General features: G+C 42.2%; 1 protein-coding gene and 1 long non-coding RNA gene across 5 annotated transcripts in view; both read left to right on the top strand.

The window, feature by feature from the left end:
• The window catches only part of LOC121066478, a 5461-nt gene extending 3522 nt beyond the window's left edge, over positions 1-1939 (top strand). The window contains exon 2 of the long non-coding RNA XR_005817793.1: positions 1-1939. This exon is cut by the window's left edge and continues 1789 nt beyond it. This is a non-coding gene — a long non-coding RNA (uncharacterized LOC121066478).
• Positions 1940-31027: 29088 nt separating this feature from the next.
• On the top strand, positions 31028-70721 carry LOC121066476 (desmoplakin). Of its 4 annotated transcripts, XM_040549995.1 has the most exons (25): positions 31028-31149; positions 31186-31566; positions 39947-40049; positions 41803-41951; positions 42308-42482; positions 45157-45285; positions 46428-46478; positions 47455-47616; positions 48547-48651; positions 49884-49979; positions 50512-50637; positions 51517-51669; positions 53138-53292; positions 54221-54347; positions 54860-55064; positions 55582-55799; positions 56595-56761; positions 57093-57231; positions 58537-58730; positions 59509-59671; positions 60282-60365; positions 61182-61289; positions 61938-62036; positions 62924-65215; positions 66749-70721. In XM_040549995.1, exons 2-25 carry the CDS (start codon positions 31376-31378, stop codon positions 69941-69943), a joined length of 8586 nt encoding a protein of 2861 aa, XP_040405929.1. In that variant the 5' UTR covers positions 31028-31149; positions 31186-31375; the 3' UTR covers positions 69944-70721. The 4 variants fall into 4 exon arrangements, with proteins under 4 accessions (XP_040405929.1, XP_040405931.1, XP_040405930.1 ...); XM_040549997.1 differs by lacking the exon at positions 31028-31149 and having other exon boundaries at positions 31184-31566; positions 62924-63421; XM_040549996.1 differs by lacking the exon at positions 31028-31149 and having other exon boundaries at positions 31184-31566; positions 62924-63889.
• The last annotated feature ends 679 nt before the right edge of the window (positions 70722-71400 follow it).

The following is a 71400-nucleotide window of genomic DNA, read 5'->3' as shown; positions in this document are numbered from 1 at the left end:
ATTGGGTTGTTACACAGCCAGATGACAGATGGACTGTGACCCTTCTCTTGGCATTAGTGCTGGGCTAAGGGAGTGGTGGAAATATGAAGACAGAAAGCTTGGTCCATGGCTAGCTTCTGGAAGGTCTGCGGGATGCCTAGAGACAGAGGGTTTTCTTAGCATTCCTTTTCTTCAGCCTTGCTTTCACCCCATTACCTAATCTGAGCCCTGACCCTGGAAGCTTGACGTGAACCCCATGCTCCAGGTAGGGAGATGCTGCAGATCTGTTACCAGCATTTTGGCTAGGGATCTTGACAGCCAAGTCTGAAAATATTTAATTTCTTCAAGGATTCTTCAACATGCAGGTTGGTGTTTGTAGGGTACATGAGTTAAAGTCATCATATTAGTAAGGTTGCTGTTAGCCTATAAATGGTCAAAGCAGGAGAGGGTGGGCTGGGTAAACAGGCTTCTCACTAGATCTGGTAAGGATTGAGTGTTGAGGTGAGGTCAGATGTGTTGAGACTTTTGGGGTAAGGTTTGCTCAGGTGGTAAGCATACCAGTTGTGGTCTGCATGGCACCAATAATGGGTGGAATACTCAGATCTTGGAGAGCTGTGAGTTGGCAGGAATAGATGAAGGCTGATGCTGACTGAAAATGGGTAGCAGAGGGTTTGCTGATACTGTTGAAAAGACAAATTTGGCCTAATTTGTGTGTTTAGGATAAGATGTTGCTTTTGATGCTCTTATACTTCTGGTTAGAATAGAAACTTGAGGAGCTGTTTGTCCTCCGTCCTCATCAGGCTTCTCATTCTGCAGTCCCCTGATGTGTGTGAGCTTGCAGAGTACAAGTTTGCACATGTTGTGGAGCGTTGTGTCTCTTTGGGCTACAAATTAGCCTTTGTGTGAGACTTGAGAGCTACTACTGTGGATGGTAGACCTCAGGTCTGTCAAAAATTTGGGCTCTCAAGGAAATGTAAGGAGGCTATATCATATTGCATGAAACATACTTTATATAACTTGTTTTGCTGTAATAGTGGTGAATATGAGAAACAGTTCTTCCTTGGAGATGGTGATAGCTTGAGTGATGGAGCAACAGTCTGGATGGGTAAAGCTAGAGGGGAAAGAACAGTTGAAGTAGGGGCTGCTATTTTGTGGTCCTCCAACATCTTCTGCACCATCACTTGTTTTGGATGCTGTCACTGGTCTACCTGCAATGCTCGGAGTGCTTGCCAGTTACCCTTCTATGTTGATCCAACCTGACCTCAGCTCCTCACCATCACCATAGACTAAACACCAGCTACTTGAGATGCAAACCACAGAAACAGCAGGGAGAGCTGGAGACACTTTTCAGGGCCGTTTTGACTTGTTTGAAAAGTCACTCCCCGTGAGAGTATGTGGCTGAGGTGGCAGATTTGCAGTGACTTGCCTCCATGACATCAGGAGCATCAGTGCAGCACAGGGTGCAATTCATTGTTGGGGATGGGTAGGGACCCATACCAAGGGCTTAATCCTGCTAAAAGCTCGACTCCTGGTGCAACTGATGGGAGTTGAGAGCCAGGCTGGATTAAAATGAGCCTGACTAGTTCGTGTCTGGGTAGGGGTGACAGGGACATAGTTTTCTGAAGATGTCACATTTCAGCTATTCTGACATGTTAGTATTGGAACAGCAGGAGAAAATAAGTGGTTACTCCAAAGTTGTTATTAAAGCACTTAAAAGAGGAACAGTTCTGAAGAGTCAGTTACGCAGTTTTATTTTTCCAGTGATTAGTACTGCTTATAAGACTGAGGAAGACAGAAAAGGAAGAAAATACCCTGTTTTTAATGACCTCTTTAAATCATCCAAAGTGTTTGCACTAACATCTGTCATATGCATAATGCTGAAGTATGCGTGAAAAGACCCTGTTTTTTTCCTCAAAGTTCATCAAACTCCACCCTGCAATGGAATTACTTATATTTTTTTTTTAAAAAAAGATGAATTTTGTTACTGTAGAGTAACAAAACAATTTGAACCTGACTTCAGTCAAGGCTTTCCAGGTACTTAGACAGATTTAAAACTTTCCTAAGATATTAGCAAGTCCTTGTAAAACATGTTTTATGGGCTATTTCCCCTCCCACAGGTGAGCCAGGAACTCCCTCTCATCTTTCTCATTTGGGGAAACCAGTAGCAATGCCCATAGACGCTACTGCAAAGTGATTTCCACTTAAATAGAAATGAGAAGTCAGCTTTCTGTGACCAACCAGCGTAATTGGTGGACTCCCTGTTAAAAGAGCCTAAGTACCCTGTGGCTGCCTATGGATTGCACTGTGCAGAATTAAAGGATTACTGTTTGTATTGGATTAACAATATCTGTGTTATTTGCTTTGCTCTGTATATGGCTTTGAAACATGTTTAATGAGTATGTTTTATTGACAGTTGGTGAGCCTGGGTGGTGTGCTCTTTCTTTGAGATGCCAGGGGAGTTAGAAATGGGAGCTGAGAGTAATGAAATGAGTTTGGTGATGAGGTTTAAGTGAAAAGAAAGCATATTTTCATTGAGGCCTGAAAGTACCTGTTCTTGGCACTGAATTCTGTGCAGCCAGGAGAAATTATTCTATGGTTTGTACAGAAAGGAAAGGGGGCAAGTGAGGGAGCAGAGTCCTGGTGCAAGCGGAGTCCTTCAACATAAGGTACAGATTGCACAGAGCTGTCAGCATGCACTGCACTATCAGCACGCATGCCTTCAGGCTGTTAGGTAAAAATGCATAAGAGCACCTTCAGACCTGAGCCAGCTCCTCGCTGCTGCTCTTTGCTATCTCACAGTTGTGTCGGTCAGAACAGTGAAGAAATATAAGGTCCCTGACCAACATGGCAGCTCTTGCAAAAGCCTCAAGAGAGTGCTGTCTTCTGGCAGCTTGCTTTGTATGTAAGGGATGGCACGGACAAAATATGAAAAGGCTTCTGTGGGAAGGAAGCTAATGGCAAGCACATCAAAACTGTAGCTTGTTAGGAGTGGCTTTACCATCCCAGCACTGAGAGTGATTGTTTGCTGATGTAACGGAGTCCACCCTAGGTGTGCTTGGGCAGCATGATAAGCTGCTGATTTATGTCGTGAAGCATTCCCAGGGGAGCTGTAGCCTTGCATCACTGAGCGACTCCCAGGCTACTGGACCTGGCAACGTCCATCAGGCTGTACAAGGCACGGTGACTGAGCTACCTGAGCTTTGGATGAGTCTGTGATGCCCAAACATCTGCATTCATACAATTGTGGCCATTGGGCCAGGGATCATGATGTTGTATTGATGTGTTTGAAAGAAAAAGCTGCAGAGCTCTTCCAGCCTTTGCCAATGGCAGGATCCAAAAGCTGAATGAAGCACATGGCTAGATGGGCAGCTGTGTGGTTTGGGGCCACAGGTGACCTCTGGTACAAAATACTTACAGCCCCAGTTTGGTAGCTGTCAGCATTTGTGAGAGAAGTGACTGTAAAGGAGAGGTTTAGAGGAGGACAGATGTATTGATTGACATCTGGGATCTCCTTCATGAGAGGAGGACTGGTGACTCCTGTGGACAGGAGATGGGCAGCTGTGGAGGTAGTGCTTCCTCTGCTGTTTCAAAATGGGGATTCTTCCGCGTCCCTCTTGCAAGTCACAGTGAAACCTGTACAAATGCTACCAGCCAAATTCTGTTCTCAGTTACACCCATGCAGCCTTCCTGAAGTCAGCAACTGTCTGTTTTGCAACCATCGCCTGATGCAATAACTCGAGGGCTGTGCATCCTAAAGGTTTAAGCCGTGCTGGCATTCCCAGCTCCATGACAGCGAGCAGTGCTTGACGTTAAATTGTTGCCGCCTGAGTAATTGGTGAAGAATAACTGAGGTCAGTGGTGTTGCATGGCTGTAGCTAACTGCGCTGGGCCAGGAGCGCTCCTCCTCCGGTATCTGTGAGTGGACTGGGACCCAGAACAGGCCGGCTCTGGCTCTCCCTCACGCCGGAATGCCATTTTCCCACATCAGACACTCCCTGCACTAATTACACCCTTTTTAGACTCACCCTTCAGCAATTACTTGTCTAAGCCCTGCCTCAAACTGACATCACTGGAAAGTCCAATAAAAATACAGCAAGCTTTCAAACCATCCCAGGAAAGCAGAATACTATATTATTAGTAGTAGTATTTCATTGCAGCTGTTTGCTGATGATTTTCTTAACCTTATCTCATAATAGGAAGAGTTTGAGTTCCCTCCCAGCAAATGGCCTCCAGGGTCAGCAAAGTCCTTGTCTATTCTTCAGTGACGTGCTAAAAGCTCAAAGGCCTTTGTGGTGGCTCTTTTCTTTTTCTTCTTTCTAACTCTTCTTTGCAGTACCAAGCACTTTCTTCTGGAAGGCCCAATCCTAAGCTTCTCAAATCTCAAAATATCAGCCATCCCTATAAATCAATTATTGTCTTTGTTGTTTTTCAATGCACATCTTTCTTCTTTATTTTCGAATTTTAAGTTGATTGCCTCATTAAGAGCATAAAGGTGTATTCAGAACTTACATTTGCTAAGGAAGAGAGGAAAGCAATGGCAGCTTGCTTTTACCTTCAAATGCCTTTTTTCATAATAAAACTTCAAACAACTGTATGCATTGGACCCTCTGATGACACAGCACTTTTTTTTTTTTTTTTTGGGGGGGTGGGGGAGAAGGGTTAAAGCTGGATATTTGGACCCGAATTAGAGCAAACATTTTTTTTTTCCATTATGATCCTGTCTGAACTGGCATACAGTTCATCCTATGACATCAGAGTTGGTTTTTTTTTGTTTGTTTGTTTTTAAATCTTGGTTAGCATGGAAGCAGTAGTACAGAAAAGAACATTCCAATCAAACAATAAGAAAGGAAACTACTTGGAAAAAAAAAAGCCAAGAAAGGTAATTGGAAATTTTTGCAGGGAAAGATTCCTGTTCTGTAACACCTGATGATGGAAGCATGAGGCTTTGCAATTGTAAACATAATTTCTTTCCACCCTGGTTGGCAATTGTATTAATTTTTTGGGTGTAACCCTTTCATTTACACAGCTGCACGCCCCATTCCCACAGCGAGGCATGCCGGGTAAAGCTTTTGATCTCGCATTCTAGCCTTTGCTTGCTTGCACTGTGTTTATTACAACTTTTTAAAACTCCTCCGGACCAGGGTGTGATGGATGATCCTTGAGGAGCTGCCCTCCAGATCTCTGTGATTATGCAGAGCTGATGGTTTCTCCCTGACAGGTGCAGGCAAGCTGATCTAAAAACCAAAACAAATCATTTTAGTAAAGCCCAGCTTACTTGGTGTTGCCTGTTTCCTCTGCTGTTGTGCTCAGTTCAGGAGAGCAGAGGCTTTGCCATGTCTAAAGCAATGACTTCCACTTTTGCCTCTGGCACAATAACCTCTTTGAATCCCAAATTGCCTTGTATTTGCTGTTGCCGTTTGGTACCAGCAGTGGCTGCTCCTCTGGAAACCCTGAGCACAAACCATGGGAGAGACCTTTGGGTCTGCAGAACCTCTTTTTACCTTTTAATTTCTTCCTGGTTTTGTTGCATTTTGTTTTTTTCCTGTGGTGCTGATGCCCAGTGTGCAGCGGGCTCTGCAGGAAGTGTTAGAGTCCTAAATTCTTTGCACGCTGAAAGCTCTGGTTGGTGTCCATCCCCACGTCGTGCCCTGGTACGTGCCGCAGAGCGTGCAGGAGGTACTGCCAGGCTGTCCTGCAGCTCCCTTGCCCCTCAGCTGGTGGGTGATTTGCAAGTGTTCTGCCTGTTTGCAAAACACCGTAAGTAAAAACAACTGTCTGCATTTTGCTCTGATTAAGTAGTGTGAAAACTAGTTACAGAACTCAGGCGCCTTGCAAAGCATGGCTGTGTTGCCTTGCTGCTCTGGAGGTTGCAGCATGTCTGTGATCAGGCAGAGCGGACACTCTGGAAAGACATTAAGTGCCCTTCTCCATTGCCTGCAGCTTGATACTGGAGAAACCTTTTAATTTTTCAGACGCTGCACATGCGCTCGTATCAGTTTCAGGGAAATGTAAGAGTGATGGTGCACAGGGCGCTGAGCTCTCCAATATCAGGGATGGCCAAGCATCTTTCCCATTTGCTTCTGTGCATTGTATCGGCAAAATGTTGGTCATCTGTGGTAAGATGACACAAAGCCATCTTTTGCGTATGTGATTTGTGAGCAATACAAAAAAGCACATCTCTTAAAAAAAAAAATCTTGAATCTTTATGCAACTTGGAGCATGGCGCTTTCTGTGTTTTTGGGTGTGCATGCATCGCTTTAATCTGCACTTTTCAGAAAATACATTGTGGATTTTTTTTTTTTTTATATAATGGAGGAAAAAACAAGTCACGTCCCTAATCCATCATTTGAAGCCTGAGGAGCTTGGATCGAATCTTACTTGAAAGGAGATGATATACAAAGCACATGCGTCAGCTCAGCTACTTTTTAATCTCTGTTCCGTGATTTGTCTGTGCTCAGCAGCTTTTTTTTGGCTGCAACAGAAGTCAGCGCAGCGCCTGGGGCAAAGGCGTCACCCAAGTTACCTCAGCTGATGAAACTGAATTCGCTTCCTGAGCGTTACTGTCCTGTGTGCTGCTGGGTGAGCCGGCCATGCATCTGTGGCCAATTTGGGTTTTGGAGTGATTTACTGTGCTCTGAGCTGCGGCTGCTTCATGTACAGCATCGGCTCTGGGACCACCACCGTGAGCCATCACCACCAAAAGAGAGGCAGAGATTAAAGCCAGTTGAGAAAAAAAGGGATTGTTTGTCTTATGGTACTTCTTGGTAGTTTTTTTTTTTTTTCCATTTCTTCTTTTAGTAAAAGATAGAAGGCTCTAACTCCCCAAAATGTCTGACCTCCAGTCTTCCCTGGTGGTTTCCTTTTCGCAGTGAGTTACTGGGAGATGACAGGAAGATTCACAGAGGGCTGCTGTTCCAAAGCCCATGCGAGGAGTTCCAAAGTACAAATACAAAAAACTATTCTTGGGAGAGCTCAGGCCTGGATTAACAGGGGAAATTAATTAGCATCCATTTGATCTCAATGATTTGAAGGCAGCAGTCCTTCAAAGCCTTGGGCAGGGGTGAAACCCTGCAGAAACAGTGATCTTAGAGTAGGAATCCTGTCTCTCTTATCCACTACTCTCTCTTAGCTATCTGAAATGTCCCAACTGTGTATCAGGAAGGTTTAAGCCATTGTAATAATTGTTGGCGATGGAGTGCGTCTGTGTAAATATACATCAAACCAACATTTGGTATCAATATTACCAGGATTCCCCAAAGTGTTACTTAACTACTAGTTGAATAGTAATAGTTACTTGATATAGTAATATTGAGTATGACTAGTGTCACAGAAAGATATGGGCAGTCATGCATTAATGTGGGGATATTAAAGGAGGGCTTAATACCTATATTATTTACATAGAGATGTGTTGATCTTATCTGTGCTGATTTGCAGTAAAGTATAAAACCAACTGTCATTAATCTCATCAGGAAAAAAAAGGAATGCAGAATGAAGTCGGAAAATACCATATTTCTTAATTTTAATGAGAACAGATGGTATTTTTCCAACTCTTGAATAACTGTAAGAAGAAAACATCTCTTTTAGTGAAAATGATTCTGTGTAAAAATGTGCCATAAATGTCCTTCTCCTTCCAACCACAGCTTATTAATGCAGACCTCCTGAGTCTAGTATGTGGGGTGTATCTAGCTATGAATATCTAGACAATTAAAATCTCTTTTGATATTTTCTCTGTCTGAAAATTGAAAATAATACAAATAATATTAACACATTTACAAAATTCAACAGTCTTGGCACAAATATGGAAGTATCCAAAAAGAGAAAAATGCCTGCAAATGCATTTAGTGTGAGAGTCTTCGCATTTTTGAAAGGAAGTAGTAGATAGAACTCTAACAAATATGAATTTATTCATGAAGATCTGTCCCACAGTAACATTTGCGACCTGATAATAAATGTGTGGGGGTATGTACTTAACACAAAGATGTATATTTACAAACTCTTGAGTAGTGGGGAGGAAGGTGTGTGGAATCTGCATCTCTCTCGCATATTTCTTGGGCATTAATGTTCCTCTGACCTTTCCTAAATCTGATAACCTTTCCATGACAGGAGAGCCTGTCTCTTCCATGTGGACTCTGTGCAGGCACTGAGTGCCCTAATCCCCGCAGAAGAAGAACATTCCTCACCAGATCATAGAAACATTTCATCTGAGGTCTGTCTGGTATCCCCTTGCAGCTGGTGTTGGGGGTTGAGCAGGAAGTGGTCCTGAAATTTTAATGCCTTCAGGATGGTGAAGGCCAGGCCCCTCCTGGGAGAGGGCCCTGCCACAGCATGCCAGCCACCACTGCTCTGCTCGTCGGTTGCTCTGGGGAAGAGATGAAGTCTGGTGCTATAATTACAGAAATCACTTAATAGTGACAATGAACGAGTGGAGCAGACTTTGTTTCAGTCACACAGGAACAGTGCTCGCCACTGGCAAATTCAACACCAGCAGAATCGTCAGGCATTTAAACCTCTGCACTGGTGGGAGAACAAGTCCTCCAGGAGCAGCCTGTGGGCTTCTGTGAAGAGCCTCATTGAACTCGGAAGTGATGTGCATGTGTGGATATAGGTTTGTTTTCTACACAAGTTAGCGGTTGGGTGGAGTGTAGATCATAAGATTTATAGCCACTCTGGTGAATCCGTTTTCCCTTATGTCCATTACAGCCATAAATACCCACACAGTGCAATTATGAAGAGAGTGAAGTCAGTCAAAGGGAAGATTAGTGCAATGGTAATTAAAGAATTAATGGAATTCAAGAAGCCTTCACCAAGTGCTATGAGAGATGTCAGCCTTTGGGGAAGGAAAAGCGGATGCAGAAGCATGGCCATGGAGGGAAGTCATCAGTAGAGTCTCCTGTGAGTCTGTGCTGTTCAACATAAACTGTAAATGATCTGGGAGAGGGTGAGAAAGATCTGCAGGGGATGCTTAAATATGAGGATGAGAAGGTTGAGGGTTGATTGTAGAGAGCTGCAGAACAACTTTGTGATACTGACTAGCTACGGAAATGGCAAGTAAAATACAGTACAGAGAAGCGCAAGGTGAGGCACCTGATGAGGAAGGGGGAAATAATCCATCCCAATGCTATGTACAGTGATGGAGATCAAGTTGGTGGTTGCCACTCAGGAAGGAGTTCTAAGTTTGTCACTGAGATGTGAAATGTGCTCAATCCTCATTTGAAAAGAAAAACAACAACAAAACCAACCAAACAAACAAAACAGAAAGAAAGAAATTGCCTTATGAAAGATGAGAACAGAAAGGATGGTGTCAATATGTCACAGTGTATGTCCGTGGGTCTGGGCTCTCTATCTCAAAAACTGGAGAAAGTAGATTGAAGTGTGTTTGGTGCAATGAGAAGTACAGAATAGCCACTCTGTGAGAATTTCTTTGATGGCCTAGGATGCATCAGCATGGAAAAGACGTGTCACATGGCAGTCTACACCTCTAAAAAAGGAGAAAGTGGATGAATAATGAAGGTTTACTGTATCGTTTAATGCAATGTCTAGCAAAAGGCGAAGTTTAAAAGAAATGAATGTTGATACTTATTCACAGTATGTCCATTTTGGATACTAAAATTTTACACAGAAAAGGAGTGAATAAATTTATGAAAGGAAATCCATTGCATCTGAGTCAAATCAGTCATTCCAGTATCTGCCTTAAAGCTCAGTGGATGCTGAAGAAAGACCTGGGGAAGCGTTGCTCTCTGCTTGCCTTGCACCTAAGTGACTCTCTAGGTATGTGCCCTTGAATACCCAGTGGAGTCTGGATGCTGAGGTGGTTGGACCAGCCTTGCATTTCTCATTAGATAAGCTTGTTCCTGTCAAGCTACTGTAACTCAGCTTCTCAGTCCATAATACTACGCCTGCCATGGATGTAGAGAAAGGAATCAGCCTGAGAACTGGATTAAGTGTATAAAATTAATCTCTTAGAGCATACTCTTCTGTACCAGTTGGTACTGGTGTCCACAGCTTGTATTGGACCATGAGCTGTGTTTGGAGAGTCAAAGAAAATGTGCGGTACTCTTATTTATGATGGATCTGGTTTACAGTATGACACTGGCTGGTTCAGGTGCTAACAAGCATTTTGACAGCACTGTAGTGCTGTGCAGTTGTCAGGGTGAAGTGCTGTTCCTTCTGCTTTGCCACAGGCAATTCAGCCATTGCCTGCAGTGATACTCCTTGGTCTTTGAAAAGAAGAGCTGTCTTTTAAAAAAAGAAAAACCATCTGTGGCTTCTCACTTATTAATATGCTTCTCCTCTGAAGACTGGTGGGGAGGAAGCAACTGGAGGGGTTCCCGTGCCTCTTGCGGGCAGCAGATAGATCGCTGCTGGAGCTGGCTGCTGGCACCTTTGGCAGCACCAAGGGAGTGTGCCCCTGTAGCTCCATTTCAGTGATAAGAACACAGCCGACTGGAAAATGCAGCAGGGCTTGCTCCTTCATTCGTACATTTTTGCACACGTAGTTTTGCACTGTAGCAAAGTCTAATGTCTTTGAACAAGTTTGGGGTCCCTTTTGGCTGCAGAGCAGCTTACTGGGAGGCAATCTTCTCCCCAAAGGGTGCATGAGCTTGGTAGCTGTGATAAGTACCAGGTGGGGGAAAGGAAGACACATTGCTGCTCCCATGTGCTGCTATTCAGGATGCTGTTCATCTGGGACCTGGTGGGCGCTGGGGGCACAAAAGGCCTCATGAGAGAATGGCTCAGCACCTTCCCATACCAGGCTTTCAGGTACAAAAATGTAGGAGATAACTCAGGAAATCCAGCAGGTGCTGGGAGCTGCTGCTTGCCATTTTGTACCAGTGGGGAAAAGGAGGCAAAAGGAGAGGGCAGGGCTGGGCTTGTCAAAGCGGTGTCCTGAGCACACCCGAGGGTGGTGGTTCACGGTCTTGGGTTTTGCAGCGGAAAGGGCTGGACCCTCCTGATGCCAGCCAGAGATGCGGTCCTTACCCAGGTGGAAGATAGCACTGTTTTATTGGCAACTTGACCTAGCAGGTCAGGATGAGTTTTAAAAGCGTATGTTTGTTGGCACAAACATTTAATATGCTAGTGGGAAAAAACAACCAACCAAACAAACATGTAAGAGAAATATAGCTAGGCAGCTTCACATGCAAAATCTGGGCATTATAGTGACCATGTGCGTTTTTCCTCTTTCCCTGTTCACCGCCTGCTTCTCTCATAATCTCAACAGGCAAGGGACAATGTCTAGCTTTTTATCTTTTCATGATACAAAGAGTTATTCAGTGATCACTATCAGTATTGTTTGCCCGGATAATATTGTCTTTCCAGGGAAAACACACAGTACATGGAAAAACACACGGTAATAAAGAAAAGTAGTGGAACTATAAATGTATTTTGGCCTGCTCCTCAGCTGTCATAAATTGCATGTGCATTGCAACTGCCTGATAAAGTACTGCCTTATTGCATGGCAGAGTAAGAGAGATGTATGAGCAGGTTTCTGTTGAGGCATTAAAAAGTTAAAAACCAAGCGACAGGCTATCACAAAGCTGTTGGAAATAACAAGCTTTTGGTAGAAGTGTTCAGTGAGATGGCCCGATGGGTGGTAAAACCCAGCAAGGGCACGATGCCTGTGAGGCAGTGCTGGGGTGGCTGCAGCCACCCTGCACACACAGCTGGTCTCCAAAAGTCCCTTCAGCCCATTTGCAGCTGAACCATTGACAAAGCTGTGCTTTGAGAGGAAGGAAAAAGTGGGTTTGGTTTTTAAAGGCCTTGCTTGCACTAGGCAGCAGGGAGCTTCGTGCGCTCCCTGCGCTGATTGCGTGCCACGTGATGGGAAGGGCATGGTCAGGAGAAACACAGGACTGAAACCTGGGCACATCTGAGAACAGTGCTCAGGGATGATATGCTTGTTGGCAGGAGGCATCAACAGACAGCAGCTTGTCATGCCATCAAAGGCTGTGCACCGACTGTGTTGTTTCATACTATGCTCCCTGGTGTTAGGTAGGGGATGCAGGTTGGTCAGTGAGCCCATCCCTGAGCTCCCTGCCCTTTCCCCGCCATGGTATGCTAATAAAAGCCCTGGCCTGGATCTTTCATCTTGTCCCATGCGTTCCTTTGCTGATGTGGAGTTAGGAGCAAGGGCTGGAGAATGAGAGATAAAGCAGGTTTGTTTATGGCTGAGTCAGAGGACAGTCAGATAGAGTGTTTTCCTTGTAACCCAGCAGCTGCATTAATGACTGGGGCTGCAGCTACTCCCAGTGATGGCCAGAAAAGGGGCTGAGTTTCACACTCTTTTGCTGATACCAAAGGATCTCTCTGGAAAGGCTCTCTCCCCAGCAGGTACAATTAGAGTGTTTTAATAGGTATGCAGGATGTGGAAAGATTTTTAATTATTGTGCGTTAAACACAGCCTAACCTCAGCAGGAACAATTGTTCTGTGTAATTTCAGGTTAAATGAAACAATTTTGTACTAGCAGTGAGGTAATCAGAGCATCACTGGGCAGCTGGCTAAGAGTGTCTGTTTCTGCAAAGGCATTATGATCTGCTAATGCTGATGTCTTATCGCACTGCATACACTAATGTGGGGCTTGCTGAGGAGGTATCGGTTCAGTATGGCATGGGTATGATCACAGGTCCAATTTGCAGAAGCCTTTGTATGTGCTCAAACATGGTGGGGTCATGTAAATAAGGCGTTTAAGCTTACTTAGAGAAGGAACAAATAAATCCCACGATTGCAGTCTGGTGCTCTCATTTTGGCAGAATGGCTTCAGTTCCTTGCTCTGCCATACACTTGAGGGCATGGAGCAGTTCCTGGCTGCCTCTCTCCTTGTGCCTCAGATCCTTGTGTAGGAAGTGGGAGACAATGTCTCATGAATAGAAAGGTTCCCCTTATATTCCCTAGTGTCCTTTGAAGAAGGGACAGGTAGGATTTCCCTGTTGAACCATTTATCCCAGCAGAATGAAGTTCAGCGCCTTGCCCTTTGGGCTTCAGCAGGTTCCTTCCGCTGGAGCTCTCTGAGCTCTCGGCTTTGCTATGAACCCATATCCCTTGTTGCTAGGTGGAGGCTTTCTAAGTGGCTGAGTTACTATAAATCACATGAAAAAAATAAGGCTTATTCTCCTACACCACTATGTCATCTTTGAAAAGCCTCTTCTTAAACCGATAACAAGGTGGATGGATAATAGTCACAGATTATTCTTGTACTATTCTTACTCAGATAAATGAATAGGGGAAAGTGGGGTAAAAGATCATAAAACCTCAAATTCTTTACTTTCATCCCTCTGTCTGCAGAGATACCACTCCTGTTAGACCTATGGTATCTGAACTGTCTTTGGAGGAGAGAATCACAGAATGGTTTGGGTTGGAAGGGACCTTAAAGACCACCTAGTTCCAACTCCCCTGCCATGGGAAAGGACACTTCACTTCCCACCAGACCAGGCTGCCCAAAGCCCCACCCAGCCTGGCCTTGAACACCTCCAGGGATGGGGCATCCACAGCTTCTCTGGGCAACCTGTGCCAGTGCCTCACCACCCTCTGAGTACAGAATTTCTTCTTTATATCTAATCTAAATGTACCCTCTTTAAGTTTAAAGCCATTCCCCCTTCTCCTATCACTGCACTCCCTGACACAGAGTCCCTCCTCAGCTTTCCTGCAGGCCCCACGTAGGTATGTGAAGGCTGCTGTAAGGTCTCCCTGGAGCCTTTTCTTCTCCAGGCTGAACAACCCCAACTCCCTCAGCCTGTCTTCACAGGAGAGGTGCTCCAGCCCCTTGATCATCCTCGTGGCCCTTCTCTGGACTCACTCTAATAGTCCTTCTTGTGCTGGGGGCCCCAGAGCTGAATGCAGGGCTCCAGGGGGGTCTCATGAGAGCAGAGCAGAGGGGGAGAATCACCTCCCTCACCCTGCTGGCCACAGTTCTCTTGGTGCAGCCCAGGATACAGCTGGCTTTCTGAGCTGCAAGCGCACATTGCTGACTCATGTTGAGCTTCTCATCCACCGCCACTCCTGGGTCCTTCTTATCAGGGCTGCTCTCAATCCATTCTCCATCCAGCCTGTATTTGTGCTTGGGATTGCCCCAGCCTGGGATGCACAGCGTCTGCTGGGCTGGTGCGGGACTGTAAGTGCTTGCTGCCCTTTCGCCAGGGCATGCCCCCAGTGACATGTCACTGTTTCTGACCCTTTGGCTGTGCTCAGCCTCTGCTGTGAGCAGTGGCATGTTCAGCTGCATCTAACATCAGAGCCACCTTACTGTGCTTGCTGTGGGGCCTCTTGCCAGTACCTGCATGCTCAGCAGGTCACAGCTGTTCCCCCATCCCCTCTTCTTGGGCCTGACCTTACCCTTACAATTTCTGTTCATCTGATTGCCTCATGCATGTTCTTTTCTTTTCTTTTCTTTTCTTTTCTTTTCTTTTCTTTTCTTTTCTTTTCTTTTCTTTTCTTTTCTTTTCTTTTCTTTTCTTTTCTTTTCTTTTCTTTTCTTTTCTTTTCTTTTCTTTTCTTTTCTTTTCTTTTCTTTTCTTTTCTTTTCTTTTCTTTTCTTTTCTTTTCTTTTCTAAGACCTTCCCTCAAAAGATTATGTCCCCATAATATTCACAAGTCCCATGTGTGACTGCGCCCTCTGCTCCTACCCAACCTCATTGCTGCAGAGGTCATTGTTGTTTTATTTTTATTTTTCATTGTCAACATGATTGCCAAGCTGAGGAGTCATTTTCAATCTTAAAGGCGATGGTGGGGAGGAGCTCAAAGGTGTGAAAATAGAAAAAGGCAAGTGTTTTTGCACTCTGGTACAATGCCACGGTGGGACAGACCCACTGCTGCTGAAGAAAGACGGCATTTCCTTGTGTTCAGAGAGTGGAAAGTACTCAGTTTACACACGTGGTTGGCTGTGTGGGTTATTTTCAGACTTTATTTTGGTCTTTATCTTGCTAGACCCATAAAAACAGTACCTTGCGTTTTCTGTACAGCTAACTGCTAATTACCATCATTTACAGAACAAAACCAGGCAGCCGTCCAGACTACATGTTGCTACCAGTGACAGCGAGCAAATCATTTAAAATTCATTGATAGCAAGGGGATTGGAGGGTGGAAGCCACCTGCCTTTCCACACCCATCGCTAAGTATTAGGACGGTCTTGTGGGAGCTGGGAGCTGCATCAAGGATACGAGAGGCAAACTCCTCTCCTTCCCCAGAAAAAGGGCGTGCCCTTTGCAAAGCTCAGATCCAGTGCAGCTTTGAAATGAGTAAATGGGAAATAGCTTGTCCTAGTGGTGCCTGACTTCCACATTGATGTGGCTTCTTGCAAAGGTGAAGATTAAAACTGCTGACTGGTCAGCTTGAAAATCCTTTGCACTTAAGTGTGCAAAGAAAAGAGCTTTGGACAGTTTCTGCTTTGAGATAAAATTCTGGAATATGTGGATACTAGTAGGTGCCACCTGCTTTTCATATCTTCTTTGGAAGGTTACTCTGTGTCTCCTCAAACATCACCTACCAGAGGCTCTGGAAGATTCCTACCAAAAGATGGATTTCCAGGCATTTTTTTTTTTTTTTCCCAGATCACTTCAGTTAGTATAGAAGAGAAAAGGAAAACTATTCCACACCAACCAATTCTTACTTCTTTCATGCACTGTTACAATCATATTCAGCAGGAAATTATCTAAAATTCTTTTTCTTTTTTTTTTTTCCTATTTATTTATTTATTTTTTTCTGAGCTACATTTGTTTCTGAAGACCACTGTTGGATGGAGAGTGTTGAGGCTAGACGACAGGACGTCTGTGTCAAATCTGGACCTTCTGTGTTACTTTTATGTATTGTTTTATGTATTGGGTTGATGTTAAATAGTGATGCTCCAGTATTTGGATAATTAAGAGAGGTGGGCTGAGGCCCTCATAGCCAGGGCATAAAAAAACACACAACGCTTGCAGACAGCAGTCTCTGCTATACCGTGGGTAGCTGCAGTGCAGCAAATGCGCACAACCACTGATATAAGCGGATTTAAATAAAAGATGTATTTGGTTCAGCAGGTGGAGTTGAACCCTTACTGATGTGCTCTGTGATCCAGGATCACAGGCTGCAGACAGACACCATCCTCTGTGTACCTCCCAGGCAGGCTGCAGGACCCCAGGGAGTGGGACAAGGCCCTCAGCTATCCCAGGTGATGCAGGAGCAGGCAGAGGGACAGATTCTTACCCCCCACCTTATCCCTTTTAATTAGTGAGAACTCCAATAAGCTTATTAAGGACTGAGGGATTTTTATTTCAAGTACTGGGGGTGGGGGTCTGCCTGTAGTTTGCAGTTCTCCAAGACGTATTAAGATGGCAGACCCAACCCAGGGCCCCACAAATGGTTCATTCTGTCAGAAGAAGGTAAGTTGTCTTGAGCAGGCTGCAGCACAGAAATGTAGTTACCTTATGATCCCGAAATGGATTTCTGTGACAAATTTTATTTTGTGATTAATGAACCTGTTTCACCATGAATTGTTTCTCCAGACTCCATGTTTGTACAAACTGAGGTTGTGTGTCAGTCACTGAAATTAGTCTCCAGGTCTTCTGCATCTCAGGAGCCCTTGGTGCAGCTGTGCAGAAATGGAAGCACTAAAAATTAGGCCTGCAATGTGGAAATGCATTTAAGTTGAGCTTTAAATATAGGAATACATGGCTGATGCCAGACAGTACCTCATCTTGTGGCAAGTCTTCCCAGGTGCCATAGGTAGGGAGTACTTCTTCACAGGCTGTGAAAGACGGAATTAATTTCCTTTCCTTGTATTAATCAGAGGAGACCAGGTCAAACAGTTCCCTCCACACCACCCTTGACCAAGAGGAGACTGGCTGTGCACCAGCAATGAGCTATTTCCAGCTCATGTAGGAGTTCAGAAGGGACAGGATTTTACCTTCCACTGAAGGGATGATGATCACAATGGAAAATACTGCTGCGTTAGGTCAGAGCTCTTTTATTGCAGAGGCAGATGGACTGTATTGCCAGAGGAACACTGAGGATTTCTGGCTCGTGGCCATGCCCCATCTTACCCCTCCTCTTCTCTAAAGGTGAGCTTGGCAAGAGCTGGCTTTCTGATGTGCCAGGGCTCCCTCAGGATGCGATGGTTGGCCATGGCCGTGAGGGGAGGGGAAAGGCATGGTCATCCTCTGTTGAGGCAGCTTTGTTGGGATGGAGGATGCCTGGAAAATTCGTAACTGCAGATCTGTTTTTAGCTGCAGCAAGATGAAAGGCATATTTTATGAAAGTAATACATTGCAGTGTTACACGTGCAAGTCAGGAGACAGACAGCATGCATATGAGTGCAATGCTTGCTTGTTTGTATGAATTATTTTATGTGTATAGGATCAAATGTTTGTTACTTATGCAAAGCTTAATAACAGGTCTCGAGACCATGCTATCTGGCTGTAAGCCAAACAGTGGAGGTGTAATATGCTTTGGTATTTTGCTGTGGTTTTCTCTTTTGTTGACATTTTTTTTATGTATACTCTTCTCCAAGGTGAGATGCAGGATGCAGAGGTAGAGCTGTGGTAGTTGGGATGATTTAAGGGTATCAGGGAAACAAGATTTAAGAGACTAAAAATACTCTATCAGATTGTGTCATAACTGGAAAGTTACTCAGCTTTCCACCTCTGTAACCCTCTGTCTTGTCGTTTTCCCAACTGAGCCTTCCCAGATGGTCCAATACAGGACACCACTTCTCCCAGCAAGTCTTCCACTCTGCCCACAGCTGGACAGGACCGAGGTGTTCCTGCACTGCTTACGAATCTGGTGACAGAGTGAAGTTAAGATATCAACTTCTTGGATCTGTGATCCAGACTGAGCCAGATTTTTCCTCTTGAAGCTCGTAACCACCCCTGCCATGCTATCATCTGAAGTGGAATTGTGACTGCCCATCTTTCTAAAAGCTACTTTCTAACTCAGCCACAAAACGCAGGTTTGATTTGAGATTAGATGCACAAAGTGTGATTATGCAGTCTACCTTGTGCCAGGGACCAATTATATTATCAAAGCAGTTCCTTGTGACTTTTAAAAGTTTGTCTTTGTGAAAAACGGCCAGCTGTTTTTCAATTATGCAGGATGGAATATGACTTAGAGTATTATTTCTCTGTTACATCTCTTGCAGACACATTACGCTGGCATATCCAACTTGGTTGTGCTCACAGTTTTCTTGAGAGGCAGTGGCTTGCTGACCTCTTGACAGTGTCTGAGGACTCTTACGAATGAGAGGAAGGAGTGGAAAACAGCTCCTTGCCTGGTACAGATGAGGACGGCTGCAGTTGTAGTGCTGGCAGTTCCTATCTGGATGAACAGTCTGCTTCCTTGTGCTGGGGGCACAAACTGCATGTTTGCAGGGTTCAAGGAGCTCACATGGGCATCTGAGCTGGGGCCTCAGCTAGGAAAACTGCTATTTCAGGTAGCTGTAAAGTCTGCTTTTGGCCATGTGTCTCTCCATATTTTCATTGTCCCTGAAATTCTGAATTGCACTGGGTTTTGGCTGCTAAGTATTACACTGTACCACAGCTCCACTGAAGTTTAAGTCCTTAGTTTGGGGTCAAACTGCCCTCTGCTAAATGAACATTATATTCATAGCAAAGCATGAGCATTGCATGCATAGATATGCTGTTCTACTCCTTCTGGGAGCAGTTTTTGTCCCTCTTCCTGCAGGTATAAAGAGAGATTACTCAGTAGGTCAGGGGAGGGCAGTTCTGTATTTCATGCACTTTTCTCAAATCCTTGAAAGAAGAACTAAACATATTCCTTTAACAGAATTTAGCTAAAACTTGTAGGAGAAATTATACAGTTCTTTTCTGGTATCCTCATAAGTCCTTGCCTCCCATCATGGCTCATCCAAAATGCATCTCTGTTCAATTCAGGCTCCCTTCCTCCCACTGACTCCATTACACTCCTTCTCCAGATTTTTCTCACTCTCCATGCAGTTTGGAGTCTGCTGCCATCACAGGTGATGCCCTGTGTGACCCCCTCTCCCCATACCTCCTCACACATTCTTTTCTTATCTGGCTTTTGCCCTGCTCCAGATTCCCTCCTGACCATAGGCCATGCGTGTTTACAGATCCCAACTTTATGCCTTCTAACAAAACTGGCATTCATCCTGACACCGAGTCATATGACCTTCACCTTTTTTTTTTTTTTCCAAAACCCTTTGTATATGCATGAAGCCTTTAAACAGTGGCATCTGAAATGTTTCTCCATCTTCTCCGTGTTTGTCTGCTTATATGATCAATGTTTATGTTATGTAGTTATTATGCTCTTCTGAATCTGTTCTAGCTGTATTTTGACTAGACTGCGGTGACCTTCAGGCAAAGACTCTGCTCTGCATATTTACACATCACTAAATACTCTGTTGATGCTCAATAAATAAGAAAATTACACATCTTTGAAATTACTTTTATGTGAGGAAGCAGCTTAATAAAAATTTGCAGAGTGAGAAATTGCCCCCCACCCCTGCCCACCTTTGGAGGGGGATCAATGGGAACTCAGCCACAGGACATTCAGGGCACAATTTTGCAATTATTGTTGCCCCATTGTAGGTTTAGATTATTAGTTCACTTTGTCCTTTTTATATATATCATGTATTGTCTCTGTAAAGTTCCCTCGCTTTCTTAAGCGTTGCAGATTTGAATGACTTCTGGGTTTGTAAACTTGTAAATATTAGTACATTTTTGCCTGTTAAAATGATGTGACCTCAATGAAGCTTAATTTTTTTTTTTTCTAAATGGGTCACATGGGGCAATACCACCCCCTTTTAGGGGCGATAGATACTCAGCTTCAGGGAAAGCAGTTGCTGAAGTATGCTGAATGCGTGCTGCTATAGTGCTCATGCTTAATGCCTTGTGCTGTTGCAAACTTCAGGCCTGCAGAAACCCCATTGTTTATTGATGGGAGAGGCCCCACCCCAGCTGTAATTAAAGCCTAACTCATGTCATAAATTTGCTGGCATCCCAAGTGAAGCTGGTGTTCCCTGAGAATGAAGGTTATCTCTTTCTTTTGCTGCTGGTCCTTTGAACTTCCTGTGGTCAGGGAATCCTAGTGTTTTAAACTAGAAAAACAATTATGAAACCATCCCTGCTCATCTGGCCAGAGTTCATGTCTAATTAAATTTAACAGGAGTCATAATTTTAAGAGTGATTTCTCAAAAGCGTTATAACTAAAGACAATTAAGTCTTGAGAGAGAGAGCATGAGACAGGGAGGGGAGAAAAACAGAGGCACTCCTTGGGGCAGGGCACTCCATGAGTATTAAACAGCCGTGACTCATTCCTGCCTCTAGTCCCAGTAGAAGAAATACCTTTTGAATAAGTTCTGCCTGCTAGATAAAAACTTGTTTGCTGGTGCAAAAATCATACAGTGCATGTTAGAACAAGAACCTTGATGGGCTATTCCCAATAAAAACAATTACACAGAAGTGGACTTTTTTTTTTTTCTGATCTATTGGAATAAATTGGGTGCATTTTTTTTTTTTAGCTGTGGAATCTTGTCAAGGTCTGCAAAAAAAGGGGAGAAAGGGGAAGGAAACGCAGACCAAAGAACAAATGAATCCTTGTGGAGCAGGATGTTTTTATTTTTATTATGTATGAAATGTATAGTAGTATGTATGGAACAAATCCATCAGCCCATTTGACAGGCAAAACCTGAACTTCTTAAGGACATGTGAAGCTGGAAAGGAGACTGCAGCAATGTAGAACACCACCATGGGGGGACCTCTAGCTCTTACTTCTTGTGTATTTATTCTAAAGCAGCTCTGCATGCAGTACTGAAGCCTGACAGGCATCCTCTGAAGCCAGGGAATCCCACAGACTTCTCAGAAGCGATGCCACAGAGGACAGCGTCTCTACAATTGAAGGACCCAACCTTCCATGAACGTTCAGAAAATCAGGTTTTATGACAGGATTGTAAGGAAACCTCCTGTTGCTGCTACGGGGTGATTCCTGTCTTTACTAGTGACGTGAGGATTGTAGAGGAAACAGTATTTTCACTATAAAATTGGCTCAGAGCAAGGTAGGTTGGAGCAGTGGTTAAAATGGAGCCAGCCAGCTGACACAGGTGTACCGTCATTATGGCGTTGGTGGAGAAGGGCTGATGCTAAAGCAGCACTGGAATGCTTCGATGGGAGGCCTCAAGGCAGGAGGCCTACGCAGGGTGATGCAGGCCTGTCGTGCTCCTTGTAAACTCACTCCGGCAGCTGTGTCCACACTGGGGACACGAGATCCTTACAGAGGGTGGGGAGGTGGTGGCAGGACGGGTTGCTGACGTTATGTGTCCTTTCAGTGGTTATCATCTGCGAGGCAGAGTGTGCCCACACTGCAGCTGAGGTGCACCTGCAACATGGGTGGACTTGGCTGGGCTGCTTTCAACGGAGCCAGCTTGGGTGGTAATGGCAGCAAGACGACAGCAGTGCAACATCAGCACGGAGCTGCCCCAGCCTGCTCGGGACCTTGGAAGCATATTTTGATCACCAACCACGATAAGTCCTTGCTGCTGGAGTTTTGCTGCTCCTGGTATCTGTCTGGAGCTAACGCACAACTCCTGAACAAGCCCACAGCTGGGCAGTCAACCCCAGACAGAGGGTCTAGTAATGGTCCAGTGCAACCACATGTGGGCCCTGCCTCTTTCTGTTAGTCATCTAGCCAGAAAAGAAACGCATATTCTCCCTTTAAAATAGGACCAGTTGTGGTATATCTGCAGGTTTCTTTGATCACCTCCTTGCAGTACTGTTTTTTCCCCTTCCTGAAAAATCAAAGATTTCAGCTATTCAGTGCTGTAGCTCCTCTGGCTGCTCAGCAGATTCCCCTGGAGCAGCTTTCCAGCTGCCCTGTAAAAAAAAAAATGCTTCATCTACTGTAGATGAAGCAACACAGCAAAGTGAGTATCTTAGTACGACACAGCTAAAAGCAAACCTATGTAATCAGTGGGCTGCTGAGGAAGTAAACCCTGACCACCTAGAGAAGAAAAATCTGAGCTACCATCTAGTAGAGCATCTTGTGTCCTTGCAGCAAGGACTTGGGAATTTTGTGCGCTTTGGGAGGGTGCTCATTGACTTTCTCTGTGCAGGAGCCTGGGGGAAAACCAGTATGTATATGGTATGGACAATCGGGCCCGGGGGTGAACCACAATGATATTGTGCATGTATCCTAAGGATGGTGCTTGGTAGTTTTACAATGTATATTGTTGTAAATGATGAACGTGAATCTTAAATTGTGAATTAATTTACTTTTCATTTATTCCTAAGAACTTAGCTTTTTTTTTTTTTCCTCTCCTTGTTATGTTGCTACTGTTAGCTTAGCTATTAAGTTGTCTCATATGATCCCTTGGAGATGCTAAAATACAGGGTAGATTTTGGGAAAGTATTTCATCAGTATTCTTTCTGGGAGATTTATGGTGAGCTCTAATGTTTTAATGTGCTTGAATGTGGAAATAACTAACATGCACACCTATAACTCTTATTCTTCTATTACAGAAACAGTGCTTAACAACGCTGACACCTCCACCTTCTCCTAAAAGCAATTCAGTGAGAATTAACTTTTTTTTTTTTTTTAAAAAAAAAAAGAAAGGAAGGAAGGAAGAAAGAAAAAATCCCTAGGGAAAGTATTGCCTTCAGCCATCCAAAAGGCAAAAGTATCGGGATTTCCACTGAGCCAGCTAGAATTGTATGTATGCTGCTGAATAATGAAGAAGGTTATTTTATGCCTTTTGGAATAAGTAACATTCCAGGGCAGGTATGGTGTTCGCGCTTCTATCAAACCTCCTTGAGGGACAGTGGTGAAAGCTTTGTTACATGAACAAGAAGAGGGTGCCTGGGAATGGCCAACGTGGATCTACCAAGATTAAATCATGAACCACAGGTCATGTAAGCTTTGTGAGACCTCTAGAGGTATCTTGTCCCATCCATGTCCAAGGTAGAAGAGGCTGTCCAGAGCTTTGTCCAGCTGGGTTTCGAGTATCTCCAAGGTGGAAATTCCACAGTCTCTCTGGGCACCTGTTCCAGTGTTTACTCTTATGGCAGATTTATTTTCTCTAGTATTGAGTGGGAATTTCCCCTGCTTGACCAACCTATTTTTTTTTTTTTTTTTGTGATAAGGGAAGAACAGTGGTTGTTATCTGCCTTGGCTTTAACTTAGCTTTAGACATGATCTCCCACAGCATCTTTGTATCCTAGCTGAAACATTCTGGTCTGGACAGATGGATTAATAGATGGGTAAAAAACTGAAAAAACTGTCTTGATTGCTGAGTTTAAAGGGTTCTTGTTGTATTTGGAGGCCTTTACATGCCAGAATAGATACCAGAGAACTCTGCTTGTATCTGATTTATTATCTTTGTTAGTGATGTGTAGGTTGAACAAGAACTTGCACTCACCAAATCTGCAGCTGACACCAAACTGGGGAGAGCAGTCGTCATGCTTCAGGGCAGGGCTGTCACTCAGAGGGACCTGGACAGCTGGGGGAATGGGCCACCAGGAACCTTATGAAGTCCTCCAACTGGGATGGGATAGCTCCTTGCAACAGCTCTGCAGAAAAGGTCTTAAGGATGCTGATGAGCAATAAGCTACACATGAGCCAGCAGTATGCTCTGGCAGCAAGGAAGATCAAGAGCCTGAAGCAGACTGGACTGTATCAGCAGAGCACAGCCCCTGTATCGAGAGGAGTGGTTATTGCGATTATCCCCCTCTGTGCAGTATTCAATAGATCCTATTTACAGCATCACATCCAAGTTTCAGCCCTGGTCCAAGATCTAAGTTAATAAACTTGCTGCTAAGCCCCTCAGATGGTAGGGATTTGGAGATCAGCCCTGTGAGGAAAGGCTGAGGGACCAGTGCTTGTCCAACCCAGGGATGAGACATCTTCGGGGGGCTAAGAGTAGCCTGCCAGTACCTATAAGGCAGTTATCAGAGCCAACAAAGCTCTTCACAGTGGCACAGTGACAACGGACAGTGGGCATAAATTGAAATGAGAGGGTTGAACTGGGTATAAAGAGGAACCTTTCTCCATGAGGACAACAAGGATTGGAACAGGCTGCACAGTTAGGTTGTGCAGGCACTATCCTTTTAGGTTTTCAAGACTTCTCTGGACAAAACCCTGAGCAACCTGGCCTGATCTCATAGCTAATGAGCTTTCTGCAGGAGTTTAAACACAGACCTCCAGAGGCCACTTCCAGCCTGAACCATTCTGTGATTTTTTGCTCAAACTGGAAAGGGAGACTTATCTTGTTTTGTACAAAGTCATTTGGAGGTGATTTCCCAGGAATCCACACAGAAAATAAGACCTCAGAACTGTTGCAACAAAGTTAATGTTAATCCTTTTTCTTCCCTGTTTCCCATCAAAGTCTGTATTATGTTGATATTGGTCTTGCTGGTTCTGATGCTGCTAATCATGCAAAAGATTAGCATTTTTATGGAAACAGCTGACTGTGTCCTAAAGGAATCTAGTTCTTCCTAACACAGAAATGGATCTGAACAGAAAAAGAGTAAATAAAGTAATAATTTTATTTCCTACGTGTCTGTCTCAGAGCTACTTAGAGAGAGAAGATACTGTAGATACCCACAAACCTGTCTAAATCACATGGAGAGCTGTGGAGAAAGCATTAATGCAAAGTAGTTTCTTTAGCATCTCATATCATATTAGGGCTCTAATCCTCTGGTCTTTTTATCAGACTTTTATAATTACATGGAGCAGAGAATGAGAAGGTGGAAAACTAAATGAAATTGATTCTGGTATTTCAACTACAAGGATGGTGTAGGTGTTTGGGGGTAGGAAGTGAAGCGCACCAGCTTCTTGAACACTGAGTAGCAATGCTGGAGCAATAATTGAGGACTGAGAAGGAGAAGAATGTTCCAGTGCAAGTCTGAGTGATATTTAGGCATCACTGGAATTTGGTCTAGGAGAACACTTCCATGTTTACACTGTCACATCTTGAGAGGTGTGGTAATCAGAGATGTTTCATGATCCCCAGTGGCTGCCATGTAGTATTGTGGTTCTGCTGATGGCAGCTACTCAAGTTTTAAGTGGGTTAGAGTGATGTTTGTGCTTTTGCAATGGAGGAGAATATAGATGTAATAAAAGACCCTCTCATTTTTGCATTTCTGTTCAACATGACTCAGCTGGATGGAAGAGAAAGATTGGCTTCAACTTTTCACTTCTGAATTTATCTTTAGGGACTTGTGGATGTGTGTGTGTGGAGGCTGCCTCTCTTTTCCCTTACTTGTAATGCAAACTTTATAGTAACAAATTCCACGTTAAATGATCACAATAAAAAAGACTCCTAGGAATCTTTCTTAAGTCAGGTTTTACATGTTTGAAAATGCTTTTACAACACAAAGCAATTCTTAATGCTGCCCTTGCTGAGTAGCCAGAGATTCCTTTGGTTGTATACCCAACATACCGGTTGGGTATACATGCAAGTACGTCTGGAATACACAATGCTGTGATAACATCTGGAGTTTGTAGAGTGGGAATCTTGGTAAGGAGGTTTCCAATTCTATGAGGAGATAAATCACCCTCTATAGCCTTGGGGGTTTTGGAGAAGAAAATATTCTTGTAAGGATGACACCTCCACTTCTCAGCTAAGAGAAGCAGAGCTTCTGGCACAGCAAAGAACTGAATCTTTATCTTCCCTGTTTGTTATCAAAATAGCTGTGGTATGACCCACAAATTGAACATGAAACGACAAGTCTGCTTGCGAAAACTAATGCAAACTGAGTTAATTGGCATTCTTTTGTATATATTAGATCCAATTCTCCATTGTCCTCCACAGCCTGCAGCCATTATACACCATAAAAGTTCAGTGTAGGGGACATGTGCATGCAAATCTGTTTAAAAACTCCTGCTTTTCTCCATTAATTGGTAAAGATACTTAGACCTTTATAACTGCACTGATCTGGTATTCACTCTTACAGGTTACAAAGTATTTTTAATTATGGTGGTAATATTTTAATGAGACCATCAGTGCCTCAAGCCAATACCATAACCCAGTTGTTTGACATGCTGGGATGACAAGCATCTGTTATAATGTGCAACCTTGCTAATGGAAGATTCACATTAATGAGGGGAAACCCTGGGTGTCTACAGGGCTAGTGTAGCAGCTCCCATTTGACCCTTCGTTCCCATTTCCAAGAATGAAGGCATAAGCAGAAGAAAGGGATGGGTGCCAATAAAATCATCATGCTCCTCATCCCCTTGGGCTTGCAGATACATGGGTGTAAATTAGAGCAGCCCTGGTGTGAAAGCAACTGTAGATCCCTTGAGAGCTTTCTGTCCCACTTCTCACCTGGTGATGCATGCAGCCCAGCTGCACTGCGGTGTCTAGAGCCAAATATCAAACCAAATAACGAGGGAGGATGCACCCTGCCATAAGTTCATGTTTTGTTAAAATAATTCATCCTCACAAATGAATGCATACTGCATGCACATCATGTGGCTGAAAAGACTTTTGACCCACTACTATAGAATAGCTAGTCAGAAATAACCTTGTATTGCTGTGAGCACTATCAAGTATCTTTCTGTAAACTTCTCAAGCTCTGGCAAATGTCAGTAAGCATTGATGAAATAGTGTTGTGAAGTGAGTTTTTAAATGAATGGGAAGAATGTATCATTAAATAATCAACCTTGTACTATCACTGCTAGGTTGCTCTGCTTGCAGCAACATGAAAACAAGAGTTGTGTAAAAATATTGTGTGCTTGCTGTCAGTCATGGTGGGACCATGTTGGGAAAAGGCTGTTGCATGTTGGTGTCCTCCACCTGAAGCAAAACAGCATCCTGAAACTTTTTGTCTGAGTAGTCAGTCAGGTTTGGCAAGGCTGACACATCCATCACCACACCCTTTACTTTTGCATGGTATAGAAGGAATTGTGCAGTCCTAGGATGCATTTCCCCTTGATTAAAAGACTTTTTCATTTGTTTATTTATTTTTTATTCTACCAGAAACTGGTAGCATAACACTCCACTGAATGTCTAAAAGGAGCACAGCTGCTGTTCAGGGCCCTGGGAATGACAGCTCTTGGCACGCAGTCCGGGGCTTGACAAGTCACAGGTTCATGCTGAGAGCTTTGTGTCAGTCACCCCCCTGCCCTCCCCAACCCCTTCATGCACTCGTTGGGGCATATCTATTTTTTAAAATGGATTGTGCTGCAGGGCATTATAAATCTGCCCATAATTAGGCACTAGTTGAGTGGATTTAAGATATCTTCCCCATGACAGAGATATCTTTGAGTGAGTTGTCTGAGCCCTCTAGCTTTGTTATTGATGACATTTCAGACTGTCTCTGCAGTTGCTGTAGAGGTGTTGCTACTGGTGCCAGCTGGTGAGCATCTCTCCCCATTGAGAAGAGCTCAGACTGAAAACTTGGGAGTGTTAACTGAATTCTTGAGACCGAGTGAAGCGAGGGGGTGGAAATTCCTAGGACTGGCCTTCACTTCCTCAGAAACACGGACTTCACGAGCGCTGCTACTCAGCTTAAGCTTTCACTTCCCAGGCAGCTGTTGCACAGGGGTGGTAATGCGCAGCAATCATGCTACAAAGATGCATAGCTAGATAAGGGGCTTGCACGTGCAAACTTGTCCTTACTACCCAGAACTGTAGGAGTTAGGAACACAGAAGTCACATTCTGTCTTACCTTGATGATTCAATCTTTGTCTGGAATTCTAGACCTGATTTTTTGTAAGCAACAATAACAAAAATCAGTTTCCAGGTCATATTCACCTTTGTGCTTTGAATGTTAGCTACTATTGGTTATCAGAGTGTTTCAGCTATTTCAAATGTATTTGGTTCTCCATGCAAGGAGGGTATCAAAGAGAGGATGGCATTAGGTATGCTCAGAGCATGTCGTGTGAAGTAGGAGGGGATGACAGTTACTGTTAAAAGTTAATTAACAAGCCATTGAGGGGAATTTCCGCATGCCTTATGAATTCAGTTTATAAGTTAAAAATAGATCTCTCCCTTGTACAGACAGAGACAGTCACCTCAGGAAGCTCCATAAATAATTAAAGAACCACTATCCAGTAGCCTAAGCCAGAAACAGAGGTTTTGGGTACATCACTTGGGGTTGGGAGAGCCTTTTACAAAACCTAGAGAAAGAGATTATGCCTACCCCCAGTATTATGTATCAAGGAGCTTCCCTCTGTCTGCTAAAGCAGTGTTCAAGGCACAACTGTATCATTGCCTCCTTGGAGTTGCTTTCTGCTAACATCCTCTTGGTACATGCAGTTCCAGAGGTGGTGGGTTAGGACACAGTGCTGTAGAATGCCCCCTGGCTCTGACTTGGTTTAAGGAGCCAGGAAGGAATATTACATCTACTTCAGACTGACTTGCCTAAAGACGTTCTCTGGAGACCCAGACAGCTTTCATGGGATCCATGTCTTAAGAAGCAGAATTTCTGTCCCCTTCTGCTAAGGGACATGAGCAAGAAACTCCAAATTACTGCATTTCATTCTCTTCTGCATCGAGTTGTGCTTGGGAGGAAAATGAAACACTGAGGCCTGCAGAGTTTACTGGACATTTGCTCTCAGAAACTCCTTGAAGTAAAAGAAAGTAAAGGAACTTAGGATGTGGCCTCTGGTATGTCAGGATTGTCCCTTTCCAGAAGTAGGTGAGCAAGGTTGAAGTGGTATCTTCCAGTTATGATAGCAATATTTTCCCACAGTAAGTAGAATTTTAAGCAATACCCATGTGACTTGTTACTTCTTCAAGATAACCAATTCCACCCTGAGTAGGATCCAAGCAAAACTTACTTTGTTTCAGCAAAATAAAAATAGTTGTATTTACTTATTTCTATTTTTTATGCATGAAGATAGTTCAGATGGGAGCATTGAGCTGTTTTCAGTATCCATTCAGTCTTATCCTCTCCTCTTAATTTCAGTGGGGCTAATTGTGCAAGACCAGCAGATTTGCTATTTAAGCACATTTTTCTACATGTCCAGGTAACGATGACTCATTCAGACCTCTGGGTGTATCACATACATGCTGTCTCCATCACAAATAATGGAGTGTCTCACTGAGCTGGCATACTAGTCCAAGCTGAAAGGTGGGGCTGATTGGAGGTGGTGCTAAAACTCAGGAAGAACACTAGATTATCATAATACTTTCGTATTTCTAAATACACATACATTCAAACGGACAACTTTCAAAGAGACCTGCTGAAAAAATGCTTATTGTTTGTATGTCTAAATACAAGTGTCCAACGTGATGCCTCACCACTTGAAAAATCTGACATTTAGGTATGCTGGTAGCACTAATGCAGTGGTCTATATTTCTGTTTCAAAAAGTTTGAACTGGAGTGTCAAGGCACAAAGTTCAAGTTTCCCTCATTCTGCATCTCCCTCCTAGTCTAAATCGCTCCTCTTTCCTACCTTTTTACTTCCTTCTTTATAGCTATGTTTTTTTTTTTTTTTCTTACTCATCCTTACTGCTTTTGTATTCTGCTCCCTAATGACTTGGAATGTAACGTCAAATCATCAACTCGTGCAGATATAATCTTTATTCAGAAAAGCACCCCAAGTCCAAATATATGCACACAGATATATGTATGTATGTATATATATATATATGCACTGATATGTAATGATTCATGTTATACATAGTATAGAATATATATTACAACATAGAAGTCACTGTATGACTTCACAGATAATAGGCAACTTGCATTCTGCCTCTTTGTAGTGCTCCATAGAGCTCCGAGCAGTGCTGTCAGCATGCCTTTCGGGACCAGTTTGCTTGGAAGAGCTCTTATGCGTCCACTATGCTGTGCCCACCACCACCTCCAGCAGGAGGCCAGGTTCTCATTCATTCATTCATTTCAGTTTCAGTGGCATTGCAAAGAACTGATCTCTTTCAGTTCTTTTTTCTTTTTTTTGAATAGTTCAGAAAATCTCGTCCTTTGGTACATTTGTGCTGGTTTTGTTTACTGTTCTGTGGTCTGTCGCTCAGATCTAAAATACCAGGAAAATACTCAGTGCAGGGAAGACAGAAATGGGCCCAAGAACTTAAGGATGATGCGAGCTGCTTGTGATCTCCTACACATTTCAAAACTTACAGCACGTGTTGTTGCAGAGCATTGGGTGACTTACATGACCGGTTGGCTTTACCATACTTTGGGATGAATGTCTTGGGATTATCTCAGTAAAGCTTGGCAGCTTTATTTGTGGGTGACTGCTACTTAAAATCTGACCACCTTTCCTCTGCCTTCTAACACCATGGTCAAGTGGCCAGAACAGCTGAGGTAATTTAGTACAGTTAAGAAATTGTTCCTAATTGACCCTTGAGACTAAGCCAGTAGTCTATTAGTCTGTGGCTGAGAATGAAAGAACCGCTCGGTATCCTGTGGCAAACTGCCTTTGCACGCACAAAATATTAAAACTCTTTTGTCTCTAGCAACTGGCACTTTTTTTTTCTTTTTCTTTTTCACTTTTTAAGAGTAAAGCTTAACTTTTAGGCACCAAAAAAGCTTGCTAAGTGAAAAAGTCAGTTTAAAAACCGGTTTCTTGATACCCTCTTTCACAGTCACAGATACAGCACGATACAAGTCAAACGTTTCATTCATTGATGTGCAAGTTTCAGGACAGTTGTAGAAACGGATTGGGCTTGGAATACGGACAGTGTTCCCAGCTGTGGGACTCTGTGTGTCTGTGAATTGATTAAAAATAATTTATACTATTTTCCTAACGAGCACGTGGTAAGAGTTTAGGGCCGGGGGGATATGGCTGCTGACTGTGGACCAGAGTCATCCTCGATGTAATCGTGCTGATGTAACTGCTGCTGTCTTTTTTGGGTGCAAGGTGCCTTCTGGAGTTGTAGGAGGCTGGGTGTGTTGTAGCCCCCTGTCCCGGCCATCCTCAATGCAGTGCTGTGGGAGGCTGGGCGGTGCCTGGAGGTCTGTCTGAAAGAGGAAGGCGGCTGAGCTGACACAAATTCCATTTGAAGTTTTTAATGGGGCTCCGACCTCCACACCGAAAACTCGTGAGGGCACCCCCGCAGGTGGAAGGCCCGGCCGGGGGGCCGGGGCCACAGCAAGCCGGAGGCCGGGCTAGGAAAGAGGGCAGGAGGGAGGCCGGGGCCGCTGAGGGAGGAGGAGGAGGAGGTGGCGGCTTAAAAACTCCGCCGAAAGGTGTGGCTTCGCCTTTCCTGTGCCGGCGGGGAGGGGAAGGGACGGCACCTCTGCTCTTGCCGCCGCCGCCGCCACCACCACCACCACCGCCACCACCACCAGCAGCACCACCACCAGCACCTTCCGCAGCCTCGCTCGGCGGCGCCCCCCGCCCTGCACCTTGCCTTCCCGGCTCCCTGCCCTCGCCCTCCCCGGCTGCCTGCCGTCAGCTGGGGCCCTCCGGGCGGTGAATGCCGCTCCCCCCTCTGGCCCCGGCTCGTCTGTCCCCCCTGTGCCCGCCTCGACCCCCGTCCCGCCCGCCGCCATGAGCATGAACGGCGGCTCGCACCCGCGGCTCAACACGCTGGGCCGCATGGCGCGGGCCGACTCGGGCACCGACCTGCGCTACGAGATGAGCTCCCATGTGGTGGGCGGCGGTGGCGGCGGCACCCACACGCACAAGACCTACTACTACCAGAAGACCTACGGGGGGGACTATGCCTCCGACGGGTACGGGTAGGTGCGGGAGGCTGTTGTTCACCTCCTCGTTAGGTTTGTTTTTTTGGGGGGGGCCCTCGGTGGGGAGGGTGATGGGGTGGAGAGCGGAGCGGGGTCTTGGTGTCTGTGCTTGACCCAGCTGATCCATCCTGGCACGTAAAACAGTTCGCTGGGAGCCTGCGCCTTGTTCAGCCTCCAGTTTGGTTCGAGGCTGGGCAAGGGCGAGGCTGTCCTCCGCCTTCTGCCTCCCCTCTTGGCACCAGCGCGGCGGAGACCTTGCAGGGAGGACGGCAGCCTGCAGGTTGAAGTTTTGGCAAAGCCTTTTTGGGGCCAAGAGGTGCTCCAAATGTATGAAAACCAAGCACAGTGGTTATGGAGACCTGTCTGTGAATCCCCTTGCCAGTCGCTGAAGGAAATGACATTGGTGTCTGATAGCCACCTATACAGAACACTGCTGGCCGTTAGGCTTTATTTTTTTATTTATTTTTATTTTTAACACATGGAGCGGTTCTGTTAAACCTGTAGCTCTAATTATTGATGCCACTGACTTGAGAAATGATTTGGAAGTGCTGTCATGTAATTTGTGTTAAGTTACAAGCCCTAACTTTACTGACATCCTGATCAGATTGCAGAAGGATGAGAGTTAAACACATACAGCAAGTAAACAGCAGATGAGAACTTGTAGGCTTTATGAAATAAGCATACCTGTAAGTGGCTGTTGAGAATTAGGATAACCCTAGTCAGTGCCGAGAGCTCTGTTTAGGTGTTTCAGATCTGTTGCCAGAGGACCACTGAATGCAGGACATAACTTGCATTCTACCTATGTTTGTTTATTACTCTGCACGTTTCGTAGTTCTTCATTTCAGTCTTGGTTTGCTGTGTGCATTATGATTAGCTGCTGCTGTAACATGCCTACCCACTGCTGCAGTCAGTATGAGAATGCCTATCTATTGAAGTATAATGAGAACAATTCAATACCTTACCAAGGGAGACTGCACATGCTAGGATTCTGAAACGCTGTAGCTGTGTTGCATTTTTGAGGGTCTGTTTTGCTAGTGGTGCTCCACTGCAAATACCTTTACTGCTTTTAAGAGACAGGCATGAAAAATAAATGGCGGAGCATGCTAATTCCTCCCTGGTCTTTTTCCAGTCTTCACTCTGGTGCAACTACAGTGGATTCACTGGTGTGCCTTCCCTATTAGTCCTGACTTTCACTAGAGGAGAAATACTTCAATTTAGCGTTCTTTGGCTTTTGTTACATATTTTAAACTAGACCACAGTCTGTTAGGCTTTTATTTCTTTAGCTTTCAGTGGTGTCTTAGCAAGAACGGAGAGGATAGGCCTGGTGAAGAAGGTAATGATCTATCAACATAGTTTCATTTATTCTCTGTAATATAATGTTCATATCTCCTTTTTGGGAAAGTGTAACTGGCAAGGATGTTACAATGAAAGTTCCCTTTCCCTTTATTCCAAGGTCTCTGCGTGTTACTAACTTCCCCTGTTAGATTGAAATACATATATGTATTTTACATACAGTCTTCTCATACGTGTAAAGGTCTGACCATTCAAAACGTTTTGAATAAGTATTTGAAAAATGTATGTGCTTGCACATTACTAAGTTGCACAGGCTTATTTTAGATTGGTGCTGATTTGAATTACAGTATGTCCCAAAGTAGAAAATGAGGGGTTTGTTGCCATTTGATGGGAAAAAAAGCAGTCAAGTGTGATTTTGCACATGTGCTGGGTGCAGAAAATCCACAAAATCCTGTGCAGGTTGTGCTTGCAGGATCTTGCATCTGTTACTGTCTTGCATAGTCTGTGGAATTGGTTTTAATAACTGTGTTACGTCTGATATGTTTAGTGACACATTTTAGTGGCAGTTGCTGAACGAAAAAACTGAGACTTCTTTTTTCAGTGGAGAAAATTACTGTACCTTAATTTTCAGTGCAGTAGGATTTAGCTTAGGGTCTAGTCTTGTAAGTTTTGGGGCGTATTCTGCCAAACAAGTCTGTGCTGAGTATTACATTAGTCACAGAGCAATATAAGACGCTCCCTACCCTTAGGGCTCAGCAAGGTGCTTTTACAACATTCCCGGTTTCTTCTGGCTTGGGAACTCAGGATGAGCTTGGCCCTGAGTACAGATACTCAGCTTGACGTTGAGTCATGCACTTCTAAACTGCCAATGAATCAGTCAAATATTTATCAATGTCTTTGCTATGAGAGATAAAATGTGATGAGCTGGGAGAAAAGACAAAAAGACAGCGGCAAGTTCAGCAGTTTTATTAAGATTGGGGGAGAAAAGAGGTCATAAGGTTCATGGTTGCCAAGTGATACATTGCTGCAAAAACTAATTTATGCACAAGATTTGCTTAAAGGTTAATGGAACGCCAGCACCTTAAACTAGGAAAGGATCTAGAAATTCAGATCCCAAGTCTTGATGTTACTGGCAGGGACTGCCGGACAGACTTAGAGGAAACAGGTCCAAAGCTGCATTTTTGTTCATCTGGTCATCCTCGCAGTGGTCTGCAGGGTCCTGCCCAAGATGAATCACGGTATCATGCTGGGCATGACAACTGCCCTAGTGACAAACAAAACTATAGGAAGACGGAGAGTAAAGAATGCGTCTGAACTGCCAAATGCCTGCCGTGCTCGCTAGGCATGCCCCGTGGTTGAGCCAGCACGGAAATATCTCTTAACAGCAGCTGGTAGGGCTGCACAAGATAAGAAGGAAACCAACTTGCACCCCTCCTAACTCACCTTTTTACAGGTACCCGTCTGAGATTGGTTCCATTGCAAGCTATTCTATGTGTCTTTGAAAGCATGAAAACATTTGCCAGATGTATTTTGGGTGGCTGTTGTTGGAGGAGCCGTGTTGCCTTGTCTCCTCGCCTCGCTGTGCTGGCTGGACGCTGGGTCCTGCACCTCCCTCTTGTAGAGCTGGTGGTGGGAGAGGCAGCGCAGGCTGTGCGGACGTGCCTGCAGCCTGGTGCAGCTGGCAGGCCTCACTGCTGGTGATTCATGCCAGTGGCAGAAATCCTGCTCAGGGGTGTGAGAATTTTCTTCAAACAGGTGTGGCAGGGCCCCTTGTGAAACCCTGCTTCCACCGAGCTCACATGGCCGTGGCAGTTTTAAGATTTCACTGGTGACTTTTTCTTTTTTTTTTTTTGGCACATTTGTAAAGGGATTAAGAACCTGATCATGCACGATGATAAACTTCAAAAGATAGCTTTATCATGTCATGGCCTATGTACATGACCTATGCTTCCAAATATGAAGGTGTCTGAGGCTGCACTGTGCCAAAGCTGATCCTAGTAGGAGCAGAGATGAACAGAGAAAAGCCCATTATCAAATTATTGATGTTTTCTGACAGTTGTATTCACCGTCTTTAAGGGGTAAAAAAAATTCCTGTTATGTAGTAGTTTAATTTCTGGTTATATTTTTACAGATAGTTGATTGCTCACCTGTTAGCTGTTTCTCTCCAGAGATTCTCTATTTGTCATACATCTCCTCTGTGTTAAAACCAATTTTTTAATACTTGGATTTCCAGGTGCACACATGCAGCTAGCAGATGGCGGGTGCGAGGTGGCTCAGCTGATGGTGTGTGCAGCCTGCGTGCTGGGGATTTCTGTTCCAGTTCAGGTTTTTCTTTTAACTCACCTAGCCTGGGCATACCGGGTAATCCCTTGATGAATCTATTGCTTGTTCAAACAAGTTTGTGTGTATGGAAAAAAAAAAAAAGAGAGGTGCTATTGTTTTGCTCAGCTTCAGACTCCGTATTGAGTTATGGGAGTTGCTTGATACTTTGGACCTGCAAAAAGACCTTTGTCAATGGAAAAAAACGCTTCAGATTTTTAAAAGTATAAATATTTTGTGGAGCCAAAAAAATTAACAGACACTATTCTGACTTGATGTGTACCCTCTTAAATCAGATCTTCGGGCTGAGAGTATCCTTTTTTTATGCTTCCAAAGCATTAAGGAATCGTGAAACGATTTCCACAGAACTGCTGGATGGATGTTCTTCTGTGTGTCCCCTGCTCCTCTGGACCCTCGCTGCCCCCCAGGTGACACAGCAGCTTCTGGATGCTGATGGAGGCAGAGACTAGAGCAGCCCTCATGTGTTTGTGTGTTTTTAGCAGCGGTAGGCAGTGATGAAGCAGAGCATAGTTGGCTTTCCTCCTCGCCTTGTGCATCCTGCGTTAGCAACAGATCAGTTGGACCTGCAAAGGTGGAAGTTGATTGTTTACAGAGGGTCTATCATTTATTCAGAATGTTCATTTGAGAAATATTGTAGCTTCTTAAATATGCTGGTGATGGTGGTAGCCACCCATGGTGTGCTTGAGGGACATAGGCACAGGTGTGCTTGAAGCACTGATCGCCACACTCACAACTCATTGTGTGGCCTTGAGGGTGTCTCTCAGTCCTGCTTAAAACAAGCAGAAATAGTTATTTCTTCTTTCTGTGGAGCAACATGTCTCACAAGCATACCACTTCACAGAGAAGTGCAAACCTAGCTCAGAAATTCAGGACTCACCAGTGTGGCGATAGCCAAGCTCGGCTCAGCAGGTATATTGCAGCAGGGAGGTGTCTCAAATATTGCCCTGTACAAAACCTGCTTGCAGCAGGGCATGGGAACAACGCATTTTGCCCTGACAGGGAGCAGGCCTCATGCTTCCTATGCAGAATGATGGCAACATGATGATGCTGTCTCTTTTTGGGTGCTCTTCTGGCAGTAGAGATCTGCAGGGCCACATCTTAAGATCTGTAGCCTTCCCCAAATGAAAAGTGATTTCTCTGTGTTTTGAAGTATTCTCTTAGTTTTAAAACAAAGGCACTATCCCACTATTTGTTCCTTGAATAGTTAATGACTATTAAAATGAAGTCATTTTAATAATGAATTCAGTGTTTAATAATGAATAGCATTGTTTTGAAATTCAGGACTTGCCTTCAAAATACGTGTCACAGCTTAAAATTTTGAGTTGCTGGTACAAGTAGGTTACCAGCTCAGGTCTGAAGCAGTCTAGGCTGTTTGGCTCAGCCCTGTTCCACAGGGGTTGAAGATCCAAAGCGGTATGGCCATTAGTCAGGTTTTTACAAAGGTGTTTATTTATTAGTCGCAGTTCTGGCGCTCTTGTGCTATAAGTCTGGCTAAAAGGTCCAAGCTCCAGTTGGGTCCCTTTCTGCACAGGTGCATGGAAGGGTTCAAAACACTGAAAACTATTTACAGGGTGTGCTAAATCAAGTGGAAAAACTGGCCCATGTTTTCACTGTGTGCAGTGTTTAGTGCAGCAGGACCCCATTCACAGATTTGAGCTTTGATGTTGCCAGAGTTAAATCAAAATGTCATCATAGCACCAGTAGTTGTTGCAATGACCGAAATGTTACTTTATTCTCATTCAGTTTCATGTAAACAAAATGAGATGAAATGACAGATTACCAATAAATAGTCCTTTGTCAATCTACTAAATCTGCCTTGTGTGGGGATTGTAAGGGTCCTACATCTTTCTGAGGGTCATAAATGTATTTTTATGTAGAATCTAGGCTACAAGGTTGTACTTTGAAAATTCAGGTTCTTTTGTGCCTCTGCATTGTGATGCCACCTAGCATGTTCGTGGGTTAGGGTTTGCCTGAGTTTTTCTGGTCCAGTATTTTTTTTTCCCTTTACGCCGTCGTGTTGGATATGGTATACCTTTGTCTGGATTTTTCCTTCTGCCTGCAGGTTGGATGTCTGCTTACTCTGCATTGGGGTTTCTGCTTTGATCTGCTCATTCCCATTGAAGGCCTGTCATTTCCCCTGGCTGGGAAAGCCATTAGTTCTCCTGGTGTCATCAGCTACATTTAACAGGATACTGCCTTCTCATCCATTATCCTAGCATCAGTCTCAGTATTTTGACCAACAAAATAGTTAAAATAATTAACAAACAACAATAAAAGCATTGCATACAGGGTGTTAAAAGCTACATTGCTGAACTACCGTGCTCTTTCTCATTTCAGTTTGTATTGCTCCAGCTTCTGCCATTATTTTTGGTTATGTCTTTATCTGCTAGATTGGAGAGCCTCAAACACTTTCTGCTTTCTCCTTGTGAAGGGCCCCATGAACTCTAAACAAGGAACTTACAGATCTTCATTTGAAGATCTAATTAGGGCATACTAAAGCTTCCCAGTGCAAGGCGTTTGCTCCTCCCTTTAAATCAATTCTGTGCATCTGTATTCAACTATCTACAGCTTTCCAACTTTTTTTATTATCTGGACAATAATGTTGGATGTAGTGTTTTAATATCATTGGGATGAACACAGAGTACTTGTAATTCTGCTTTTCGTGTCTTGTAAATTATTCTAGGAGTTTGATTTATTTGAAAATACCTTTTCTTCACAGTTTCTTATTCTGTTAACTGGCAGTCGTTGTTTAGACCTCCTCTCAGTGTAAAGTGAACTAATTCACTATCACTAAAGTGACCTTTGAGGTCAGTTGAGTTACACTGAACTCAACAGAGATGCGCTGATTTATTACAGTAGAGTTCTGGTCCTCATCTATAGTTCCTTTGGCTTTAATGGACATCAGGTATTTGTAGCTGTCAGGAGATGATTAAAAAAGCAATTGAAGAAAACAAAAATATTCTTTTCATGTTCTAAAAAGAGAAAATTACTTGTAAGATTCCTCTCTCTTCTTTACTATGTTTCATTAATGAGGATAATTGTGGGTATAATTAATGTAAATTTTAGATGCAGTTGCATGCTTCTAGATCCAAACACAACAGCTATGCCTAAGGAGAAGGAAGGATTTTAAAAAGGAAGCTGATGGGGGAAGCCTGGCATAAAATCAGTTGTGCAGTTTTCTTTAAGGTGTTTCCAAGGCATATGGGCATGTGTAACACAGTATGGTGCAATATTTATGCAGCCAAAGGGTTACAGTGTAAGTGAGGAGTTGTGTGCGTACAACTTGTTTTAAGCCACTCAGTGATTTTTCAGTCCTGTCTCTTTGTCTTGAAAGGTTTATTCCCAGGTATTGACAGAAGCAGCTTAAAAATTTGCTCAAACTTTTTCCATTTGCTCAAGAAGAGCTGGTAGGAGAACGGCAGGCTGCTGAATGACAAACTACATGCACCGCAAAAGTGCTCTTAAAGGATGCTGGTGAACGTTTCCCTTCACTGTGGTGCTTCTTCCCAAGGACAGCTCTACTGTGTGTCATGGCTCCTTTTACTAAGTATGATCAGAGGCTGCTGAAGTCAGTTGAAAGATTCCCACTGAATCCAGATGATGTGTTGGTTCTGCTGAGTTGGGCAGGTTTGCAAAGATAGACTTTTAGCTGTTAATGCTCTGTGGAAGACTTGGGCCTTGAGCGATTTGTAATGGAAAAGGTTACCTGCTGTGAGCACTGCAGTTAGAAAACTAGGCAAGGCTTGGAAGCGTCCTAGTTTCTTACTGTCTCTTAGTAGTGGTTTATTTTAGTTTCACTGGCAAGTGCTTGGGTTTGGGAGCTGCCTGAGCTTGCTTGGGAGCTCTGATTCCATCAGCAGGGAATGATTCCTAGCTTCAAGCACCTCACCCATGTTCAACTAGCAGTGGCTCGCTTTGGTGGCAGGGTCCCAGGATGAGCAAATGCGGGAATGGCAGCCTTCTGGCGGGATGGATGCAGGAGATTATGTGCAAGACAACAATAATGACCCTGCTATCTACCTTGGCTTTTTCCCCCACTAGTGATTTTGGTTCGGGAGTTTACTTGGAACTCCAAAACTCCCCTTTTACTTCTTTGTAAGAAAGCAAGTACTCTGACTCCAGCTCCTACATCTGTTTTTGTAGTAGCTTAAGCATCTTGTAATGCCTTTTTAAGACACTGCACTAGTCTTTTATTATTTCCACTGATAAAAGGGCCCTTCGTATACTTGCATAGACTTGTGTGCTCATGTGCTTGAAGAGCAGAGGAGCCTGCTTTCCTTTTACAGTCTTAAGTTCAATGGCTTGTGTGATAGCATGTATGATAATGTAATGTAAAGGTTACATTCTAATTTATGGACTCTAAGAAAGATCATGAATAATTCATTCGTACTGTAATACTGTCAAAATTTCATTTACCAAAGCTGCAAATACCTGTATCGGAGGAAAACCTTTCTCTTAACCACATATGAGGTTCCATCTTCTGCTCAATCCAATGGTGAAGTTACTCCATGTCTGCTACTGCAGAATCGTGAATCTGCTGTTGTGGAATCAGCATTGAACTGCAGCAAAGTTGTGTGTGTGTATAGGGACACACAGATCAAGCACATTTGTCTCCATGAAGCTTAACTGGATTTATTATTTCATGTCACTTCCTGTAGCTGTTGGGAATTTCTACTTCACATTTCTCTTTATGATGTGTGATTACTTTGTACTTACTTTGTCGTATTCTTCTCCCCACCAACAGTCAGAATGGGACCTGTACAGTTTCCAGACGTCAGAACACCATTCAAGAGCTTTTGCAAAATTGTTCGGATTGCCTGATGCGAGCTGAACTCATAGTGCAACCTGTGAGTGCTTTTTGTTCTTAGAAAAAGTGATTTTAAATGTTACAGGGAACAAATGCTGCATTGTTATCTGAACATACAGATTGTGGTTCTTCACCTCTTTTCTGTTATATCAGCTTTTTTTCTGAGGGAGCTGCCACCTTACCCTTGGAGTGGAATAACATATATTCTTTCTAGGTGTCCTCTTCTGTCTACATTCAGTGTTCAGTAAAACTGATTGAAATGCAGCTGGTTAAGAAAAGGGAGCCTTTTGATTAAAAAAAAACCAACCAACCAACCAAACCTCAATCACCACTACCAACAAAACTCCCTTCAGATTCTATTCCATCTTTTTTTTTTTTTTTTTCTTTTCAGTTTTAGGCCAACAGTTGCTAATATGTTATGGGCACTTAACACTCTCTTAGTGTATCCTGTAAAATATCAGCAGCATTTTCTGAGCCATAATGAACCTGAACCACCATCAGAAAAACCTTCACTACATTTATTTTTCTAGTTGATTGCTAAAGAAGTGCTTGAAATTAGATTAAAATCTTGTTGGCTGTTTGATCTGAAATACGTACAGATAATCTTTGCTGTGTACTACACAAACCCATTGTGGCTGGGGATGGGTTACTCATTGACACCAGTGTCAGTCCTGGCTAATGTGGAATGTCCTTGGTTCCTGCTGAAGTCAAAGGAAGTGCAGGGTGGTGGGCATATCCTGCTGTTGAGGCTACAGAAATCCAGAATCCATTCGCAGTTCTTGTAGTAGAAGTGATTTAATTCACACTTCTTGACCCTCTGTAGACAGAAAATTCCTTCAGGAATGAACTCTGTGGTTAGCAGTTTATTTCCTTTTCAGAGGTACGGAATGTGTGAGTATGTTTATATAAAAATCAATGCCATAGTAAATACCACCTCTTGTTAAGGATTAATATTATTCCAGTGAAGTTAAAAGGAAGTAATGTTTAGTTACAGCATGGTGCCACAACGTACATTGCTTGTTTTTCTTTTTTTTTTTTTTTTCCCTGAGGGACAAAGTAATGAAGCCCATCATCATTTTCTTTGCAAAATCAAACCACAGCTGGATTACTTTTAGCTCATCATGGGTATGTCAGTGCAGGATGAGATCAAAAAGCCTTGTCTTCCTGCTGGAACCTCCATGACCATGCTGGTCCACTGCACTGAGAAGACACACAGAGAATTTACCTAGAACTTTGGACTATGAGATGGGATGCAAAAAAATGTGACTATGCAAGGAGCTAGTCCCAGGCAGATGGGGTGCATTCTGCATTTTGCAAGGAGAGGAGGTGTGGCTGTGACTCTTAGAATCTCGGAGAAACTTCTGTAAAATCAGGAGCAATATTCGCCAGCTCTAGTAAGGACAGAGTGTCTGCTTCTTGTCCTCTAAACACAAAAGCTGTTCTTGCTATGTAAGATCTTAAAAATTCAGCACACTGAGTGCATCCTTGGCTCCACTGAAATAAAACTCCATCAGGACCTGTTATTCTTTATGGAAATGTTTTGTTGGTATTATATTTTAATAACTTCCTTGTGTATTTTATTCATAATAATGACTTTCAAATTACTATGAATCATTTATTAAATGGCCTTCTGCCAGGTAAAACTGTCAATGGGCGACCTAGCAGTTGAAACCTTTTATACTTCTTAAAAATAGTTGGTCTTCATAACATCTCTTTAAATAATCACTGTATAAGCTTCAGATTGTTTTATTTAATCTCCACTTCTTTTTTTTTTTTTTTTTTTTTAATTTTAGGAATTGAAATACGGGGATGGTGTCCAGATCAGAGGGAACAGAGATCTGGAAGAATGTTTTGCACAGGCAAATGACCAAATGGACATCCTTGATGGGCTGATCAGGGAGCTAAGGCAGATGAACCAGCCCTGTGAAATGTATCAGAAGAGGTACTGGAAGGCCCTAAGGAAGGGCTGGTGGGGGGAAATGTGACAGATAAAATTCTGTGGTGTCTGGAGTGCTCACATTCTCTGGTGTTGCAGGCTGTGGCAGAAATCAATAAGGTGGAATGAAATCAGTTTGTTTTGGGCATGCTAACATGGAGAAAGGCTGTGCAGTGATTTATCACAGAATTTCACAACCTGGTTGTCCATGTGAAATTTCAGTCACTGTATTTTTTCCACAGCCTATGCTATCAGCATTTCTTTCTGAATACCTGATGATTCAGCCGGAGATATGAATTGTGTTGTTCCCATGTTTTCTGTGTGTTTTCCTCATAGAAACCAACTGTTACCTTCCCTTTCAGGCTGCTTCAACTTCAAGAGCAAATGCGTGCCCTATACAAAGCTATCAGTGTTCCCCGCGCCAGGAGGGCCAGCTCCAAAGGTGGTGGTTGCTATTCCTCTCAGAGTGGTTCAGGCTGGGATGAGTATACTAAACGTGTCACAAGTGAATGTTTGAACTGGATGAGACAGCAGAAGGTAAATTTCTCCAAAACCTAAAGACAATGCTCAGACCTGATTTTGCTGATGAATGTCACCTTGCATGCAATAATGTTCTGACTGCCACTAGAACATTAAAAGTACAAATAAATGGTAGTAGATTGTTCCAAGTTCCTCTCCCCCCCTTTTTTTCCCTCTTATATTTGCAGCATTGTACATATAGTGAGTTTCCACTGAAATACAAAAATGGATTTTGGAGTCTTCTTTTGCAGGGGAAAAGAGTGGAAGTCAAATTTGAAAACAAAAATGAGACACAGCTGTTAACATAACAAAAGGCATTGGCATGTTTGCGTTAGAGATTATTACATTCAATATTTCCTTCCTTCCTTCCACAGATTTCCTTTATGCTTCATATTTATTTTAACCCTTTTAACAGATAAGACCAGCTTCACAGATCTAACCATTGTCCAGTATTTTGCAGTTGTCCTCCCTCTAATCTATCCTTATCACAATGGGATCCAGAAGGTACAGTTGATTGCCACAGGACTAGACTTTCATAAGTCAGCTTCAGCATTTTCATGTGTATCTGTTGCATGCACAGAATAAATTTGCCTATCCACAGCTGTTGATGGTGTAACCTGGAGTAGAAACACACACTCAGAGCTTGTAGTGCTCTTGTGCTGCTGGGGTGGAAGTTCTGTGTTTGTAGTTGGAGAGCACTTTGACAGACAGGTAGAGGAGAAAGAACAAGGAGGCCCAAGTTACAATTTGCTGACTCCCTGTAATTTGAAATTGCATTATTTTTATCTCTCTTTATTAGGTTGTTGCTTAGTGATTCTGTCATTGTTATCTGCATGTGGTGTTTACCAGGTGGCTTCTATGCAAACCAGATGAGCAGGGGAGAGCTCTGTACAGTTTCCATACTTTTATGTGAGTGCCAGTTGTAGTCTAGTCTTCCAGTGCCCTCCCATATCGTGGCATATTTTAGAGGAAGGGGAAGTGGAGATGCACTTGAGTGCTAACATTTACAGACATTGTGCCAGTAAAGCAACAGCAGGTATGATTGCCCTTCACATACTGTGGGAGAGCAGGCTATTTGTTAGACCTGCCATGGTTTGAGGAGTGATGTTGGACAGACACTGGGCCTTCTTCCAGTGATGAAAGATGAGGAACATGTACCTCCCAGAGATGCCACATGCCTCCCAGCTGAGACACCCCTCGCTAAGCATAGGAAGCATAAGCAAGTTGTGTTCACGCACAATAGCTCCTATGAAAGCAAAAGGATCATTCTCTCTCCCCTTCAGTCCATAAAGCAAAGTGGAGGTGAGGCCAGTAAGTGCTTAGCCTCCTATTGGTCTTCTGAGTTTTTATATATATATATATATATATATATATTGTGAAGTTCAAAATAAATTTTCCCTATACCTTTTCTTCCCACTGTGTCTCACTATCTGCTCACATTGGGGCTGAGATAACATTCCTTCTAGTAACATGATGAGATGTTAAACAGTCTGAGCAGCTGTGTTTTTCTGCTGGTGTTTGTGTGTCTTCTATACCTGGATGGTTCGCTGACAGGAGAATCAGCTGGTAGGAAGGTTGGTCAAATTTCCATTGCAGAATTAGGGAAGGTGAACTGAAATCCAGACAGCCTTTGTTCACATATTGGCAGTCATCCAAGATTGCTGCTGTTGCTACAGTCAAGCTAGACTGTAAATATAATGACAAGGGTCAAAGTCCTGTAACTTTTAGATGTCTGAATGTAAAACGTTTCATTTCTTGGAACATTTTCAGTCTTGCCTTTGAACCCTTTTGCTTGAGTGTGGTTCAGGCTTTGTTGACATCCGTTGACTCAGAGGTTTGGCTTCAGGCTGGTAATTATTAAATTCAGTCCCAACCCAGGAATAAGATATCGAATTCTCTACGGCGTGCGTGTGCACAATGGCATTCATACAGAGATAGATTATGATTATGTCTTCACAGCATAAAAGGTGCTTTGGAATTTGAGGAATTGGGTTGTGAATTCAGTGGAATTTTATATTTGCAAATAATGAAACAGAGAACTGCAGTCAGATAGTTTTCAAGTTAGTAATTATCTAGTTGTATTACTGTTCTTTCTAAGGCTGTTCCTAGAGATTTGTACTGAGCATCCTATAATAAATGTTGCCAAAATGCAAAACAAACATATTCTATAGCCCTTTCAGTTTATCTAATACATTGATAGGCTTCTTTTTTTTTTTTTTTTTTCATTTAATTGGACTACATTTAACTGAAGTCAGTGAAGCTGCATGGGTGTAATTAAAATAGAATGTAGTATATTGGGCTACAGAACTGTGCATTTTCACATGAGTTGCATGAGTAGCGTTTGAAGTCACAATTTGTTTTCAGAGTGATAAGAATGTAACTGTACTATAGAACGTAAGAGCACAGTTTAGTCCAAAGTAAACATGAAATACACTACTGAGTGTGCTTCATCTTGTCTGATTTTAAGCAACTTAAATATTTTCTCTACTTTGTTTCTTCTACTTTGGAAGCCTGTCACACAGTTTAAGCAAGGGCAATTTTAAGAAATTGTTAACCCTTGATCTGAATTTCCCTTTGTTTAGTTTTACTCTTCGTTGTATGGTCACATTTCTTTCAATTCAATTCCTTGATGCTCTGATGTAAATGATGTCTTTTTGGAAATGAAAGTACAAATACTGTCTCTTTTTCCTAGTCTGAAATGGAGCTAGTGAAATGGGGGTTTGATGCAGCGTCCATTGAGCAACAGATTAGTGACCATAGGAGAACTCATAATGCCATTGGAGACTATCGCTGGCACTTGGACAAAGTCAAAACAGACCTGGTAATTACTGTCTTCCCTTATACATTGCTTAATCTAGATTTGTGTCCTTGGCTTGCCAGTGTTTGACTACAGCAAGTAATGCTGAACAGCTCAGCTTCTCTTCAGAAAGCACTGATGTCATAACAACTGCTTTCCACCCTAGTATTTATTATTTCATGATTATTCAGTGTTCTGCTTCTTTCTCCAGAATTTTATAATGAGAATTTAGTAGTTATTTAACATTTTGTTGTTGTGTACCTGGCAAATAAATATCAGGATATTTTTGGTGAGAAGAATGGCTAAGAATGATTGTTCTCACTTACTTATGTTAAAACAAGAAAGTGAAAGGATAATGTGGGTAAAATACAGCCTTGAGTAATGAGGGAGTTTTTGTGAAAAAAGACCAAAGTCTGGGCTAAATTTAGGGCTTTTTTTTTTTTCCCTCCCTTCTGAGGCTTCTGGTCCACTCTGGGTTTTGTGATTGGAATAAAGAAGTCAGTGAAAGTGCAGTGGTTAACCTCTGCTGTCACCCTAACAACTAGATATTGGAGGAATGTTTACTTCATCTCCATTCTTTTCTGTTACTTCCTCAAATGGATGAGGGGGGAGAGAGTTGGATCTAAATAAAAGGGATTCAGTTCTGAAGCTTAGTTTTCTCAGACAAGCTGAAAAGCTGAAGGGTTGTTATTTTCTTTTCCCTTCTGTTTATAAGAAAGTTAATAATATAGCCCTATCAAACACTAGTTCCAAGGTTGCGCAGGTTCCCAGTTAAAGAAATGGGAATAAAAATTGCAGCATGCTGCTCAGGATCATAGTTTATATTACTTCACAGTCTTCATAAAGCTAGCTCTAGGGCTAGGTGGTTCCCCACAAGCTATCTAGGAGTTTGGTAAAGAGATCCAATTTTGGAGGCTGTTTTTGTGTTACAGGGGTTATGTTCAACCTGGCTTATAACATTGTCGTGAGAAATAAGTTTGTCCAAGCCTTGGTTTTATACTTCTGGCCCTCCAGTGGTACAGATCTGCTGCTCACCGATGTCCCTTGCAGGCATTTCCAAAATACCACATGAAATTATAATATCATGGTACTGGCACTGTAAAGGAAGTACCCACAAAAAGGCAACTCGTAGAAGGCACACTAAATATTTGCTGTCTCTGTTTCAGCGTGAGAAGGCCGCAGTTCATCAGCTGGAGGAAGAATACGAAGGACTGTTGGTGAGCACAAGATACATTCATATCTGATACCCTCAATGATAAATGCTTTTTGCTTTCTTAACACTGGTATGATAGTCAAGGGACACTTCAAGCTTCAACAAAATGATAGATGCATGTATAACTAATTCCATTCAGGAGTGTTTTGTCGTTTAGATGAGACTTAGTTTGAGGCATGAATTTGAGATTAATTCATTACCTGGTTTATAATTGACTTACCGGGAAGTTTCTAGTTTGTAACGGGTAAAGGAGGTTGGTCACTAAGCAGGTGAAGAGTAGAACTCTACTGCCTTAATGGGAGTGGATGTAGCAGTAGAGTTAGTCTATATTAGAAGCTTAAAAAATGACTCAAAGCTGTGTTTAGAACCAAATTCTGTTTAGGGCTGTGCATCTTGTCCATGTTGGGTCTTCATGTAAAACACTGAGAATCTTGTGCAAATGGTAGATGTAACCCTTAGAATTGGAAGCTGCTTCCTGTACACGTTTCAGATAACAGGATATTTATTATCGTGCAAGGACAGAGAAGGAATCTTTTCATGAAGCATCATCTGCGCAAAAGGTGCTGCTACAACATCAAGGATATACTGTCAGCAGCAAATGCGAGTAACAGTGATGTTAAATTTTCAGTCATTTTCTTGTATTTTCCCCTATGTCTTTTTGCTTGCTTGCCTACATGTCTGCTACGCTTGTGTTTGAAATGGCTTTAGGAAACTGGTGACTTCAGATTCCCATTATTTTTTAAATCCAGGCATGTTATCCACTGTCCATTGCCAACAGGTTTCATAGCTCTGTAGATCAAGGCATGTTATCCGCTATCCATTGCCAATAGGTTTTATAGCTGTGTGGTTTTGAATGTTATTCTTAGTTCAAAAAAAAACAAAACACCATAAATATGCATGCTATGCTTTTGTCTACCCCTTCTCCACCCAGCACAGGCTTTTCTGTGTTTATTGCTTCTCATCTCTGGAATTCCTTGCAGAAATACTCGTTTGAGAGAATGGATCAGCTCCGTCAATTCCAGAACCTCATCCAAGCCACCAGCAGAGAGATCATGTGGATCAATGACTGTGAGGAAGAGGAGCTTCTCTACGACTGGAGTGACAGGAACACAGATATCGCTAGGAAGCAGGAGGCCTTCTCTGTAAGACAGCACAACCTCCCCCTGCTTTCTGTGGACTCTCTTTTGGCATATTGAGGGAGGAACAGGGCAGGCATTTCTTCTCTCTAAGTACCTTTTTTTTTTTTGTCAAAACACCGTTAGATTAAGTACTGTGTGACAACCTTTTGAATCAAGATTGTACATGAACTGGAAGATTGTGCTCAATCAACCACTTGTGGATTCTTTTGACCTTGGAAACTGACCTTATCAGTACAGTTCACTGAGAACCAGTAATCACATGTAGCTTGTGCACACAGTCATTCTGTTGACATGCTAAAGTAGGGGACTTGAATCAAGCAGTTCAGTTCTCCCTGTTATGACTACTCAGGGGCTAGGGATCTCTGTATGTGGTACTGATCTCTTCACCAGGAAGTAGGGCTATGCTGGAGGGAGTTGCTCTCTCTTCCCATGATGGTCTTGCCAGCAACACATTGAGAGCACTGTCAGAGGTGGTTTGCACTGCTCCTTCTTGTCTTCTGTGGTTACAAAAGGAAATTGAGCATGTGTGTTTCTTAAGCCTATGTTGGTGCTGATTACCAAAGTAAAAAAGGAGTGAAAGTTCACACCATTAAGGGGATTCTCTAAATGTATTTTTTGTTTATTTTTAAGTTCAGTTGTTCTGGATGTTGCAAGATGCAATCATTCTTGTTTCCGTCATTCCTTTTTGAGAGGAAAGGCTAAATTCTGCATGCTTTGCTCTGTGAAGCATCAAGTCTAGAGACTAGAACTGAAATGACTACATTCTTTGATTCTGCTGTCTTCATATTTAGCTTCAGTGCACAGAGTAGAATTGATATTTAATGTTAGCAGGGATAATTTCACAGAGTCATAACTATCTGGAAAATTTTAAGTAAATTATTCTAAGCACCGTGCCTTTGGAGGCTTGTTTAACGCTGTGTTTTGGTGGTTTAGAAACGTATGAGTGAACTGGAGCTTAAAGAAAAAGAACTCAACAAGCTAAAGCAGGAAAGTGACCAGCTAGTTCTCAACCAGCACCCTGCTTCAGACAAAATTGAGGTGAGTTAGACTTATGTGATTTAACTTGCTCCTTTAGTTGCTATGTGGGAAAACTTCTCAGTGGAAGTCCACAAACGAAATGCTGCATTTGGACCTGAGAAGGATTTGCTTGCCAAAAATCGTGTCCCTTTTCATCCAGCTGTATGAACTGCTCTAATAAACACTACTACCTTCCTCTGCAAACCTGGCCACATCTACTGCATCCTTCTTAACAGCTTGAGGGAGATCTCGTTGCTACCAAATTCGATGATAGGTGTATATAAAAATTAATACAGGGGCTTAGGGACTTGTCTAAATATATTGAAATTGCTGTACCTCATGTGAGTTAACTTCAGTGCAGCAGAATTTATGGTAGGAAGGCATGTCATTCTTCTTCTGTTATCTTAGAAGGCATGTTTTGAAGATAGCCACACCCTTTGAGAGTTTATGTTTAATGTGGGTGCGGATACTTTCTGCAACTGAAATTTACAGTGCATTTCTACAGCTTAGCCAAGATATAACAAGCCATGATAGCAAAAATATGTTTACATTTCAATTACAAAGGCTGTAATGATTTGGAAAATCTCATCCTATTAGGATATGCTGTAGTTGTAGTTTTAAGTGTGCATAAGAACCCTGAAGCTGAAAGAAGCTAATAGGAAAAAATGAGTTCTTTCCACTTTTCAACGCGTTTATTTTGTAATTTGTTATCATGTTGTGTAGAATCACCATTCATAATTCCCTCTGTGGTCCTTTTCTGCCTTAAAGGAAAGATCCTTGTAAGCTCCAGCAGTGAAGTAATAAGTTGTGTGTACTTTTCTAAAGAACTTACATAAGGAGTATGTGAGAAGTTCTGATTTAAAAGTAGCCATCATAAGCAATTGTGTTTGACACTGCTCCTTGGAAGGAGAACATGACAATTCGCAATTGAAATACTTTATTTGCACTACTATTTTATGCATTTCACCCTTTTGCTCATGAACTTCAGGCTTTATGTTGATCAGACAAAATTCACATCATGAACAAATTTCTCTCCACATCCCACAAACGTGTATTTGACTCTCTTCAGTTAGGTAGACACTTAAAAGTTGGGGAACTATTTGCATGAGTTGCATTATTCTGGTGTGCATGAATTTGTTTTAGCAGACATTTCATTTGCATTTATGTAAAGCATAAATAATTGTACTTGAGTCTAGGTATGGGAGAGAGATCACTGTGAAGATTTGAGTTCTGTATATTTTTATTTTTCTTAGGCCTACATGGATACATTACAAACTCAGTGGAGCTGGATCCTTCAGATCACCAAATGCATTGATGTACATCTGAAAGAGAATGCAGCTTACTTTCAGGTGAGTAGTGATGTGGAGAATTCACACTTACTTTGAATTATACTGAATTATACTAGATAAACATTCATGAATTATTAATTTAATAAAAAACCCTTCGTATTTAAGCAGTTTTTTTAAAGAATTTGCAAATTTCAAAAAGCTCATTTCACTTGCTAGCATTATTGAGTACCAAAAACTGTATTAGCTGTTTTCAATGTGTAAGAATTTCCAGGGCTATCAACACATGCTGACGTAAGAGCTTTCAGAATTTAGTTTATGGATTGTGAATGTGATGAATAGTTCATAGGAGATCTGTCATGTTCTTCACTACTTTTGTTAAAAGTGGGAATCCCACCACAGGTATTTTTCCTGTGTCAAAATCTTCCTAAATCTATGCACAATTAGACATAATACAATGTTATCATGCTGTTGAAAATGCTACTGTCCTGGCAGATGTGAACTGGGATTTCTCATTAAAGGAATTCAGTATTTTTTAGTGGACATTTTTGTGAGAGCTGTGTGCAACTGAAATCACGTCCATTTTTTCTTTTAGTTCTTTGAAGAGGCCCAAGCCACAGAGTGTTATCTGAAGAATTTACAAGACTCCATCAGAAAGAAGTTCATGTGTGATAAGAGCATGTCACTGCAATGCTTGCTGGAGCAGATCAAAGAGCTGGAGGTACTGTTCCACCCAACTCACAGGTTATGTTCTGTCTTGCATGGAAATCGGTTTCCCTCTTCAGATATCAAGTATTAAGCCATATGTACTGCAATGGTGATAAACAGTACTGCGTGAACTTGAAACATTAATGGTATGTTCATGTCCGTTTCTTAGGATAGCCTACAAATGGATCAGTGTTACTTAAATTATGCAATATTGTTTGGGAACTGTTGATTTTTTTATTTTATTTTACTTTATTTTAAATCTGGAATGAGCCTACCAAATTTCAAAGCTTCTGACCTTCTAACAAATTAAAAAAATGAAAGATTATTGTTCATAGGTGCTAGAATAGATTTTTGCCTCAAAGGATAAGTGCATTTAATAAATGATTCATCATTATGTTATTTTATATCTCTGTAGTCTCTTTGAAAGGACTGAACTCAAGGGTTTTGTTTGTTTTTAGCAATTTGCTCAGCAAGAGTTAGCTCCTGCAATTCCAAATTGAATATATATGAGGAAAAATAGGTCAGTGATTAAAGGGCAATTGATGAAGTCAGGGTTGAGAGTGTAGTTGCTATTTTTTTTAACATTTATATTACAATAATTCCTTATATTTGTTCCTGTTTCTTATACCTCACTTTAACCATCTTATAGATCTGTATGAAGAACAACATAGTCTTTGCTGGAGTTGCGAAGATATTTATTTTGTTGTTTCTCTTCTCTTTTTTTTTTTTTAAACTGCAGTTTCACATTATAGGTCTAAGACTCATCCCACTGGAGCTAAAGGAAGTTTTGCCTACAGTGAGCTCCAGATGTATGCTTCTTGTAATAAAGCAGTGGGAGCTAAATGTGGTTTATTTTTAGAATGAGTTTTTAACATACAATTAATCTTTGCAGAATGAACGGGAGAGAATTCTTGAATACAAGAGGCAAGTGCAGAGTTTGGTGAATAAATCCAAGAAGATTGTGCAGCTGAAGCCACGTAACCCAGACTACCGGAGTAACAAGCCCATTATCCTAAAGGCTTTGTGTGACTACAAACAAGATCTGGTAATGTGTTCTCCTTTTGGCTGAAATGAACATCATGTAAACTAAAACGTGGCAGATGATTTAGTAATCAAGCTACTGAGTTGATAAGTGTAACATTTTTGTCTGCTTTTGGTCAGCATTTAAGTTTCTTCAGGAAAAAAAAAACAAACTTGGATTCTCATACATTGTTTGAGTATGTCTAGTCAAAATGATTATTATTATTCCAGTTTAAATGGCGTTAGTATTCATGGTTCAAATTAGCACAAGAAAGGCTCATTATTAATAGGGTTAAAATTGTTATACAGATGCTTCCCAGCATCTTTCCCTTTTCTTTCATCATTTTCTTTAAGTCAGCACTTCATCTAACAAAAGGTGGGGGAATGTTCAATCGGTCATTTGCATACCCAGCTCTTTGCAGGGAGGAATATGAAGTTAATGGTGGTGGTTTCTTCCTCTTTGGTACTGGAGATGCCCGGGTTTATTTCTGCGTTGTTTCTTAACACCGTGCTTAGGTGCATTTTCTGCTTACGTGCTCTTTCTGCTCTTTTTCTTTGCTGTTTTCCAATTACCTAGTTTTCCTGCTCTTTATCTGTAAAACCTGTTTTACCTGATTCACTAGGTTGCACTCCTATAGTGACCGCTAACTGACCATTGTGATTTGTGTTTACAGTCTGGGGTTTGTGCTGTGTTCTGTACCACATTTTATTCTGCAATCACAGAAGCACACAAAGTAACTACTTGTTGCTACTGTAAGCAAAGCTAAACAAATTTAGTCAGTGATTACCTGACTGCTTGGCAATTGTCCTCACAGTTAAACAAGCTAAAATCTGCTCAGGTGAAGATAAGCCCGGACAAATCCAGAGATCCTGCATGGTTAGGTCAAAGCAAAGCCTCTGGCCTTTTGCTAGTAATGTCAAAAATTTGCTGGCTGTAGAGGTGTGATGCAGTGAGGGACTCCTGTCATGATAAATGACAGGAGGAACTTTCCCCTCTTGGATGCGTGTGGGTTGTAAGCTGCACCATGACCACACCCGTGGCTGCAGGGTGTCAGAATTTCTGGCAGATGTGGCTGGTGGATCTAGCTCTGCAGCACTTGCTCCCAGTCCCTTCACAAGTATGGATGCATCCTTTTGATTCCATCTTGCTGTGGGGTGGCTTACGGACATAAATGATTGCGTAGCTTACAGTGCCCATGTGTCCACTCTGTATGTCATGACAAGCCCCAAGTCTGATGATCAGCTGGCGACTGCCTAGTGTTCTGTGGCTCCCACTTGGACTTCCAGGATTTTCTTTTCATGGAAACCAGATTCAGGGGGAATGGGTTAATCTCTACTGATCTCTTGAACTAATACGAAGCCACGATTCACAGCTGCACCTGGCAGCTGTGAAGCATTCCCGATTCTGTGATCTACATGCATCTTTCTTTTCTCCTAGAAACCCCCATCTTGCTTAACTAAAGGAAAAAAATGTTCTTCTGCATTTCTTACAGAAAACAGTGCGCAAAGGAGATGAATGCATCCTGAAGGACAATAATGAACGCAGCAAGTGGTTAGTGACTGGCCCTGGAGGAGTGGATATGCTGGTGCCATCTGTTAGTCTTATCATCCCACCACCCAATCCATTAGCAGTGGATCTTGCTACAAAGTGAGTTGCTGCCTGGGTTTGTGCATCTGCCGCTGGGGGTAGATAGGGTTTGCTCAAAATAGCAGCCAACCACAAAGCTCAGTCTGTGTCCTAATCATAGTGCCACCCACCTTTATAGGGTGGGGAGTTAAGGATTAGACTCTTGACTTGAGAAAGATGACTTCTGTGAAACTTCCTGGGAACTAGGATGGGATTTAAAAATATTTAAAACTTAACTTTAACAAGGCTTTTTTCATCCCTGGTAATGTGTGCTGTCTTAAAGTTGTCTCTAACTGCCGTAGGTTAGAACAGGCACAAGGCTCTGTAAATGTGCACAACATCAGCTCGACGCCAACAGTAATAGGAACACACTTCTTATAGCCACTTTGTGTAAGGGTACTCAGTGTAGAAAATCCCTAAGCTAACAGAGACCTGAGCCAGGAGGTCTACACAATGCAGCAAACGAGCTTGAGTGAGCAGTCGGTAGGTCTATATCCATGTACTGCTGCTGTTGGACTTACTACTTAGGGTGTGCTGTGTTGTGCAAATCTACGAGTCAATTCAACATATAGGAACCAGCTCAGGTGTTGTGCTCATGCCGTAGTCTCGTCCTGATTGTTCAAAGTTCTGTCTGAAAGCCTGGTTTGTCTTGTAGTTAATACTTTTTGATGTCTTCTGGTATTTAGAATTATGTGTATAATATTACTTCAGGCCCTGGTTAGCAGCGATACCTATGTTCTTAAGCAAATTACTGGAGAGAGTTTGGAATTTTAGCTGTATATTCATTAGTATACTACTTATTCATCTGAAAGTTAAGGATAAATTCATTTGCATATTTTTTTCTAGTAGAGAGTAAACTTTAACACACTCAACCTCTAGTGGATGTTTCTTGCGATATTTTGTAGCTATGCTATAGGTTTTGACTATGGAATTTCTTTTCCCATCTCAGAATTGAACAATACTATGAAGCTATTCTGGCTTTGTGGAATCAGCTGTACATCAACATGAAGAGCCTGGTATCTTGGCATTATTGTATGATTGACATTGAGAAAATCAGAGCGATGACTATTGCTAAGGTAAGACTCTATCAGGCCTTAACTGTGGACCAAGGACATCATCACTGACCTGTCCTCTACCACCCCAAACAATGTTTGCTGTATGTTCTGCAAAATCACGTGCCTTCCTTTTGCTGTGTTGCACAAGCTGTTTGGTATGGAAGTTGTCATTTTATTTAAGGAAAAGCAAAATGCTTTCGTATTGAAACATGATATGGATAAAAATAAAGGTCAGCTAAGGGGACTTACCACGTACTTGCTGTACTAGTTCCCACAATGCAAGGGCATGGATAGACACAGTAAAAGGCAAAGTTGCAATATTCTTAAGTTGTGAAATGTTTTTTTTACAGGAATAGATTAGCTCAAAAGGCACTTTTTGCACCATGCTTGTGGAGGCAGCCTGTGTAGGTTTTATTCTAAAATGAGGTTCCTCTGCCCTTCTGTAGGTATATTAGTACGTTCCTTAATAATTCACTAGTCATATACCTTCTTCAGTTGCTGCCTTTTTTCAAAACTCTTCTTCTTTATTTCAGCTGAAAACAATGCGTAAGGAAGATTACCAGAAAATAATAACTGACCTAGAGATTCATTATCAAGAATTCCTCAGGAACAGCCAAGGCTCAGAGATGTTTGGTGATGAAGACAAACGGAAGATGCAGACTCAGTTCACTGATGCTCAGAAGCACTACCAAACCTTGATTATACAACTGCCAAATCAACCGCGGCAGCCGCAACCAGGTCTGTTGTCCCCTTGTTTTCTTGCAGATATTGTACTGCTTGGGTTTCTTTCTTTGGAATGGAAGAGAAGGGGCTGCATTTTCACTTTGTGAAAAAGTTCTCATAAACATATAGACAGAAACGTGTCCAAGAACTGTAATTGCTGTCTACCAGTAAAACAAAACTGGCCATGCACAGGGAGGGGTATGTTTTCCTTTCTTCCTTCTATGGCTGTGAATCTGGGAATAGTCCTCTGAAGTTCATGGAACTTGGTGGGAAAAGGAGAGGGTTTTAATCCGTCTGTTATTTTTTCAGTTGTTAGGAAGCAAAACCTCACTACTGCATTTGAGGAAGCAAGTTTATTTTTTTCTGAAGGGGAAACTTAATTACTTTAAATAGCTGCCTACTGGCCCAGATCTATCTGTTTTAAGTTCTACAAATCAAATCAGTACTTAGGTCAGTTTAGCACTGCATTGGCTTTCTGCTGTGTAGGAGGTCAGTTCTCTGGCAGATGACATTTACACAATTAATTTTACAGTGATCCCAACTGAGACCTGTCCAGTGGGTTCCTCAAACACCATTATAGTTAATGAGAGAAATCGAGACCATGATAAACAGGAGGCCTGGCTGCTGATGGAGCTTCAGAAACTTCGGCGTCAGATTGAATCTTCAGAGATACGGATGGTTCAAAGAGCTCCACTTGGAGTGGATCAAGGGGCTCTGCATGACTTTTCAGTCAGAATACAGGAATTAGAGGTAACTATGTATGTTTTTCATTGATCTTCTTAATGTCATCATGACTGTCCTGCAGAGCATACTGCAATTGTATTCCTGATCAGCTGGGAAAGACACACCCAGACCCTGTGCCTAGATTTTTCAATTGGAAGCTAACCATGATATTTGGATTGGTGTTTAGCTCCTTATCTGGGTGCCCAAGTAGAAAAAGTTGACTCTTGTGTTTTAGAAGACTAATTCTGGCAAGCTTCTTAGTACAAAAAGCCTGATGTCAAGTGGACATGAGCTCATGTTAAGTCTCATTCAGGTTAAATCACTGTTAACATCCTTTTTTAAGGACCCCACATTGCCAGCTACTGTTGAAGTGCTGTCTGTGGGATACGAGTGCATACTTCAGGCTTACAGATTCTCTCCCCCTTCCAACTCTTAAGAAGAGTTATTGAAGGAGACTGGAAAGAGAAGATTAGTAAGAAAAGGGAACAGATTCGGTCTGAGAAATTCTTCTGGGGGCAGTGAGGTTGCAAGAAGGACTTCGGCATGTCCACTGAGAGTAGCTGGCAATAAGGCATTCTGTGACCTGCTTGCTACAGAGCTGAGTTCTAGAGTGGAAGAGGTGCTCAAAAAGAGGTATTACCTGTTGTGGATGGTACAAAATAGAAACTGCAGAATGTTAATTATCCGAGGCACTGCTTCATTCTTCAGTCCAGCTGGTTAGTTAAGACCAGACTATTTGGATAAGGAGACCAATAGCTTATGTGTTGCAGAATGATCATTCAGCCACCAAAAATGTGTAAATCAGGTATTCTCTTTCCTTAGGGTGTGCAGAATGACTCTCAAATAATGGCTGAAACCCTCAATAAGCATAAGGACTTGCTGCCTAACTTCAGAGGCTGTGAAAAGTATGTGTACTTGCAATCAGAGATAAATGCCTTATTTCAAAAACTGGAGAATATTAATGGTGTTTCTGCTGGCTACTTAGACAGGTAAGAAAATTGAGGTTATATCAATAAATCATTCACTTTCTTCCATAATTCTTAGTCCATAAATCTGCCTTTTGTTATCAGTGGTATATAATTACACCTTCTTTCCTACAAATGCTCTCTATGTAGGTAGAAACAGATACTTAAGTGAATTTTTTCTCTTTTCTTAAAGACTTAAAAAAAAAAAAAAAAAAAAGGGAGAGAGAATCGTGGGTGTCGCTGAACTTTCTTCTGTGTTGTCTTTTCTCTTTAACTAATGACTTCCAATTAGAGTTAGCACCTTTCGTGTTTCAGTCCATAATGGATTTGTCTTGTGTTGTATTATTTATTGTAGCTTGAATGTACTGAGGTGTCTGCTCCAGCTTATTCTACAAACAGAGGATGTGATCAGAGTTTTTGAAGTCAGACTGTCTGAAGAGGAGACTGTTCCTTTGGATCTTGATAAAGTGGAGGCTTATCGAGCTTGTCTAAAGGTGAGAAGCTAAGACCCAAGGACACAGCAAGACAGAATTTGTAGCTGTCATCACTAGTCTGAGCTGGGTGGAAACCTCCTGAAATGGCAGGAGGTGGAAGAGCTGATCCTAACATATTTTGACATAGACATATGATGTTTTTGCAAATTACTGGAGGGAATATACAGTTTACTACTACTTTCATCCCCTGGGTGTTGCTGCCCCCATAGCAAAGCCAGGAGCATGGCAGGTCTCCATAAACCATTTCTGAACAAAATTATCTTTTTCTATTCATTTCACTTATGAAGCTAGATTTGAAGGCAATATTTCCTTGCAGAAAAGCTTGTTAGATACTCTTGTAACAAGTGACAAGTAAATGTGTGTGTTATTGTGTCCTGTTTTTTCTGTAGAGTCCATTTCAAATCTTACAGTGAGAACTGCTCATCCTAGATAAGGCAAAGAGTAATTACTTTGCTGTTCACAAAGATGGTTTGCAGAAGCAATCTCTATCTGCCATTGAGATGGTCCTCTTGTGCACTGAGTGCCTTTAGTGGAATAGTTGTTCCTTCTTCCTTTTCTCTTCTCAGGTGAAGTAGGGAAAAGGTGTGTAGGTGGCACAAATGGAGCACAACCAGGTTACTCTTCTACCATATTAACTGAAAGCTGCAGATTCAGTTGCTGGGAGTTGTTTTTAACACAAAAATAAATGCTTGAGCATATTATCAAAGGATATAGTCATCCCCATGTCTGGGGGGTGCAATGGAGAGCACTGCCTGCACTGTATATGCCATTTGGTGTTACCCCACAGTATGCAAGTATGTGAACACATACCACTGTGTGTGTGTAGAGCAACATCTCTGTGTAAGATATTTATGAAAATGCAAATCAGGAAAGAAAAAAACATAAATAACCAGTGCAGATCTTTAGCTAATATTTAAAAAAAAGTATTTAAAAACTGTATATGGCAATTCTGAGTCTTGATCCTACAGCTATTTACATTGCAATGAAATTTTCTAGTCATTTGTTTCTAGGAACAAGCAAGGCAGGCTCTTTTTTGGGAACTGCTCAAATAGCTCTGAGAAACTGAAATGATGGCTACAAAGTATGGCATGAGAGGGCTTTGGTTCAGTAAACTATTTGAGAATAAGTACCAAAGGATATATTTCACTTTAAATAAGTTAACTCCAGTTGGCATTGACATACATACTGTGCTGAATTAGAAACAGAGTATTTAGATCCCAACACATTGTACATGCTGTTGATGATTAAGTTTGAGTATCCTCTGAAATAAAAAAAAAAAAATGACGTTATTATTTTTTCCTCCAGAAAATGAAAGCTGATCTAAACATGAAGAAGTCACTGTTGAATGCCCTTGAAAATGAACTGCAGAAAATGCTTCAGATTCACTCGCAGTCTTGCCAGTCATATACCTTGTATGATATGGACATTGGAAAGTTCTCTGACAAAGTTACCCAACTAATAGACCGCTGGCAGAGGGCTGAAAAGCAGATAGATAACAGGTTTGCTTGAATTTCCTAGTAGCTTTTTCCTTATTGCTATCACTACTAAGATCAGCTTAACAGTAAGTCTAAAATAACTAATGTCTTCTGGAAGTGAAGTTGCACAGATGATTAATTGTGGGCAGTAAGACTGTAGTAAATTGTAAATAGTAACTGTGAATAAGTTGAACATGCTTTATAAGAAATTATGTAAGACCAAGCAAGAAAATGTAGAGCCCATGTGCTGTGGAGTTAGCCAACATTTTGCCCCTTAAACAAAGCAATCAGGTTTATTCCTGAATACCCTCTACCTGAGGGTTAAAAAAAATAAAGTACAAAAACTGAGAACTAAGAGAAAAAAAATACATGTTACTTTATTGAACTGAAGGTATATTCTGATAGATATATTTTTTTTTTAATTCAGGCCAAATGTGGTCCTAGTGATAAAAATTGAGTAGTTGCTGCTTATTTTGGTGAAAATTGGGAGCAAGTGTACTGAAGTCAGTTACCTTGATTACCTCTGCAAGATTTTTTTCATCCCCTACTTAATTGACAGGAAGTGCCAACCTCTGTATATTGCAAAATATTCAAAAGTAAGGGACTAAAAACCCTTATTAGGTGACCACTAGCAAGTACAATACTCTTCTACTTAATATTCTTGTTCAGAATCTCCTTTTAGAGCTGCCCATTGTTTTACTTAGTTTATTACTATATTTATCAAGGTGTCTTACTACTGAAAAATGTTTAAAGAAAGAGAATGTATTTCCCACTTTGACAGTTTTCCCTGTTTTTTTTCTAGATCATGGGATTTAGAAAGGCAGATCAAACAGCTGAAAACTTACCGAGATCTATATCAGGCTCTTTGCAAATGGATCTGTGATGCCAAGCGCAGGCAGGATTCTATCGAGTCCATGAAGCTGTGTGATTCCAACACTATCATGAGATATCTACATGACCAGAAGGTATGCGACACCTGACTGAGTTGTCTGCAATTAACTGGACTTTACATTGCTTTGCTATTCAGAAACTACCACTATCAGTGCAGTCTTCAACACAGTGGCCTGTTCTGAATTATAACATACAAGCTACCAAAAAACACCACGTGTGTAGAAGTTAGGAAAGAGAAAATATTATTATACTTTTTATTTTCTGTCAGTACTGCTACAGATTATGAACAAGACTGTGCTCGTCTCCTGCACAATGACTGACACTTCTACACAGCAGCTTTAAATTAATTCAAGGAACTGTATGATTTTGCAATTTATGGGACAGATTATAGCCCCCAAATAAAATTAAAAATGGGGTAAATAAGTGTAAGCTAGAGTCAACAACTGTCCCTCCCCACCTCAGTAGGTTGTTCAGTCGGTAGGCATTCTTTTGGAGAACAGCTTTCTCATATGCAGTGTGCTTGCCTTTGTGGAAATGGCATGGCTACACATCATTTCAGGTCTAAACCTCTGGGTTTGCAGTGGTCTCATACTGCAGGTACCTTCTGGTGTAGGTAGCGTGTAGAGGAGAGGAAATGCTGGCAAATCTGAGGGAGTGCTTCACAGCTCACTTTTTTCTTGACAGAACTTGCACAGTGAAATCTGTGGGAAGCGAGACAAAGTTGAAGAGCTTCTCAAGCATGCAGATCAGTGCTCGGCTGCAATTAAGGTACTTGGATTTCAGCATTTTTACAGGGTGTGGTTTCTCATGGTCAGGCACATCCCATTGTCTCTGCTCCTCTGGCAGGTGAAATGTCAGTTCTCTGGTGTGTGTGTATGCAGAAGTCAGTGGGGTAAAACGCTTCTGTGTACAAAACATAAGGAAAGTAATCAAGTGTACTTGCCACTTGAAAATGGCAGGACGATTTGGGAGATACCAGTGAAAGCTTCTCTTCAGGAGAATTGAAGCATCCTTCTAGCCAGACCAACCTTTCTAGTTCACATCTTAAAAATAAGCTACCTGTCTGTTCTCTACTCTTAGGAAGTAGGTCTGATTAGGATCTGATCTAGGAGGCAAGATAAATGCAGATTAGCGGGAGGAATGATCTTAGTTTCTGTGACAAAGATCTTGCTATATATGGTGTGACAAAAGTGATATGGAAGAGACACAGAGACAGTCTCTGAAGGTCTGGTTGATAACGCTGCCTAGACTAGTTGTTTCAATGAATTTTTCCACCTCTGGAAGGATAGCCCTCAATTAATGGACCACGTATCTTGCTGTATTTTGCAAAATGCATATGTTGTGTCTTTACCTTTGTCATTCTCCTCTGAGTCTTCCACAGTGGTTCTTGAACTGATGAGCCTTTGTTTGTGACAGAGGTCACAAATGAGAGGGTCATTTGTACGTGTCCAGAAATAACCAAGGGAGAACGTAGCTATTTAAACAAAAGAATCCCCATACAACCCTTTATTTGCATTTGCAGATCCCCAGAGAGTTCTTTGGCAGTTGCTAAATGGTTTTGAACTTTTCCCTGCTGTTTTACAGGATTATGAGCTTCAGGTTGCTTCCTACAGTTCTGGATTAGAAACATTGCTCAACATACCTATCAAGAAGTGTGTGGTTCAGTCTCCTGCAGTGCTGATTCTGCAAGAGGTATCTTTCCTTCCTCCCCCACCAATCTTTTGAATTTACATTTATTCATCAGCATGAGCAGATTTATTCATCATTATGAGTCATATCCAGCTATATACTAATAATTAGCACTGTCATTGGTAATGTGTACTAAGCACATATGCAAAAGTAATTACTGCAGAATAGTGGCTGCACTGCAAAATCATACTTGGGCTCATTTAGACAGTAGAACAGCCCTCAGGAATTTACCTCTTTCCTACTCAATGTCCATTATATACATGTTGTGAGAAAGTAAGATTCATGCCCCAAGTGATTTAGTCACTTTCAACCTGGGAATTAACCACTATTAAAAGTTTAACTTAGATTACTTGTGACTGTCAGACAGGAAGAGCACGAAGAACCAGGGGATGGAGCCTTACATTTAATATCATATGCACTGTGGGGGAAAATAATATAGAAAAAGGTGTGGGTTTATCAGAAAGGAGAATATGTATACTTGGGATCCCCAGAAAGTCATGTGGAGTTGTGAGGAGGAGTCTTTGCTTTTTACTTTGTCAAGTAGCATGTGCTGTCAAGTGGACTGGAATTCTTTAAATGGTCTGAGGCATAGGTATGCTCATATCTAACTCTTTAATACAAGCTGATAACAATTCCCTTTTTCTTTTCAAGGCTAGCGAGGCTCAGGCTCGCTACATAGAGCTTCTTACAAGATCAGGAGATTATTACAAATTCTTAAGTGAAATGTTAAAGAGCATGGAGGACTTGAAGGTAATCTGCCTCTTTTATTTCCTTTACTTTCTATTTTTATCACAGGTTAGCGCTATTGTTGATTGAAGACTTTATGCTTTAGTACAGTGCTAAACAGTTCACAAAACTAAACCCTGAGCTTTCTCAAGCAACAGGAGACTCAGTGGTATGCCACAAAGGAGGCATGTAAGCAGTTTCATGCAACTTTTTTTTTTTAAAGAGTACAGTGTCTTGTAGAGTTACCTCCAAGGTCACACGTGAGGTGAAGAACAAAAGCCTTTGTGGTAAACAGGAGGTGCTTGATAAAGCATGCAGGAGGTTCTCCTCCTCCTCCCAGAGCGTTGACCTCAGTAAGAATACAATTATCTCAGTGCTGAAAGCTTACTCCTCGTGGTTAAGGGGCCACACCTCATTTCAGGCCGTATCTACGGTGTTGGTATCTAATGTTTTAAATGGAGTAACTCCGTTCAGCTTAGAGGAAACAGGGAGGACCATTTAAGATGTGATATACAGGTGATTTGCATCCCCTGGTTGAAAAAGATGGAGATTCTAAGTGAGGCTATTTAATTTTTTGCTGGTGAACTCTTTGTACATCAGATTTTACCAACTGTATGGCATCTCCCTCCTCCATCAAGTATTGTTTCCCTCTGAAATTCATCATGTTGGTTTCTGAATAAGATCTGAATCTGAATAAATAATGAACTTGCCAGAATTTGCCTGGATGACTTTAAGTAAAAAAAGACTTCGAGCTCTTACTGAAGCAAAGAAAAAACATCTTTAGACATATCTTGTAAGTTGTCAGATTTGTGACTATATATTGTATTGCTTTTGATAACTTTGAAACAGTTGTCACATGTCTGTGTTTTTTTTCCTCTCCCCCCCCTTCTTTTTCTGTTATCGTTTTGCAGATGAAAGCCACCAAAATTGAACTCCTGGAAGAAGAACTCAGACTTGCCAGGGATTCAAATTCAGAGACAAACAACAAACATAAATTCCTGGAACAAAATCTACAGAAGTACCAGATGGACATTTCTCAGCTCAAAGCAAAGCTGATGAGTTTGGAGGAGATGAAAAGGCAGGCTGAAATGGATGGAAATTCTGCTAAACAAAACCTGGACAAATGCTATGCTCAAATAAAGGATCTAAATGACAGAATAACCAGGTTGACTTACGAGACTGAAGATGAGAAAAGGAAAAGGAAGTTGCTGGAGGACAGATATGAGCAGCAGAAGAATGACTATGACCAGCTGCAGAAAACAAGACAAAATGAGAAAGACAGCCTTGGTTGGCAAAAATTAGAGTCTGAGAAGGTCATCAAGGAGAAGGAGTACGAGATAGAAAGATTAAGGGTTCTTCTTCAGGATGAAGGCACACGGAAGAGGGAATATGAAAATGAGCTGGCTAAGGTAAGGAACCAGTTTAGCGAGGAGATGAGTAATTTAAAGAACAAGTATGAAACTGAAATTAATATTAAGAAGACTACAATCCAGCAGATAGCTGCACAGAAAGATGATGATGCAAAAGGTCTCAGAGCCCAGGTTGACAGACTGACAAGAGAAAACAGAGACCTTAAGGATGAGATTGTGAGGCTGAATGATGCCATTCTGCAAACCACAGATCAGCGGAGGAGGGCAGAGGAAGATGCTCTTCAGCACAAGGCTTGCAGTTCTGAGGTGTCACAGCAAAAACACCAGTTAGAGCTGGAGCTGAAACAAATCATTCAGCTTCGTGGTGAAGACAACTCAAGGTACAAGCAGGCTCTTGAGGAGGCTGCCTCTACTATTCAGGATAAAACTAAGGAGCTGGAAAGGCTAAAGGTTCAGCTTCAGGAAGAGGCTAAAAGCCGATGGGAACTTGAAAATGAATTGGCTAAGGTAAGGAACAGTTATGATGAGGAAATAATTAGCTTAAAGAACAAATATGAAACTGAGATTAATATCACAAAGACCACAATTCACCAGGTCACCATGCAAAAGGAAGAGGACACTAATAATTATAGAGCACAGCTTGATAATGCCATGAGAGAAAATAGGAATTTGTGTGAAGAAATTAGGAGACTGAAGAATACAATAAGTCAAACAACAGATAATCTACGGAAAATAGAAGAGAATGCTCAGCAACAGAAGGCAGCTGGCTCAGAGCTTTCTCAGAAGAAACAGCAGCTGGAGATTGAGCTAAAGCAAGTTATTCAAAGGCACTCTGATGAAAGCATGCGATACAAACAGTCGCTTGATGATGCTTCTAAGACCATTAAAGAGAGAAACAAAGAGATCGAAAGGGTAAGAAAGTTGTTGGATGTAGAAACAAGTCAAAGAAAAGAAATAGAGGATGAGAACAGTCAGTTAAAAAGAGTCCAGTTTGACCTGCAGAAAGCAAACACGAGTGCTACTGAGACAATTAACAAGCTGAGGATCCAAGAGCAGGAACTGGCCAGATTGAAAATTGACTATGAAAGAGTTTCGCAGGAGAAAAAAGGCAGGGATCAAGAAAGTGCAAAGTTCCAAAGCACTGTAAAAGACTTGCAGATCCAGAAACATAAGCTGGAAGAGGAACTTTGTAGGCAGAATAAAAGTGTAATGGAAGAGACAGCCAGGAGGAAGAAACTGGAAGAGGAAATAGAAAGCATGAGGAGATCTCTGAGGGAGCAATCAGTCAAAATAACTAATCTCACACAGCAGATAGAGGAAGTGTCTATTGTAAAGAAGAGGAATGAAGATGACCTTAGACACCAAAGAGAAGTATTAGATGGTCATGTGAGAGAGAAGCAGAGATACATGGAGGAGATAAGAAAATACACATCTGATATTGAGACTTTACGCCGTCAGTTGGTCCAAGAACAGGAGCAATTAAAGCAGGCTCACCTACGATATGAGCACTTACAGAAAACCTCTGAGGAGAAGAGCAAAAACTTGAATGAGTGCAAAATAGAAATTGAAAGGCTTCAGTCTCTCACTGAGAACCTAACCAAGGAACACTTGTTACTGGAAGAAGAGCTGCGAAATGTTAGATTGGAGTATGATGATCTCAGAATGGTCAGAAGTGAAGTTGATGAGAAAAATACTACCATTGCTGAACTAAAGAATCAGCTTCAGACAAGCAGCAAGCAAACCCTGGAACTTCAGGGGTTGATTAATGATTTACAGAAAGAAAGGGAAAAATTGAGACAGGAAATTGAAAAATTCCAAAAGCAGGCTCTAGAGGTATTCACCCATATTTTGATCCCAGCTTTACTATCTCTCAGATATATAATTAATTGCAATGTCCATTTGAACCAACTTACTTCACCCCTTACTGTTTGAGTTCACTGTACTTGTGACTAATATCCCTTTTATGGCCCCTCTCCTTGTTAATTTTAAAAGAAAAATAGCAGGATTTGGCCACTCTCTTAGCCTCTCTACTCCCTGGGAACTGTGATAGGAAACTGTAAACTATCTCTCTCATCTAGTTGGGCCTTGCCTTTAGCTTGAAGGAAACCCTAGGTCTGTACCCCAGTCTCCAGCAAACCATCCTAAGGGAAAATGAGAATAGATGGAGTACCACTGTGCTTTGGCTGTGTGCTTCCCAGAGCTGTTTTGGCCAGCTCCATTTGGATGTGTTAAAGCCATCCTCTGAGGCTGACATAAATTGTATCATAAAGTAAACCACAACAAACAAGCTGTCACAGTGCTGCTTAGCTGTGTAAAGTGTTGACTAAATGGAAGAATGAAAGGTGGTGTAGTCAGCTGTACCTAAAATACTTAAAACCTAAATTTCATTAACTGTTGGGACTTCAGTTCCTAAGTCACTAATGGCACTTGTAAATTTCACTATTGGCCCTTATTCCTTAGGCTTGAGGTGACAGTATAGATAGGTTAAAAAAAAAAAAACATTTTTTTGTTCTTTTACTCTTCTGCCTTGTTCAAAGAGCTACTGTTTAAATATACAGAAGAACTTGTGAAAATATTTCTTTACTTTTTTCTGTACTTTCCCTCCATACTTTCTTTCTCATCTCAGTTCTCAGCTATTTCCTGTACTAAGTTTTTATTTTCTTTATTTTTATAATCTTAATACTGATTAAAAAATATTAATATGTAGCATTATCTGACATGTATACATATATATGCATGTGTTACATATTATGTAAACTTGCATTCCATTTAATATGGACTGCATTTGAATGTGCACGTGCATACGTGCCTGTAGGTGTTTGTGTATATGTGTGTGTGTATATATATACATATATGAAGAACTAAAGGGAATTAAAGTGTAAAGGGACACAAGTAAAATTGTTTGGAGTAACGTGAAACTAATAGTAAAGGAAAAAGTGAGTCATATATTTCCTTTTTATCCACTTATGGCCAGTCCTTAGCTGATGTAAATTCACCCAGGTTAGTAGAACTATGCCAGTGTACACCTACTGGTCATCAGACTCTTACTGAATCTTGAATGCTCTGTGCATATGTAGGTGCAGTATGAGAAGTACTAAAAAGCAATGAAGAACTAACTAATTCACCAGAAAATGTTGACTAAGAGTAACAGAATGGAGTCTCTGGTACTAGAGACACTGTCAGTGAAGGGACAGATGTACCTTCAGTGGTTCATCTGTGTGTCCATGGCCTTGGGTAAGGCACTGCAGTGACTAGAACATTTTCCAGTGGCAGATTGCTGCAGGTTAAATGACAGGCTGAAGAGCATTGTAAGTAGAGAACCTAACTCTAACCATCCTCTCTTCGTTTATTTCTTTAAAATTTTAGGCTTCCAATAGGATTCAAGAATCCAAAAATCAGTATAGTCACATTATGCAAGAAAGAGAAACCTTGCTGATAAAAATGAGTGCTTTGGAGCAAGACAAAGCCAGGCTGCAGAGATTAGAAGAGGAGCTGACCCGTTTGAAAGTTAGCCTGGAATCAGAGTCTCGTTTGAAGCAACGCCTGGAAAGTGAGAAACAACAAATCCTGAATGACCTCAATCAGTGGAAGAGCCAGCACTCCCGGACGGAGGAATCCATAAGGAAGATCCAGTGTGAGAGAGAGAAGAGCGAGAGGGAGAAGAACACCCTGAGGACTGAGATTGAAAGGCTGCAGATGGAGATTAAACGGATTGAGGAGAGATACCGATGCAGACTGGAAGAGACTGCTGTCAAAAACCAGTCAGAGTTGGAGTCTGAGCGTCTCAGGCTGCAAAGAGAGATTGAGAAACTTAAGCAACGCCCGTATGGGTCTCACAGGTCTACGCAGACTGAGGAAGACTTCTGTATTGATGCCTCCAAGTTGCTGTTCAGTGGGCTGCGGAAGAAGATTACAGCAATGCAGCTGTATGAGTGTCAAATTATAGACAAAGTCACATTGGATAAACTGCTGAAGGGGCAGAGGTCAGTGGAAGAGGTTGCTGCTGACATTGAACCCTATCTCAAAGGGGCAGGTGCTATTGCAGGAGTGTCTGTTTTGCCCAGACAGAAGTACTCCTTTGTTGAGGCCAAACGGAACCAGCTGCTTACAGCAGAAAACGCAGTTCTGCTCTTGGAAGCCCAGGCAGCAACAGGAGGTGTGATAGACCCACACCGCAATGAGGTATTAACTGTGGACAGTGCTATTGCCAGGGATCTGATTGATTTTGATGACAGAGAACAAATTTACACAGCAGAAAAGGCTATTACAGGATTTAAAGATCCTTTCTCAGGCAAAACTGTGCCACTATCTGAAGCCATCAAGAAAAACTTAGTTGACAGAGAAACTGGGATTCGTCTGCTTGAAGCCCAGCTGGCTGTAGGAGGGGTTGTTGATCCTGTCAACAGTGTTTTCCTACCCAAAGATATAGCTTTATCTCGTGGGTTGATTGACAAAGACCTGTACAGGATTCTGAACAACTGCCAAAGCGCTACAAAGAACTTCATTGATCCCACCACCAAAAAGGCAGTCACTTACATGCAGCTGAAAGAAAAATGCAGGATTGAGCCACATACTGGCTTGCTCCTCCTCCCAGTGCAGAAGAGAAGTATGTCTTTCCAAGGGATCAGGCAGCCTGTCTCAGCAGATGCATTGCTTGAGGCTGGAATTATTAAGGAGTCAACAAGGAATGACTTGGAAAGAGGTGCAATTACAGTGGAAGAAGTGAGTGAGAGAATTATTGATTTCCTTCAGGGCTCTAGTTGTATTGCAGGCATCTACAATGAGGCTACTAAAGAGAAACTTGGCATTTACCAGGCTATGAAAATAGGCTTGGTTAGACCAGGGACAGCCCTTGAACTCCTGGAAGCCCAGGCAGCCACAGGGTTCATAGTGGATCCTGTCAGCAATGTGAGGCTGCCTGTTGAAGAAGCTTACAAAAGAGGTCTTGTTGGAATTGAATTTAAAGAGAAACTTCTCTCTGCTGAAAGAGCTGTCACTGGGTACAAAGACCCAGAAACTGGAAACATCATTTCTCTGTTTCAAGCAATGAACAAAGAGCTCATAGAGAGAGGCCATGGCATTCGTTTGCTGGAGGCCCAGATTGCTACTGGTGGAATCATTGACCCCAAAGAAAGCTACCGCTTGCCAGTAGAGACGGCCTACAAGCGTGGCTACTTCAACGAGGAGCTCAACCAGATCCTCAGTGATCCAAGTGATGACACCAAAGGGTTTTTCGATCCCAATACAGAAGAGAACTTGACCTACTTGCAGCTGAAAGAAAGATGCATAAAGGATGAAGCAACAGGTCTCTGCCTTCTACCCTTGAGAGAAAAGAAGAAGGTGGTGCACACCTCACAGAAGAATACCCTTAGGAAGCGCCGGGTTGTCATTGTAGATCCAGAAACAAACAGGGAAATGTCAGTGCAGGAGGCGTACAGCAAAGGCCTCATAGATTATGACACCTATACAGAGCTAGCTGAACAGGAGTGTGAGTGGGAAGAAATAACTATTACAGGATCAGATGGTAGCAGTAGAGTAGTCCTTGTTGACAGGAAAACAGGTAGCCAGTATGATATACAAGATGCTATTGATAAAGGTCTGGTGGAGAGGAAGTTTTTTGACCAGTACCGTTCTGGCAGTTTAAGCCTGACACAGTTTGCAGACATGATTTCCTGCCGTAATGGCACTGATGAGGTGTTTCGGCATGAGTCAGTGACTCGGTCTCCCACAGTGCTGAGTGTCAGGAGTTCTTCCTCGATGATAAGGAGTGGTTCATTCTCAGAGACCATGGAGGAGTGCAGTCCCATTGCAGCCATATTTGACACCGAAAACTTGGAAAAAATCTCCATTTCAGAAGCTATACAGCGGGGCATTGTGGACAGCATCACTGGACAACGGTTGCTTGAAGCCCAGGCCTGCACTGGGGGCATAATATGCCCTACCACAGGCCAGAGGCTTTCCCTTCAGGAAGCTGCCAATCAAGGTATCGTTGATCAGGATATGGCCACACGGCTCAAACCAGCGCAGAAGGCCTTCCTAGGGTTTGAAGGCATAAAGGGTGGACGCAAGAGGATGTCAGCAGCTGAAGCGGTGAAGGAAAAATGGTTGCCTTATGAGGCTGGGCAGCGGTTCCTTGAATTCCAGTACCTCACTGGAGGTCTTGTGGACCCAGAAGTACGTGGAAGAATAAGCACTGAAGAAGCCATTAGGAATGGATTGATTGATGGTCGTGCTGCCCAGAAGTTGCAAGACACAAACAGCTATCCCAAAATTCTGACCTGCCCCAAGACCAAGCTGAAAATATCCTACAAAGATGCAATGAGTCGGTCAATGGTGGAAGACATCACCGGTCTTAAACTCTTGGAAGCAGCCTCTGTTTCATCTAAAGGTATATCCAGTCCCTACAATGTCTCCTCAGCACCTGGCTCTCGCTCTGGCTCTCGCTCTGGCTCACGTTCAGGCTCACGCAGTGGGTCTAGGAGGGGAAGTTTTGATGCATCGGCAACCTCTTCTTATTCTTACTCATACTCAACCTTCAGCAGTGGGTCTGTTGGGCGCTAGTAAATGAGGCAATGTGTCTGCATTTTAATATCGTCTAGATTAATCTATATCCCCTTTCCTTGAGCAACAACAACAGAAGAACCCAAAGCAATATGGTTTGGTGGTCCTATTGTTACTTGCCCAAGCAAAATCATGTTGCTGAAACAAAAGAAATAAAGACATGGCCAAAACAAACTTTTAAGTCTTTCCTGGGTGTGTTCAACTTTTCTTCTGAAAAAGCTGTAAAATGCTTGAATGCAGATTTCTGGAGTACAGATTACGGAAATGCAGAAAGTCTTATTTGTGAATTTGGGCTTTCAGTTGCCATTTCCTTCTGGTGTTTGGATTTTTAATGGGTCTCTGTATATTTTAAATACTCTATCATTTGCCTTCTGTTAACTGCAATGTCAACCCATAAGCTGATAACTGAGGTTTTAAAGTCTTGAAGTTTTTTTTTTTTTTTTTTTCCCTCAACGTAGGCCTTTCTCAATTTCCTATTGTGAAGAAAAAATACTAACAATATGGACAGAAAATACCTTTAATACTGCTGTAGAATCTATACCATAACTTGAAAGGCTCTGTCTTCCACATGTTCTACTTCTGTATGTTTGGCTAGCCATTTTCTTAAGCATAACTTGGGCTATTTCTTAAGCATAAAGGGCTATTATTAGGCTGGGGTTTTGTTTTACTGTTACCTCTGTTTTCTACTGTTTTGCTTGATTTCCATGTAACAACAAAAAATATAAATCTAACTGCACCAAGTCAGCTATTCTGGGCAATAAACTTTTGAAGTTGTAAAGTATTTGTTGTGTGCTTATTAAATTTAGCTTATGGATATTCTTAGAGGTAAGAATTAAAGAAAGAACCATTAAAAAAAGCAGTAAATCCTAGCTTTGTCATAAAAATAGTGTATAGGCACTTTGTTTTTCATGATCCATAATTTTTGATGAGTATAGACTTCTGATTCTGTATTTCAGTAGGAAAATTTAAGATAGCACCAATAATGGAAACTATGTCCTTGAAGCAGAAAGCCAGTTTCCACAGTTGATTATAGGCTTGATGATGACCAGAATCATATTTCTTCTGCTCATGATCCAGCCCATTGTCTGCAGCTGTGAGAGACTGTGTGTCAGATTCTCCCATGTTCACCATGCAATTTTGGACAATGAGCAGAACAAAGATAAAGTGACAGGGCTTAACCAAGCAGCGTGGTGGGATAGGAGGATCTTTCAAAACCTGAATGGTCACCTTCTGTAATACCACCCTGAAAGCCTAGGTTGAGAAAAGGACAAGAAGATATTGTTCACACAATGGCTTGCTGTTGCCTGTTGTGCACTGGCTGCCTGCTGCCTCCTTTTACCTGAGATTTTGTCTGAGCTAAGAAAGAAGAGCACAGGATTAGAGGACACAACTGTGGTCTGAAACTGCTTTTTTTTTTTTCTTGCCATGACCGTTCCTCAGCCCATAGCAGAAAATGT

The sequence above is a fragment of the Cygnus olor genome, chromosome 2, assembly GCF_009769625.2.
Source record: "Cygnus olor isolate bCygOlo1 chromosome 2, bCygOlo1.pri.v2, whole genome shotgun sequence".
NCBI classification, from domain to species: domain Eukaryota; kingdom Metazoa; phylum Chordata; class Aves; order Anseriformes; family Anatidae; genus Cygnus; species Cygnus olor.
Note: the sequence above shows the minus strand (reverse complement) of the source record. Positions and strands in the feature narration are given on the sequence as shown.

Bases quoted from the DNA above. Each gene is read 5' to 3' on its own strand.
- LOC121066476 (XM_040549995.1), top strand. From the start codon at position 31,376: ATGAGCATGAACGGCGGCTCGCACCCGCGGCTCAACACGCTGGGCCGC. The intron at 50,638-51,516 runs GTACTGTTCCAC...TAATCTTTGCAG, and splicing joins AGCAGATCAAAGAGCTGGAG to AATGAACGGGAGAGAATTCT. The intron at 59,672-60,281 runs GTATGCGACACC...TTTTCTTGACAG, and splicing joins GATATCTACATGACCAGAAG to AACTTGCACAGTGAAATCTG.